General features: G+C 33.2%; 2 protein-coding genes across 3 annotated transcripts; one reads left to right on the forward strand and one right to left on the reverse strand.

Moving 5' to 3' along the window:
• Positions 1 to 3,434: 3,434 nt before the first annotated feature.
• Positions 3,435 to 4,055, reverse strand: LOC117180417. Its single transcript, XM_033372916.1, has one exon. It carries the CDS (start codon positions 4,053 to 4,055, stop codon positions 3,435 to 3,437), a length of 621 nt encoding a protein of 206 aa, XP_033228807.1.
• A 34,829-nt stretch (positions 4,056 to 38,884) lies between these two features.
• On the forward strand, positions 38,885 to 45,610 carry LOC117180169. Of its 2 annotated transcripts, none has more exons than XM_033372525.1 (5): positions 38,885 to 38,933; positions 39,015 to 39,436; positions 39,512 to 39,667; positions 44,915 to 45,051; positions 45,149 to 45,610. In XM_033372525.1, the coding sequence occupies exons 2-4, from the start codon at positions 39,355 to 39,357 to the stop codon at positions 45,025 to 45,027; spliced, it is 351 nt and encodes a 116-aa protein (XP_033228416.1). In that variant the 5' UTR covers positions 38,885 to 38,933; positions 39,015 to 39,354; the 3' UTR covers positions 45,028 to 45,051; positions 45,149 to 45,610. The 2 variants fall into 2 exon arrangements, with proteins under 2 accessions (XP_033228416.1, XP_033228415.1); XM_033372524.1 differs by having other exon boundaries at positions 39,512 to 39,670; positions 44,918 to 45,051; positions 45,149 to 45,597.
• The last annotated feature ends 14,559 nt before the right edge of the window (positions 45,611 to 60,169 follow it).

Genomic DNA, 60,169 nt, shown 5'->3' on the forward strand with positions numbered 1-60,169 from the left:
GGGCTTGGAAGGAGGAGGCTGGAGTCGTAACGTTGGATTGGCCCTCACAGTCACCTGACGCTAACCCAATCGAAAATGTGTGGGCCTTCGTCAAGCTGAAGCGTCGTGGAAGAAAGGTACACACATTGAAGCAGCTGTGTCTACAAATTCGTCGGATTTGGAGCTCTCTGCCGAGAGAGTACGCGGAAAAACTCGTCGAAAGCATGCCTTCGAGGTGCCAGGCCATCATCGACTCCGGCGGTGATTGGACAAAATACTAACAGAAAAGCATTTTGCTCGACACCTTGACAAATTTAATTCCATGTAGAAACATGCGTTTAAATAAAATATTTTACCAAAAAAGTTACCCACGCTTTAACTTGACAGACTGTAACATCCAGGAATGTTGAAAAGCAGCAATAAGTACCTAAAAATAAGAATGTAGTGAATTTGATGGTAATATTCACCTAATTGTAAAAGGGAAATTAAGAAAAATTAAAGGGATATAAAAGTGTATATGTAAAATAAGAAAAAGGGGAAAGAAAACTTCAAAATTAAATTTTAGCGAATAATTTAAAAAAAAATAAAATAATTTTTAAGTGAAATTTACATAAGATATACAATATCTTTATTTTATACTAAAGCTTAGACTAACCCCAGGGAATTTTGGGACTACTCTTATATCTTTGGAATCAAATTTCAAACAAATTTAGCTTTTTCATTGTATCATAAAACTTTGTCGCCTTTATATCAGGGATCCGAACGAAACAAAATAAAACGTTCCTTTTGGTTATGTTACGTTATCGCATAACGAAACTTTTGTTTTTTTTTCGTTACTTTTATTTAAACTAAGAACAAAATCGTGATTAATTTTAATTCGTTTTATTAGTAAGAGATGGATACTAAGTAAAATTAATCGATTAATAATATTCAAATGTAACAGAACGAAGTAGAAACAGCAATTAACGTTTCTTTGGTATGAATATTAATAATTGCATAAATTGAATTAGGGGAAAAAGTATACATCGAGAAATTTGTAGAATTTATCTGGCTTTCTCGGTCGATTTTTAACATTCCATGGAAGCACTTCGTCATTAACCATCCGGATGTATCTAAAGGTCATAAATATGAGAACTACGACAACCCTAGTACTCCAGATCATTCACCAGGTCACTCTAAGATATTCTTCGAGGAATTTTGAGACCGAGGGTTTTGTGCGGAAGCTAACACTAGTTTCTAAAAAAGCAAAAAAATTCCGGGTTTCCCAGGTGGTTTACCAGGTCGATTTTTAACATTCTTCGGAGGTATTTCGACATTATACCATCAGGAGGTATCTAAAGGTCATAAATATGACAACTACAACAACCCTAGTATACCAGATCATTCACCAGGTTACTCTAACATATTCTCCAAGGAATTTTAAGATCATAGGTCTATTCCGACCTTGTATTTTCAAACCCATAATTTTTACATTTTAGCCATGGTACAATAGTTAATTTATTTTTTATTCTTTTGCAAATTTATTTTGTAGAATTTTGTTTTCTTGTTCGCTGTCAAGATTTGGGCAAATAAATTAGTTTCAAAAAGTTTCAATAATATAATTAAAATTTGTAAACAATGAAAAAATACGGAAGACTTGTGTCGAGTCGAATTCATGAATGCTTTAAATATGACCCGGAGGAAAACAGTTCTAAGTGCCATTATGGAGGATGCAATCAAGAGGCTATAAAGGCATGTTGCAATAATCTTATAATTTTTTAGATTATTAACGTCATTTAAATATGTTCCAATTGAAAAGTAATTTACTCTTTATTTTCAGTACAAACAATATAAAAATTGTACTTAGAAACTCATTATTATTTCATTTCACGAGAAATTGAAAAACTTTATGAACAAATTTTACATGTAAATTTTTTAATTAGGGAAAACATGCTGGAAATCTGGCCAAATATTTGAAAAGTTCGCATCCTAAAGAATATAGGCAGTATTTAGAAATAAAGTCGGAGCAGAACCAGGATGACGAATCATCGCCACTGCCTAAGTGTGACCGAGGGAAAACAAAGATAGCACGGGAACAGTTTAGAAAATCTTGCGTCAATCTGGTGACATTAAATGGCCGACCTTTCTCGCTGTTCAAGGATGAAGGATTTCGGGAAATAATTGATCGCCTCTTAGAGAGTTTTCCGGAAACGGAAAAATTGACTATTTCTCCCGAGATATTGGAAGATGAAATATCCTTAAAAGCTACAGCAGTGATGAAACTAATAAAGGAGGAATTAAAGCAGGTATATTTTGAAAAAATATAAAGTAAACTTTAAGAAACCTAAATTAGATTAAAATCAAATTCAATATCCTTTTTAATGTCCAATTGTTTTGAACACTAAAAAAAACGACTATCACGATTGTCACGACTGATCAATTCTGGTAGGGAGACATGCGTGTTTAGGTCAAGTCAATTAGAACCACAGCACTTTAACTCATAAAAATAACGCCGCAAAAGCGCGGTCTTTATTATAAATAGATTAAAACTGTATAAAATCAACAGAACTTGTTGCTTGGCGAACGCGGACTGACGAGGCGAGAAAATAAAATTGGGAAACCGAGCAACAAGGCTATTTGTAAGAGAAGAAGAGCACGAAAACGATAAGACCGGCTTAGACATAAATTTAGACATTACTCAATACGAAAATCAAATATATGGACAAGTCCGAAAATCATAAATGTAACGAAGAACGCAAATAAAAATAGAAAATGAGAACACAAATTTCGTCCCCGACGAAATAGGCTCACAATCACTGCACTTAAGATGAACGTGGGAGAAGGCACAATTTAACGATTGGCCGATCGAGTGTGCTAGTCTTTGTCTTGAGAATGACAACCCGATCTAGGCCATCCTTGTCAGGATGGAGCTGTAGAACCCGACCCATAGGCCATTGAGTAGGTGGAAGGTTCTCATGTCGAATGAGAACTGAATCTCCAATATGTATGGATGACGATGAAGTAGTCCACTTGGATCGAGGTTAAAGTTCTTTCAAATACTCAGCTGACCAGCGCTTCCTAAAATGATCGCGCATTTGCTGGATCAACTTCCAGCGAGTCAATCGATTTGGAAGAACGTCTGCAAGTGAAGGTTCAGGAACTGCATTCAGTGGACCTTCAATGAGAAAATGTCCTGGTGTCAGGGCAGAAATGTCTGTTCGATCATCTGACTGAGCTCTGAGAGGCCGAGAATTAAGGCAAGCCTAAATTTGTGTTAAAAGAGTGGTCATTCCTTCAAACGTCAAAGTAGAGTCTCCCATGACTCGACGAAGATGGAATTTTGTCGACTTATCTGCAGCTTCCTATAAACCTCCGAAGTGAGGTGCTGCAGGAGGGTTGAATTTCCACTGGCTACCATGCGAAGCAAGGTATGTAGCGATCGAAGCAAACTCTGCTGATGCCTCAGAAAACATTTCCTATATTTGACAATCTGCTCCCACAAAATTCGTACCCTCGTCACTAGACAACGTTCGACAAAGACCACGACGAGAAATAAAGCGAATATAAGCAGCTATGAAGGCTTCTGCTGTGTAATCAGAAACCAAATAGAGATGAACTGAGCGGGAGGCACAACAGACGAAAATACAAATCCAGGCTTTGTGGGAATGGTGACCTCGTCCTTTGGAGGTGCGAACATTGATGGGGCCAGCATAGTCTACCACAGTGTTCATGAATGCTCGTTCAGGTGGAGTAATGCGAATGGAAGAGAGGTCACTCGTCAGCTGTTGCTGAGTATTACCTCTGTTCCTGACGCATGGAATGCACCGATGAATCAATGATCGGACCAAATTGCGACCTCGAAGAATCCAATAAGATTGTCGTAACGTTCCAAGGATAAGTTGAACACCCCCATGAAGACAGCGAAGGTGACAGTTGCGAATGATACGAGTTGTGAGAATAGACTCAAGAGGTAGAATCAGTGGATGCTTTTTATCATAAGTGAGAAGAGAGTGCTTTAAGCGACCTCCGACACGAAGAAGTTGACCATCAAAAAATGGAGTCAACTTTATTAGAGTGCTATTCTTAGAAATCTGCATTTTATTTTTTAGAGCGGTGATTTCATTAGAAAAATAGCGATTTTGTTCTTGCTGAATCCAGAATAAAAGAGCTGCTCGAAGATCTGATGCAACTAAAATCCGAGAAACGATAATAGATCGACACTTTAAAGCGTCTCGAAAACGAAGACACTAAGCAGTGACTCATAGTAATTTGTCTAAAGATGAATAACGACTCAGAAGATCACACGGTTCATTAACACGAACTGCTACGTTGACAGTAACTCTACGTTCTTCTTTGGCCACTGTAATTTCTGGAGGGCCAAGCAGAGATGAAGGCCACTCTTCTTGTCTTTTAAGCCACGGAGGCCCATTCCACCAGAGTGAAAACTGCGAAAGTTCGCAAGTTGACAACCCGCGAGAAGCACAGTCAGCTGGATTATCTGCACCCGGAACATGATGCCAAATTGCTGAAGGAACGATTGTTTGAGTTTCCGAAACCCGATTCGCGACGTATGTCATCCATCTTGTTGGAACAGCTAAAATCCAATGAAGTGTGTTCATAGAATCACACCACAAATGTAGAGCAGCATTAAAACGTAGTTGAGTTTGAAGGTGAGCGACGAGACGAGCTAACAAAACTGAGGCACATAGCTCAAGACACATTCGCGAACGAACTCCTATCCAGCGAGGTATCCTCACTGCGGAAAGACGAGGAAGATCTTCATAATATTTTATCAAGCGATGATGAGATCCTTCAGGTAAAGGATCATCCCAGGATAAATTAAGCTTCCAAAGTTCCAGGATAAAAATCTTTGCGACGATGATAACAGGTGCCAACCATCCTAGAGGATCAATTAATTGGGCTGACTGGCTGACGATAAGGCGCTTTGTGATGACATCTTTAATAGGCCTAAGATCCACCTGAAAAATAAAACAATGGGTACCGGGTTTCCAAGTTAACCCAAGCATCAAAACCGATGTTTGTGAGTGCCATGAAATATCTGGAGATAATGCGTGCAGAACCTCCGGAATGCGCTGCATTAGCTCTTGCCTGTTTGAATCCCACTTTTTGAGCGGCAAGCCACCCGCCATGAAGAGACCACGTAGTTGGTTGTGTAATGCAATAGCATCTTCCAAATTATCCGCTCCTGATAAGACATCATCAACATAGATGCCATTTTTTATCACTTCAGCAGCCAAGGGAAGTCGATCCCCTTCATCAAGACCAAGCTGCTGAACGGTGCGAAGAGCTAGAAATGGGGCACAAGTCAGAAAGTACTGAGTCGAAATACTTGGACGGGATCATTTTGACTTTCTCGCCACAGAATAATTTGGAGATCCTGATCATCTTGGTGGACAATAATCTGTCGATACATTTTTTCGACATCTGCAGGAAAGACAATGAAGTGAAGACGCTACTGCAGCAAGACATCTGAAATATTTAATTGTAATTTTGGCCCTGCGTAAAGACACTCGTTCATTGAAATGCCTCGACTTGATCGTCGAGAACCATTGAAAACTACTCGCAGTTTCGTGATTGAACTAGATTCACGCCAAACTCCATGATGCGGAAGAAAAAATGACTGCGAGATACTCCTTGGATCTGCAGGGATGTTGACGAACTTCATATGTTGAAGTTGATGATATTCTTCCATGAATTTGGCATACGCTTCTTGGAGATGAACATCTCATTTGAACCGCTGTTCCATATGAAGTAACATGCGAAGAGCTGCAGAATAGGAGTCTCCTAACGATGTGACGTCACTCTTGATGGGCAGAAGCACGACGTATCTGCTATCTTTAGTCCTAGAGTGAGTCTTTTGGAAAAGTTTTTCACACTCTTCTTCCTCAGCTGTCCGGAAAGGTTTAGGAGGCACGACTTCCAAACCCTCCTAAAATTTTTGAAGGTCAAAAAAAAGTTCTTCACCCTTGGAACAATGAAACATATTCACTGTAGATGAATCCAACGGTGAGGTATTGCCTGTAGGTCCACAGAGAATCAAACCGAATACGGAATTTTGAGCTACAGGAGTGCCCGGGGGACCCTTTCGAAGATCTTGTTTAATTAAAATTGCATAGGCATCCACACCTAAAATTAAATCAATCGGAGCACTTCCACTGAACTTCGGATCCAATAATTGTAGACCAGTGAAATGAGGCCATTCCTTAAGACTAATTTGATGCTCTGGGCGTTTAGAAATCAACTTTGGAAGAACAAGAGCCCGGAGTTGAAGTTTAAAGCCCGAATCAAAACTTTGTGAGACAATGACGTTGACTGAGCCACGAGACGTTCCCGACTTACTTTCCCCCACTCCTTGGAGAACAACAGGTCCTCTGGTACGAGGGAGTTGGAGACTTTGAGCAAGGGACTCAGAGATTATGGACACCTCTGAGCCTTGATCGATAAGTGCTCGAACACACTTTGTATGACCAGATGATGTAGTCACATTGACCATTGCTGTTGTCAGGAGAACCAACGGTGACTTCTTCTGAGAAATCTGCATTACCGAAACCGTATGACTAGATTGTGCTTGATGAGGCGTTAAAGATGTATTTGATATCATCGAAGAAGATTGTCCTGAGCTTGAAGATGGGTCATGAAGTACCGTATGATGCTTTGCCTGACAAATCTGACACAAGTTCTTTGAAGCAAAATTCTGAAATAAATGAGACCCTAAACAATTTATACACAAATTCCTTTGAAAAATGAACTCTTTTTTTCGCTACAGACTGACTTTGAAACTGCAAACATGATATTAAATAATGCGGTTTGCGGCAGAAAAAGCACTTACTTTCCTGTGGCTTCTTCGTAAGCTGCTCTTTAGCTGCTTGTTCCTACATCGGCTGCTCTCAAATTGCGTTGACGTTGGCTGTTGTAGAACTCGAGGATTTCGTTAACTTTCCAAACCTTTTCCTCTGAAACTGAGATTTGGAAGATTGTTGAGACGAAGACTGATTAGTTTCATTTGTAGTAGAATCTAAAACTATCAAGGTCCGAATCCTGGTTTGCAAGAAGGTTTTCAATTGATCAAACGTTGGAGGATTCATGGAATTGCCAAGAGAAGTTTCCGAATCACGACGAGACTGACGATCTAATTTCTCTACAGTAATATTTACCAGCCATAATGTCCATTTGTCCACCGGTTCTTCTAAGGCAGATAAAGCTTCGACGTTATCAATCGTTGCATTATATACCTCCTTCAGAGCACTCGAAGACTCAGCTTTCATTGGCTGGATTGAAAAAAGCTCAGCCAAATGAGAGTTGATAAGAACTCTTTTATGCTCAAAGCGCTCTGAAAGTAGGTCCCAGCAACGCTTATAATTGCCTTGAGTGATCGGAATTCGATAAAGAAGTTGAGCTGCTTCATCTATAAGACTGGATTTTAAGTGATGAAGCTTCTCCACTGACGATACTGCAGGATTTGAATGAACCAAAGATGTGAACAAATCTTTGAAATTTTCCCACTCCGTGTAACTTCCAGAAAATTTAGGCAATTCAATCTTCGGCATCGATCGATATAATAATCCAGCAATCCGTGGAGCTGAATCATTCATGGACGTAGAAGCAAGGTCATTTGAGAGTTTTTCCAGTTCATCCAGAAAGGCTCTCTTCGCGACTAGATATGCTTTTTCAGTAGTTGCATAAAAATTGCTTGTAAAATAAATGTTCGTGGCATTCTGATCGCGAACCTTTACTAACTCCCAATGTTGAGCCTGAAAACGCGTCCAATTTTTCTCCAAAGACTCAAGTCTTGAGACCAAAGTTCCTTTAGTGATCTGTTTTAATTTTTGAGTATTTTCAAAAGCAGTTTGGATCCGAGAGCAAAGCTCGGTTTGCTCTAAAAAGTAACTAGAAATAGACATCATGGACGGAAAACAGTCGGCACACGATAAAATAAGAGTCCGCGAATACAATATTTAAAAAATAAATTGATTTAAAACTGATTGTATTATAAAAAGCAATTCGCCAATAAAGGAATTATTATTCTCATTGAAATTATCAAGTTCAAAAAATCCAAGTTCGCTGAATTAATGTTTGAAAGTCATTTCCAGTCTTTAATTCTTGGAATTTCTTGCGCGACGGAGAAATGACTATGAAATTAAATCAAGTATAAAAGTCTGCGAGATATTCGTAAAATTAATTTAAATTACACTTCCGAAATAATCTTCACTTTCTCAATTCGAATCGATAACAATTAAAGGTTGAATGTTGTTGACTTACCAGACGCTGAATTATAAACAGTAATCCGGGTGGTACTGACAACCCAATGCTCACCGATCTTTCGAACCTGTGTAAAGGTTACGAAATCCATTAACATTTGCCTGTAAAGTTTCTCGAAGAATCGAGAAAATCTTTCCGGTATCGAAAAAATGCATCCTATTTAATATTTCCTTAGACGGAGACACTCATTTATGCTTGATCATAAATTAAAAAACGTTATGAAAGTATATCACTAATAACTGTCACAAAACGTTCACATTTAAAATAATCCTTAAGTCACAATGCACTGACGCTGTACACTGCACATTCAGTCAAAGAGTCACAAGATACTAAATTTAGTTTGACTCTAACAAGTTCTACCAGAATTTGTGCGAATAGTCCTCGCACAAGAACTGAATCAATAAATCAGGAAATCTGGCTCGACAGGACCAATGTTTTGAACACTAAAAAAACGACTAAACATTGTCACGACTGATGAATTCTGGTAGGGAGACATGCGTGTTTAGGTCAAGTCAATTAGAACCACAGCACTTTAATTCATAAAAATAACGCCGTAAAAGCGCGGTCTTTATTATAAATAGATTAAAACTGTATAAAATCAACAGAACGTGTTGCTTCGCGATCGCGGACTGATAAGGCGAGAAAATGAAATTGGGAAACCGAGCAACAAGACTATTTGTAAGAGAAGGAGAGCACGAAAACGATAAGACCGGCTTAGACATGAATTTAGACATTACTCAATACGAAAAACAAATATAAGGACAAGTCCAAGAATCATAAATGTAAGGAAGAACGCAAATAAAAATAGAAAATGAGAACACAAATTAAAACATTCATAAAAACATAAGTGAGTGCCAACATGAATTTGTAGAGCATCCAGAGTCAGCTATTGATTTTGATGGACAGACTATCTTTCTGATTTGCTTCCGATGTAGGGCTCACACACTTCAGCTATGTGACAGTCGTAAAGATACTTCAAACAGAGACAATGGGAAAGATTCTGATCAGCTGTGGTTATAAGAATACAGTACTCGATATTCCTACGCGATGGAGTACAAAAGATATTATGCTTCAATCACTGATGGGTGTTAAAACATTTTGTCCCGAATTTTCATCTACCTATGAAGCACTTCATCTATCGGATGTCGAATGAAAGGGGCTTGAACAGTGTTTGGCTGCCCTGAACCTTCTAGGATAAGAACTCTGTTGCTACAAAAAGAGCAGCTTCTATCTGGTGATTTTTTTGGTGCATGGATGAAATGCAAGTTGGAAACCATGAAGGTTAATACGCTATTTGCTCGAGCTCTTTTCAATGCATTGGAATCGAGAGAAGCGTAATTGCTGGAAAATTACGCTTTACTCGCAGCCTTATATCTTGACCCAAGGTTCCTTCCCTACGTCTTACATCGACAGAAGGATGAAGAGGAAAATGAAAGCAATGATATTCGAGCACATTCGGCTAAAACCAGAGTACACTAGGTACAGTCTTAATGCTAAAATGTGAACGAGTTTTAGTGATTTCTATCTCCCCTATGTGGCGTCTGTGTTGCTGCTTGTGTAGTAGATGGGGAAGATCAGGAATGTAGGAACATGGCGGACATATAAATTACGAGTGAGTGATTATGTTAATCACGTCTCCAAATTATTTACATTTTCTGTTTGAAGGAAAATTACATTACTTTTACATTTAAATTGAAAAAGAGACCGATCTGTTCGGAGTGATACTTAAGTGCTGGGCTTAATGTCTCTGCTCAAATATTTTTTTTCATTTAGAATTATGGGAAGAATAATTTGCACAAGCAAACCATTTCATGCAATATCAAAAAATATCAATGAATTTTTTATCATGTGCTATTTCATGTTTTTTTATATTGAATAAAATGGTTTGATTACGTAAATTATTCTTCCTGTAAATCTAAATAAAAAAATATGTTATAATTTGCATGCTATGGTTGGAGGAGCGGGGCGAATGGGTTGCCGGATTAGAGCTGTAGTTTGTTCTATCTCCGATAGATGGTGCCACTCCGTTACTTTACTAAGTTCATATTCTTTAACATGGGACTGTACCACGATGGAATAATAAGGAGACCTAACTCCGTTCCCCCACTTGGAAATAGAAACATTAACGTAAGTGATACGCGCATTACAGGAAGATCTTAGATTTGAGTGCTCAATTGTCCTCTTCTTATACATGGAAAAGTGTGCGAGTGAGAAAGTTTGTCAAATTAACGTAATTTGAGAGGTTCTGTTTGTTTGTTTTGATGCAAGTGTCAAAAATGTGTTCTAAGTCATGAGGTGTCAAATTCCGGGTTGTGGACGAAGTTACACGCCGAAGAAGGCAAATAAATTTCGGAAAGGACATTTTAAAGCATTTAAAACATTTATACGAGCGACCTGCACCTTTAAAGTTTAAATATATCTACCTGAGTGCCTGCGGAGAATTTCTCAGAGATTCTCAGAGTCTTGAGGATCTTTAACCTATTTATCAGATTACAAATTTAAAAGGTACTTACCTATATGTTTTCTTCTCAAAATCTGTTCACACATTTTTCAAACAAGTACCGAAAATACTGTTTATATATTTATTTTGTGTATCTTTCGTATGATGATCAACAAAAGAACACAACATCTAAATTACGTCAATTTGACAAACTTTCTCACTCGCAAACTATTCCATGTATAGGAAGAGGACAACTGCGCACCTGCGCACTCAAATCTAAGATCTTCCTGTAAAGTGCATATCACTTACGTTAATGTTTCTATTGCCAGTTTTAGATGGCTTCCCACTTGCAGTTGGGTCTCCTTATTATTCCTTCGTGGACTGTACACAGTGTGAACCAGAGATTAGGTAGGAGATAGGCGATCCCATGTATTGAGTTTCGAACGACTTTCGCCAGCGCCACCTATTTCCTGAGGCTTTTGCGAACTAAAATAAAGGGCCCCAATTATTAAGGCCAGTTTACGAACTGAAATAGATGATAGACGGCTCTACTTGAGCGGCGAAACAGGGCGTCATTTTTCCAGTTTGACAATGTCGGTAGAGAAGATCAGAGTGGGTAATTTCGCGTATATGGTCTATATTCTAGTTCGCAAACTGGCTAGGTAAATTTGGCATGCTTTGATTACAAAATTTACATAAAAGAATCCGAATGATTATGCACAATTAAGCATTTTGAAAAATTACTATTTTTTGGTATTCAAATAATAATTTAGGAGCCTATTAATCGAAAATTTAATCATTCTTTTGGTACATAACAATAAAAAAATAAAATATGGTGGAAAATAACAAACATTTTTATTAAAAATTAATATTCTTTTGATGTTTAAAGGTTACTATATATTTTTTGAATTGATTGTTTTTGTTGGTAGAAAATTTATCTTTTCGGTTAAAAAATTATCTTTTTCATTAAAAATTTAATTTTTGTTGGAAATTTGTTGATTTTGAATTGAAAATTTAACTATTTTACTTATTGCTCAAAATTGATCTTTTTCGGTAACAAATTCATCTATTTGGTTGACAATTTTGAAATGTTTGTTTTCAAGTTTGTTGTTTTTTTTAAAGAAAATTAATTTTCTGGGTTAGAAGTGCTTCTTTAAATTGAAAATTAATCTTAGTATAAAATTCTTTTTTTGTGTTACAAATGTAAGTTGTTTTTAACAAATATTTGGTAAATTTTCGGAAATATTTTTTTTAATCACTCAGAATTTTCTAAAATTTCTAAATGTCTGAAACGGAAGCGAATTTCTCTTCAAATTAAAAAAAATATATTTAAAAATTAAAAAACTTGTCTTAAATATTCCGATTTTTTCGCGGAATTTATAGAAATGTTTTGAAAAAATTTTATCAAAAAATTTTTTACGTCCTGAAAAATATTAAAATTGCTGAAGATATTATGGATTCTTTCTCAGCATTTTTAGAAATCGTGTAAAATTTTCTCTAACAATTTATTTTTAAAAACAAGAAATCCTTTCAAATTTTTTGGATGAATATGATTTTAGTGGATGTTTTCAGTTTGTTATTTGCTGAGATGCCGACAAATGTTGAGCGAAATATAGATGTTTTAATATTTCGAAAGAAAAAGCTTTTTAAAAATTTTGAAAGATTTGAATATTATAAAAAAGTTTTCTTAAGTTTCTTAAAAAATATAACATTTTTCTTATTTTTAAAGTTCATTTAAACAGAATAATTAAAGAGATTCCAAGATTTTTAAAGAAAATTGTCAAAATTATCCAAAATTAATTTTGAGAGAATGTTCTACAACTTTTTAAAGAAATTGCTAAAAAAGATTCTGGAAAATTTTAATATTGAAAAGATTTTTAAAAGATAAAAGAAAATTTAGATTTCTGACAATTTTCAAATAAAGTTTTGGACTCTATTTCAGAATTTGGAAAGAATTTAAGAAATTTAAAATTTTTTGCGTAACATTTCGGGGAAAGTTGTAATTTATTTTTTATTTAAAAACCAACATTTTTTAAAGAAAATTTAAAAATATGTTTAAACTTTTTAAAACATTTAAAAACTCCGTTGCCTTAAGAATTCGGTATACAAAAGTATCAACACTCAGAAGTTTCCGAAAAAGTAAATACGATTTATCGCGCATATGCTTGGACTGGTATCATTTTTAGATGACGGTTGCTGACAGTGGAACCATGCGGTATTTGTTTAATCTTTTTCTTTAAAATTTTATATACAATATTGCCTAAATTCATATAAATTGATGTAATATTTAATTTGATGTTATATGATGTTAAAAATAGAATTTTTTTTTAATTCGTTGTTATTTGGTAGACAATAAAGCTTGAATGGAGATTTCTTTCTTTATTGAAAATTCAAATATTTGGTTAAAAATTAATTTTTTTCATTTACAATTATTGATTGAAAATTGAAGTATTCAATTAGTAAAATTTTGTAGTTCAAACTTTAACTATTTTATTTATTTTTTATTGGTTTAAAATCCATCCTCATAGTTGAGAATTCTTTTTTTATAGAATATTTATTCTTCAACGCCCAAATTTGTCTTAAAATTTTCACGTCTTAAAAAATTAAAAATTTTCCGAAGATATTTTGGATTTTTTCCCTGCATTTTTAGAAATCTTTTTAAATTTTCTCTAACAATTTATTTGTAAAAACAAAAAATCCTTTAAAATTTTTATATGAATCTGAGGAATATTTTTTCAAAATTGTCAAAAAGATTTTAAATTTGTTCGAAACCCTGACTGGTTACATTCTGCATCAACATGATTTTGGTGGATATTTTCCGTTTGTTATTTGCTGTGAGGCCGATAAATGTTGATCGAAATATAGATTTTTCGAGATTTCGAAAGAAAAATCTTGTTAAGAATTTGGAAAGATTTGAAAAGGATAAAAAAGTTTCCTCAGAAACTTTACAAGTTTTTTATTTTTATAGTTAATTTAAAGAGAATATTTAAAAAGATTTTAAGATTTTTAAAGAAAATCATCAAATTTATCAACAAATAATTTTGAGCGAATATTCTACAACTTTTTAAAACATTTTAAAAAATCTGGAAAATTTTATGGTAATTTTTATGATTTTGCACAATTAAAACAAATAGGATAAATGAGCATTTATTAAAAACATAATTTTGAAACTGTAACAAATAATTTTAATATTGAGAAGACTTTTTATAGATAAAAGAAAATTTACATTTTTGAATATTTTAAAATAAAATTTTACATTCTTTTTCAAAATTTGTAAAGGTTTTCAGAAATGAAAATTTTGTGGGTTAAGATTCCGGGGAAAGTTTTTATTATTTTTTTAATAAAAAAAAAAATAATTTTTAAAGGAAATTTAAAAATATTTTGAAAATATTTAAAACATATTAAAAATGCGTCGACTCAAGAATTCGGTAAAACAAAAGTATCAACACTTAAAAATTCCCACCGAAGTCTTTCGAAACGTTCGAAACTTTCAGATCGGTAACAAAGGTATCTTTGTGATAACTAATTGAGCAGAAACTTAAGGGCATGTGATACTTACAGTTTCCCCGGCTTTTTTCACAAAAATGAAAAATTTTTTTAAACTGAATTCGGAGATGCTATAAAATATCATAACGGACGTCCCCAGACTCTTTTTTGAGGGATGATGACCAAAAATTTTATTGTGCTAAATAAAAATTTTATGCATATGCATAATTTTGAGGTTACGTCGTTTTTCATCTCTGCTTTTCCGAAAATCTGGAAATCATTTATGAAATAAACTTTTTTGATTGCCTGCAAACAAGGTTATTTCCGGGAGATTAGTTACTATGTTTATTTGTAAGTCCAAAGTTTTCGGCCCAGATTTTGAAGGCAAAATCTTTCTTATCCTAGGAATAAAGCCGGGGGAATCTAACACTGAAAAAATCGATACTATTTCCTAAGCGCTATGCAGATTAATCACATTTTGCTAAATTAACACTTTTTTGAATTAACCTTCAAAAAAGTGTGTGCGGACGTCCGTTAGCATGGTCGCTATCATTTCCCAAATTTTTAAGACAAAATATTTATTATTCTAGAAAAAAGCCGGGGGAACCCTAAAACTGGTAAAATCGACAATTTTCTAAGTATCACATGCCCTTAATTGGTAAATCATTTCAGAAATTACTAACTTTCGTCATTTACTGACGCGCAACTTGCGCCTTCAAAGTAACTCTTAGGTAATCCGCCAAGAGGGCGCAGTTATCAGCGCATGTTTTTCACAATTCTCTTATTCCATTATCTCGGTTATCTCCCACCTCATCTCTGCTAAAACTTCACCCAAAAGAACAGAAAACATCAGACGTAACTGATGAAATTCAATCACAGGAGGTATTACTTATTCCACATACTTTGTTCTTATTAAATAAATTGAATTATCCCATTTTTGGTCTTTATCAATTATAAAGTAAAATATGTTCAGTTTCAGATCCTGCAAGGAAAGGAAGACCAGGAAGAAGCAGTTGAAGTGTAAGAAATTTTAAAAGCATACGATCACGAAGGGCATACTCAAAAAAATGAGAAAGATACATCTCACTACATTGAAACGCTTCTCCTTAATTTTAGGATCACTCCTAAATTAGATAGAAAGTCCAACATTTTAGTTTTTGGAGGGAAAATAAAACGACTATGCCAGAGCTCTACAAACTGGCAATGATTCCTCAAGCAGTTACCATGCCGCAGGTCAGTAATTTATTTTTAATTGCGCTAAAAATTGCATTTATTCTTTACTGTTTATGTTATAATTATGTTACTTTTGCTAGGAAATAAGTTCTCGCTCTTCACAAGGATACAGGGTTTAAATATTTCTTGAAGAATATGTATCAGTGACCTAGTGAATTCTCTGCAGCACCCAGATAGTTGTAATCCTCATAATTACGACTTTCAGATACCTCCCAACGCCCAATTCCTCGAAGAATATTGTCTGAGTGATCTGGTGAATTCTCTGGAGTACCCGGGTTGCCGCATGTCTCATAATTATGATTTTTAAATACCATCACAGGGTTAAGGTCTAAATGCCTTCGAAGAAGGTTAAAACTTGAGCTAGTAAACCACCTGGGTACCTCAGACAATTCTCACATTTCAGAAACTCGTTTTTGCTTAAGCAGGAACACAGGGTCTCTAAGTGCTCGAAATTTCCTGGTAAATTATCGGGTAAACCTTGATTGTCGTATTTCTTTTCATTATAACTTTTAGATACCTCCGAAATATGAACATCTAAATGCATTCTAAGAATGTTTAGACTCGACGTGGTAAGTCTTCTAGGGGATCCGGGCCATCCTATCTTTTTTAGAAACTCGCTTCACCCTTGGCAGGAACACAGGGTATACAAATTCCTCAAAGAATATGTATCAGTGACCTGGCGAATTCTCTTCACCGCCTACATAATAGTAATCGTGATAATTATGACTCAGATATCTTCGAATGTCGAAATGCCTTTGAAGAATGTAAAAATGCGACCTAGTAAGCTGCCTGAGAAATCCAGACCATCTTCGCTCTCTCGGTCATGCATTTTGTCCTTCGCAGGAAGGAAGGGTCTCAAAATTAATCAAAGAATATGTTTCAGTATTCTGGAAAAATCTCTGGAGCACGTGGTTTGTCGCATTTCTTATAATTACGACTTTAAGATGCCTCCGCAGTATTAGCACCTAAATGCTTCTGAAAAATGTCAAAACTTGACCTGGTAAACTATCTATGGAACCTGAGCCATCCTCGCATATTCAGAAACTGGTTTTGGCCTTAACAGGAAAGCAGGGTCCTAAAATTCTTCGAAGAATGTTTGAGTATCCTGGTAAATTCTCTGGAGCACCTGGTTTTTTTACAGGTTTGAAATTCCTCGAAGAATATGTTTGAGGAACCTGGTGAATACTCCGGATCACCAGAGTGGTCCTAGACCTCGTAAGAAAGACCTCCGATCCTTGACGGACGGTTGAAATTCAAATACATCCGAAGCAACTTTAATCTTAATATTATAAAATATTATTGAGTTACTGGTATGATTTAGGTTTCCAAGTATTTTTTAGTTATTTGAATAACATTAACTGAATATTCTTTCATTATGTTTCATCTGTTTCATAACGTAACGAAACGAAAGTAATGCTGACATTCGTTTCACTTTTCGATATCGATAACTGAAATAACGAAACTTTTGTTGTGTTTAAATATAACATAACGTAACGTAACGAAAGTTCGTTCAGATCCCTGCTTTACTTAAGGAAGATTATATTTCATGAATATTTAAGAAAAACAATTTTATCTTTATTTTTAACAAGTATAATTTGAAATTTACTATATCAAATATGATTAAATTTTAACATACTGATATATGTATATTATTTGAATACAAATTATATTAAATAATTGAAGTTGAAAATATACTAAAATTAGAGAACTCATCAATTTTAATGTTAATATTTAAGATATTTTGGGTAAATTTACCCTTTTTTATATGAATAAATTAACATTTTCACGCCAAATAAGGGCAGAAAATAAATCTCTGGCCTAAATTTTCAAAATTTGTAAGTTAAGATTTAAAGTGTTTATTTTGCCTTGAGACAAATTAAACTATCTATATAAGGTTTACATAAATATTTGTATTTTCTTGTGTACATTTTTATTACTTATTTGTTTGATTTAAGATTTATAAGACAAGTTTTTTTTGCTTGCATGCTTGTCCATAAAAATCGATTATTGGAAATTTATGGAAAAGATCGATTGATTAAAATCAATTTTTTTAAAGAAGCAGAGCAAATTAAGCTTTTTAAGGATAAATGCATATAGTATAACAATATAATTGACGTAAATTTTTTTTGTTATATTGTCTATTTTTGTTTTGTTTTATATTTCATATAAAAATGACTTAGGTGAATTATTAAAAAGAATTATTAAGTTAAAATTATTTAACACCCAAAAGAATGTTTTATCTGAAATTCTGAATGCAGAATTAATCCAATAATTTTGTTCGGTCTCAAGTGACTTTGCAAAATAAAAAGAAGGAAAAGATATATTGTTTTGAGTCATTAAGTTTGACAGTGCATTCGCTTACGAAAAAAGATAAGCGAAGGGCTTTTTGTAAGGGATAGTCGATGCAAAACCCTTACATAGGTGTCATGAGGAGTGGAATTCGAGAATGTGAATTTAAAAGTGAAATCATTTGAAGGAACTAAAAGGGAATGGACAAAAGGGATGAAACCGACAATATAAATTTGTCAAAATAAAATTTTATTTTTTTCGCATGCTAGGAAAAGATGTATTTAATTTTTAACATTGTCACTAAACAAAAAATAATAAATTTCAAACGAAAATTTTTAATCTTCTTTATAATTTTTACCTTTTATTTTTCAATTTCCATTATTCAAATCCTTTTATTTTCCCGTTTCTTTCCAGCCTGATTAGGAAACATTCCAGGAAAAAAATTCTCCCATTAAGCACCTGTCAGCTATGCTGTGGACTGCGAAAGTAAATGGCCTCTGGCTATGGAGGTGCCAGAGTTGCCATTTAAAAGAAAAACTTCCAGTAGGGTCCTTTGAGGAAGAGTCTGTTCAGCAATTTCACTATGCTACCTTCCAAGACCTGGCTCAATCTTGGCTCTGCGGGGGCTGCTCCTCCACTCGCTTCGAAATGAGAAATGTTAGTACATATTGCGCATGCATGTCGAGTGTGGCCAGTGCTGATTGAGATGTATCAAACATGAATCACAATCGAGTAATTCAAATTCGAATTAATAAAATTGAGGATTTAGGTGAGTTAGGACCGTCCTTTATGCGATAAGTTAATCGGGACACAGAACCATTTACTATATATATGTGTATTTGTTTTATATCAAATTTATATTTTAGATGCCACGTTATCATCTTTTTAGTATTTCTTAGATCAAAAATGACATTAATAGTCAAATGTTAAGAAAAATTCACCCCTAAGCAAAAATATATCATTTCCTTATATTATATTTAAAAAATCTTTATTTGAAAAACCTGTTATTAATATTAATTATTTTGAAAAAATATATATATTTATTAAAAATTAAATTTATTACCTTTTTAAGCATTTTCCTGTTTAAAATCCATACAAATTTTAATTCTTAAAGTTATTTCTTAGAAAAATCCTTTCCATTCTATTTTTTTGCGTTTTATAGCAGTCATTTGGTTTCCAACCAAAATATGTTTACAATTATATTTTCCTCCCACTTGTTACATGAACACTTGAATGTTTTCTTTGCATGGAAATGCATCACTACCCACCTACCACTTTTCTATCCACGTTCACTTTTTGAATGTAAAGCAATTATCTACTCGAAAAGTTTGACATACTTGACACTCGAGAAAGTCGTAAAAAAGCGATGAAAGCTGTATCGCCATGAAAACGATACATCTTTTAAAATAACAGGAGAGGTGTAACAGCATGCGCTGTTTTAGAACTAGTATGTTAGGGCTCTAGAACCCTATTACTAAATTTTTACTAGTTAATAGTTTTGAAAGCGATAAACATTTGAAATAATGCAAATGAAACAAGACATTCAGTACATTTAGAAACCCCGAATTAATTACTTCTAATAGCTGGTTGTAAAGAATCCGAAGTTAGCATGTAAATAGCTATGTACACTCAGATAGATCTATATGTGCATATGTATATGTGGATGTATTAACCCTTGTGTGCACACCCAACTTTATCCACGTTGTCCGCACACCCAGGGTACCCGTGTACCCACCTCTCTTTTTTCAATTGTTTAAATATGTATGCGATACAAATTTTTCTTCTTCATTTATTCCAATAAATCAACATCAGAAGTGCCAGAGGAATTTTAAAAACAATATACATACTGTAGCTCGTTTAAAAGGAGAATCGAAGCTGTTGTCGTGAGTGGGTACAGCCTGCGACATCGCTGTAGTCAGTGCAAATCGTCTTTTTCGGTGGTGCGGATGTGTAAACACAGATGTCAAGAATGTGAACAATAAAGGTTTTTGTCTTCTTAAATTTCATGCATTCTATCATTTCTCAACCTATTTCACGTAAATAAGTCAAATATACTGATAAAGAAGTTATAATCCGCTCAAAATTGAATTTTTTTTATGGTAGGTACCCTGGGTGTATCCATCAAGAAGTTTTACTGAAAGTCGATTATTTTTGCAAATAAAACAAATCTTAAATGAACTATATGCACGGTTCGCTTGCAATTGAACCAAATGAAGATGATCTGGACGTCCGAAGCGGAAATTTTTTTCAATTCCACATATAGGGAAAAATGTATAGTGGTGGATACACGGGTACCCGGGTGTGCACACAAGGGTTAATCCAATTAGATTTGACACGCGCGATCTCAGACTACCGCATGTGTGATTTCAACCGCGAGCATACATAAATTATGTACCATGTAAAGGGTTGAAGCGACAAGGCGCCTCTCAGATGCCGTAAATTATGTTCTATAATGCGATTTGACCGAAAAACGTCAATCGACATGAATCGTAAAAATGTATTTCTGAGAATTCGAATCTCATTATTTCAGCTTGAAATATAAGGGCGGCGCTTAACGCACTTTATCATGATAGGTTAATTTAACATTAAATTATGTGACTTCAGCAATTCTATTGGCTAGAAGGACAATTCCCACCCCTTTTGAAGTGAATAAAAACCATTTAATTAAAATTCTTTTAATTAAATAAAACTTTAAAAATGTCAAACCCGAATAAAATCTTATTTGTGTAAATCAAACTATTCTCTGCGACGGAAAAGGACATTTAATCTTCATTAAGGGTTTGTGATACTTTGTCGTGTGTTCAATCGGGTACAGTTCCCCCGGCTTTTTTTCCACAAAAATGAAATGCTTAAAAACTGAATTCCGAGATGCTATAAAATATCATAAGGGACGTCCCTGGACTCTTTTTTGAGGGATAATAACAAACGAAAATTTATTGTGCCAAATAAAAATTGTATGCATCTGCACTATTTTGAGGTTACGTCGGTTTTCATATTTATGGAATAAACTTTTTTTATTGCCTGCAAACAAGATTTGTTCCAGGAGATTAGTTACTATGTTTTTTTGTAAGTCCAAAGTTTTCGGCCCAAAATGTTGTGTAGTTTGGAAGTAACGTTCGGGAGAATTGTAACACACATAACCTCGAATTAAACAAACACCTTGTTAGCAATATCAAAATTTGTTTGAAAAAAACACACAAAAAGTGTGCGGGGACGTCCGTTAGCATGTTCGCTATTATTTCCCAATTTTTTAAGATAAAATATTTATTTTTCTAGAAAAAAGCCAGGGCAACCTGAAACTGGTAAAATCGACAATTTTCTAAGTATTACATGCCCTTAAAAGATCTTCAATATTTAAATTGAAGTTAAATAAAAACTATTGATTTGTTATCTAAATCATTGTTTTGTTACTATTATTTGTACCTCGACCAGTTTGCGCGGTTAGTGATTTTTATCACCCAACGTCGGCAACGAATCCAGGATAAAACAGATCGACATCTACAAGTTTTCAAATCGACAACAGCGCTGGAGACGTAACATTCACCGATAGAAATTTCAGAGTACATGCTAAAGCTTCTCAAAAACTTCCAGAGTACATGCTAAAGCTTCTCAAGGCTAAGGGAAGCTCCGAGAAATTCTCCGCAGGCACTCAGGTACAGGGTGACCAGATGACTGGGTAGGAAAGGAAGCCCCGCCCCCCTACTCCTCAGGACTTCGGCCGTTTCGAAGTCGAAAATCTAACGGACCTTTTTTTCCATCTACGCACGTTAAAAAAAGAGGTATATTCGTTTTTCGACTTTCGATACAGTCTCGGACTCCCATTGAAGTTTCAATAAGCATAATTTCTAGAGAGAAGTGCTGCGCGAACGCAAACGTAGTGAACAATAAAGTTAAAATTTTGGTCCGCGCAATACAAAATGCAAATATCGCGAAAATCTTGAAAAAGAAGGGAATCAGACAAAAAGGAAGGACAGAAGGACAAACATCGAAAAAGAAAGACACGTCCTTCCAAAGAAGGACGTCTGGTCACCCTGCTCAGGTAGATATATTTAAAGGTCCAGGTAGCTCGTTTAAATGTTTTAAAGACCTTAAAATGTCCTTTCCGAAATTGAAATAACAATATGATCATAAATAACAAGGAGGGAGGCTGAAATTGAAATAACAATTCAATCATAAATAACAAGCAGAGAGGATATATCAATGGAGTATCCGACACTCGAGGGTCCTTTCTTAACCCTCGAACGTTACGGTGGAGTTTGCGCCAACCACAGAACGCTTCGAAATTCAATGCGCATGTTTAAAAATTATCTTCAAGCGCTGTGCCTTTGAGTACCTGTCCTGCCAGTCGCCCTCCAGCTGCAGGCTCGGTCAAATCAATAAGGGAAAATGAAAAATTTTGAGAACTTCGACGCGGGTAGTTGAGAGGCAGGGGGGGGAGTCAAATTAGTTCTCCTGCCCATCGCAGATGGCTCTGACTCGAAAAGCCGAGGCCACGTACGTGCGCGCAAAATACACTGTTTGTTGTCGTCTGATGCATAATGCACTGGTGACAGTTGAACAATTATTTAAAATGGATAAAAAAAAACGTGTTCAGTGAGTGGTTGTGGACTTGAAGGAATTAATGACTAGCAAGTGATATATCATAAGTTCCCAACACGACGTTCAATAAGTTAACAGTTTTCAAAATAATATGTCATAAGAATTTATAAACAGTAAATCAAAGTTGCTTATTAAAAAATAAAAATTCCAATGTACTTCTTCAATCGTAATGGAATTATTTCTTTTCATAAAAATAAGGAAAAAGTGAAGTTAATGAGACACAAATAATGAGAAATAGAGTTCTAATGATCTTTTATTTCTCATTTTGCGTATCTTATTTGCTTCATTTTGTCTTTCTTCTTTTTTGGTTTATTCTTTTGTGTTACAACACAAATAAGGATAGGCGTATACGAATACATACACTGACCATTGGACGCTCGGCGAAGTTCTCCTGCCCATCGCAAGAGTACGCTGAATGTCGCCAATTATTTTCCACAGAGTGGACCGAGCTTGCTCCAGCTGTGGACGAGAGGAGATCGCTACGCAAGGTGAGTCATTTGGTTTTTTTCCCGCGTTGAGTCATGTTTGGGGTTAACGAAAACCCCACGTGGTACAAAGTGGTTATAAAAAGACTTTTTAGCTGCTGCTGCGCTTGTGCTCTTCGGGCGAGGTTACTTTTTCTAACTGCTGGACATTTATTTTCGGATTAAATTTAAGAAATAGATTCTTTTACATTTCATAGTTAACAGCTTAAAACATAATAATTCGGAATCTAGTAGGTCTGACTTTTTCATTGGATTGCGTTAAGAAAAAGCAAAACTAATTAAAAACTTGATGCTGTTTGCAAATAAACACAAAAAAATGTATAAAAAAATAGGAGTAACTATTACTAATTATTTAAAGAAAGAAAAAGTCATAAAAATATGTAGTTTATTATGAATGAAGTTTAATTTTGCAATAGATTATGAAAGCAGTTCGAACTTTAGATTTCTTTGATTTATTTTGCTGATATTATTGATTTTATTATTTGTTAAAGTTTAAAAAATTATTTATTGTTAAAATTATTAATGTAGCTAATAAAAAATTAATAATATTGAAGACCCCAATGACAAAAATATGTAAAACATATACATGCTCAGAAGAATTAATAAAAAATATATGACGTATATCCAATATAAATATAATAATAATTAAAATATGTAAGACTACATCTTAAGTTGCACAGTAAAGAATCTTAGTACCTTCAAAATCTGAACAATTTCAAGTTTTGAAGAAAATATGTTTTCAAAGTAATAGTAGTTGTAATTAAAATGTTTGAGGGAATAATTTGGTAAAAATTCGATGACAAGACTAATAAATGAGAAAATGGATTTAATATTATCTAATATAATGTATATATTTATTTACATTAAACCAAACATCATATATACGTTTATACAGTTCAATAATTTATTCGTTGCCTAATCTTGGAAGCTTTTTTTCTCGCTGCATTCGACTCCTTATGATTTTAATAAAAATTTTAAATTTTAAGGAGATTTTTATGTAAATAGTTAATTATATTATTGCAAACCTCATTTCTAAAATGAACTTTTGTCTCCTCTATTTGTATCTTAATAATTTTTCCACTCAAAGTATGGAAAAACTGAAATTTTGTACATAACAATTTTTTACGCTTTAATAACTGATCAGGAAAACTTTATATTGTATTAAATGAATGTTTAGGGACTCATAAAGTACAAATAATTTGTTCATTATTCCATTTATTCGTTACAAACAAATTTGATAAATAAATTGAGAAATTGTCTTATTATCGGTGATTTTTTTTTGTTGCTTAAAGTGTTTCACATTAATTGAGGAATTACATTTAGGATAAAAAATAATTTAAAATTTGATAATAACTATTGTTATAAAAAATTCTTGTGGCAAAATATAAGACCTGAAGATTTTTCAAATTATAATTTCCTTCAATCTCAAGAACGACTTCAGGTATTCCTTGAAATAATGAATATTTAATAATATTTGATAAAAAATAACAATATACATCTTTGTAAACAAATTAAATAAACAAATTCAAAATTTTTGGTCCTTTCGCATAGCCTTTTTTTTGCACTGGAAATGTTTTAAGCTATTGACGAATAACTGCCAGTCACAGAAATATTTGAGAAGTTAACAATAACCATTATCTCTGCTAACTTCATAGAAATTTCACGATATTCTTTTTAAAATCATTGTGATAATACTATATATGATGATGTCATGCTGTGATGATAATTTTAAATCCTATGAATAATGTGACGCTTAAAATTAAAATATCTATATCAGTATTGTAAGTGCACCTTTCAAATAAAGAAGAAAACAATCATTCTTTATTAACAATTGCGAATGTTGTTTGTATCTTTTTACGATGATGAAGTGAGGAATTTCATGATTTTTTTTGTTGATATCCTAGTGAAAATAGAACACAGAGATTTAAAATTCATAGTCCAGTATTTAAAAGGTGGATTCTATAGTACCGGCTGAAATGATAAAAATCATGCTCTGAAACATACAAGTATTCTGTTAGCTTCTTTTTAATTTTTAAAAAATAAAAACATGTTGTAAATAATAACTTCAGTAAACATATTCGATTATTCTTTTAAATTATTAAAATTGCTCACAATAGTAATAAGTGATCGTTTCTGTCATTTGATTGAGTACATTTTCAAAAATGAAAAAATACCAAGAAACGCTTATGGCAAGAAAGAGGAGGATGTTTGACCAATATTATTTCTGTGATTAGCCCCCCCCCCCCCAATAGTTTTTACTTTCGGAGAAAGAAAATTCGTAATTTTTTGTCTTCACAATTCAAACATTAACACGTGCCATCGGGCACTTCAAAATCCCATTTAACTAACATGGGGAAATTTTGAATTCTCGAAAAATTCAACTCATGTTCCAGGGTTTCATCGAAATGTGCCAAGTTTTTTAGGGATTTAAGAGCAGTGTCTATAAAATAAAAAAAATACTAATAACTTTCATTCCCAATCACACCCTCCTTGAAGCGACCCAAATATGACCCAAAAATTAAAAAAATACATTTTTACGTGTTGTCACTTTTTAGCAATTGCTGTCGCCTTTTTCATAAAAATAATTACTGATGAATAATTTCAATATTTATGTTTTTAAGCAATTATCAATTGTTTAAACAAATGCAAATTATTTTGTATGTATGTATATTTAAACTCCCTTTTACGGGTTTGAGGGCCCCCGCTCTCTGTACATAAAATTTACATTCCATCCTTAATGTAAGTTATAAGCTGCTTATCTTCTAATGTTTCGCTTTATTCAAAAATAAAATTATATAATGATAACAAAAAATAATACTAATGATTCTAGTAACGAGCATATTAATCGTATTTCCTGATTGGAATGGAATATTTTGTCAATGCTTGGAGTAGAAGATTTGTCTAAAAACCTTTTTTTTTTTTAGATAAGTTTTCTACTTAATTAATCAATAATTTTAGTAATTATTTAAACAATTACCTATGTATTATTTATTTTGGAAATTTCTAAAAATTGAGACAGAGATGTCCACTTTTTTTAAATTGTTATCCTATGATACTTTTTGTTGAATTACTACATAATTTTGATATATTTCTTATGATATTTAACAAATTTCTATATGTTTAAACAATTTTTATTTCATTAAGAAGTTAATTTTCGATAACTAAAAAAATATTATAAAATAGAAAAAATACAATTAATTTCGATTTCAAAAGTATTTTTGGAAGAGTAATTTTTTTAACAAATTATATTTGTTTAAGCAATTAAGAAGTGGTACATTTATTCTTTTTACACACTATACAGTTAGAATCATAATTTTATAGTATGTGAGTAGGGCAGAGCCAAACGGGTGATCCTGAAAAGGGACAGTAAAAAACGAAAATTGTTTTCAATATCGTGGAAAATGCATTTTTTGATGGTAAGAGGAAACGGAAGCCCTGGAAGCTTGCTCATTTTAGAAATTAATATCACTACTGTTACTATTGTTTATCCTGTGTAATGCGAATGAGTAGAATATAAGTAGTAGTTAAGTTAGACTAAGGATGGAATTGTAAATATATGTTCAGGGAGCGGAGGCCCTCAAACCCGTAAAAGGGAGAGATTAAATACATACATACATACATACATAATTTTATGTGCTCTATTTATTTCAATTGAATAGTTATTAAAAAAGAAACTGCTGGAGCAAATAAAGATTGTTTGAAGAAATATAAATTTATTAAAAAATTAAAAGAACTACATCAAAATTTTGTCATTATTCAACAAAACTTGGCATAATATACTAATGTTAAAAGAACGCTGATGCCTTTGGCTCAATTGTTAGAAATTGTGAAGATAGACAATAAATAAATGTTTAAATAAATAAATAATGCTTTTAAACAAATTTATTACTTCAAACAAGGACAAAACAATTGCTCAAGCGTTTTTTCGGCTACCCTAATATACATACAACGTTCCATTGATAGTATCAAAACCCAAAGGCGAACATAATATGTTTTAAGTTTCAATGCCTTCCTCTACAATTGCCAGCCAATCCTTTCCGTGTGCTTTAAATATGCTTTTTACGGCTACCGATAGTGTTTACACTTCGCCAAAAAAACCTACAGTTTGAAAATTTAACATTGCAAATTATGTTTTCAGGTATTTCCATGTCCATTGTTCATAATGAACGCATCGAAATACACCAGTACCAGTACGTTACCAACGTAGTTTTTTAAAGATTAGACCTTTAAAAATATTTTTTTTCAATGTCCATGACCAAATTCGTAAGCACCGACAAGATTGTTCCGTTGTCGGCGTCGGCCAAATTGCGCCGTTGCCGGCACCGGTAAGATTGTGCCGTTGCCGGCGCCGGCAGGCTAAACTGTATTTATTGAAAGTAAACCTTTTGCTGAGAGGTCCAAAAATAAATAACAAACAACGAAGACAATTGTTTGACAATGAATCAGAATTAGAGTGATTAGGTAAGTATCGTTTTTTTAAGAGTGTTTATTTTCAATACCACAACCTACTCATACATAACTGTCAAAGACAATAACAGTACTTGTAATCCCGAAAACAATTAGCACCCTCTCAACTTTTATGTACACTCATAATCTTACTATTTTTCATCCTCAAAACCAGTAATTATAAACAAAAATTATTTTTCGAATATTTTCAGGGAAAAAATGTACATTCATTCGCAGAAAAATAATAATATTCATGACATTTGAATTTGAACACATTTTTTCAAACAATGGCTTCAATATTCACGGATGCAGAGTCGTCAAATGCTGTCAATTAAAACCTTCATTTCGCTTCATTTTCATAAATAAACCATTTATTCTTCAATTGCTTTTCAGTGAACATTTTTATTTTTCATTTGTCTACAAACAATATTTTTCATATTTATTCACTCTCCTTCTGAAAAATAACAAACGTGACGTCCAACTCCGATGTCGACAATTTATAATTTAATTTTGATAGTAGATAAGGAAGAATTTAATGTTATCTATGTCGCGGTAAATTTAAAATGTTGTTAATTACTTTTCTATATTGTTCACTATTTGAGTTCGTTGCTATCTTAGAACATATGTTGTTCCCCTGGAAGTAAATACAAAGAAAAAAAAGGGTTCAAACAAATAAAACACTTATTAATTTCACTTTTTGGAACATTGGTTGTATTTCAATTGCACAGGTTAGGTTGCAATGAATTAAATTTCGACGAGTCACAATTTCACATGTTATCCATATTTTGAGTCACACACTCACAATGTTTAAACGACGAAACGAAATTAGTTTTATTATTTTATTATTTGTCCTTTTTTATATTCTCGATATTTAGCTTTAAAGATCAAAATAATAATTTTGAAAATATGGAAATGCGAGTTTAAACTCGAGATGGTTTTTGCGGAGGTCCGAAATCGATTTTTCGTCCGAGAGAAAAATATAGATCTGTCGAAAAACGGCGCAGAGCTAGTTTTATATGGCTAGGCCACGCCTAGGAAAAATTAGGTTAGCCTATCATGAATTCTAAAATTGAATTTAGTACAGAACTAAGCCAATCGCAATTTAGGAAGGAAAGTTTGCCCATGCCCTTATTACGCAAGAAAACCGGTTTAAAATGGTTATGTATGGGAGGGGATAATAGTGCAGAAAAGAAGAGTTTCCAGAAGAAACGATAAAAATTTTATATGGACCACCAATTGTCAAGTGATTTTTAAAGGGCAATTTTATAGCTTAAGGTCTTGGGAAAATGGTCTTTTCAACTTTACGTGCTTATATCTTAATAGCTTCAGAGTCCTGTGATTTAGATTTCTTTAAGTGTTTACTTAAAGAGATAAAAAAAGGAAAAGGAAAGGGGCAATTTACCATTTTAGGAATTTGGCTTCTAAGTTTTCACACATCTGGGAATTTATTTCGTGGGAATTTGATTTTAATGCCTTTGCTAAATTTTGGTAAAGAGTTTTTTCTTTTATGTAGGCATAAAGTGTCCTTGCGAACATAAAGATTTATGATTATGGGATCCTCTTTTGCTTTCTTTCCTAATTTATGTTCTATTTGTTTAATTTATTCATTGTGTTTTCATTAGTATTTTTAGGGTTTCAGGTTTCATTTCCAGTCCTACGCGATCAATTTGATTTAAATATTCGGCTTTTATTTTCTTATCGGTTCTGATCTTCAAGATTTAAATTGAATTTAGTGCTTTTAAAATTTTTAAATATTGCCGGTAAAGTAAGTTCCTATTTGACTTAAGCATGCGTGCCTAAAACCGCTAGATGGCGCATGCATTCACTAAGTAGGCTTTAGCCCTACGTCACACCATCCCCCTTTTTTAAAAAGTTGTTACGCAGGAACAACTTTTTCAATTATTTTATGTAGGCTTAGTTTACTGAACAGAGAAAATAATTCTTTTCTTTCTAGATACTTTAGTCGAATTTAAAAGAACTCTAATTTAATTTGAATATATGTTGTTTTGACGTAGACCGTGCTGCCACTTGATTCTAATGTGAATTTTTAAACTTTGCCTCTATGCCATCATCGGTACGACGCGTTATCTGGGGTCGGTATTGCAAGAATTTGTCTTGCCTTTTCATTCATGACCTAGTTTGTAGCTCGGGTCAGTGACCCCGATCTTCGAAATGTAGGTCAGTAGTGCTGTGCCAGTTTGACCTAGATTTAGTTAGGTTGTGTTGTGACAGGTGAATTTTCGTGGATTTTTTTAGCATGAGAGAGTGAGGATTATCCCAATACTATGAGCGAGAGGACGATGTAATTATAAGTAAGTATAGATTTGTTATAATATTAGCATAATTAAGAAGTTTGACAGGTGATCTTTCGTGTCCTCTGAGTATCCCCCACGTGTCCTGCTGAATGTGAGGTTATGCACACTGTACTATTTAATGATTTTTTGTTTGTTTTCCTCTCATATTTATATTTGTTTCGGTCTAAATAAATGTAGTTTTCTAGTCTTTATAATGTATGGATGACAGACCTGAGGAATTCCTCAATGTACTCAGGTTCTACCACTCAGAATGGTAAAAATACCAACAAAAAATTGGTGCAATTTAACTATGATTGTAGGGTGAATGTCGCTTGCATACTAGAAGTTCCAACCAATCTTGTAATTCTACCACTTTTAGACTGACAATATAGCAAGCCTTTGTAAAAGTACAGCTTTTGCTTGTGAATCTGTGACTTTCAGAGTACGTAATAAATGGACCCACTTTCAGAGTATTGAATTTGTTGACGCTGGTAAAAGTACAGAAACTGTTAGAAATTACTCTTTCCAACGTAATCTCACGTCTTTAAATTTGATAATTCACAACGCGGCTTACTTTCATAGCTCTGAACGTAGTATAAGTACCAGTAATTGTAAAGTTTTAAAGTTGTGGAAAATAATTAAAACTTGTAAAAATAAAATTATATGTAAAAGCGCCGTGTTTCAGAACGGTATAAATGATGGAAAAATTTCTTTGCAAAAATTGATAAAAATGTTAAACAAGAATTTTTTAAATTAAAAAACTGCTTTCTATTGTATTCCTTATTTGAACGAAAAATTTACAATTTCCAGTCAAATTACCATTTTTCACATTTCTCATGTAGATGCTAAAGTTAACATGTTGAATAAATCAAGAATGTTTTTGGTTAGAATACCATCATATGAAAATTCATAATGAATTTTGTAATTTTATAGAATTTGTCTGGAAACTTACATAACCTAAAAGTTAATTTCCATACTGAAAGTTGATATTCATCATTGTCAATGAAAACGTTACTTTGGGAGTATCAAAATGTTTGTTATTTTTAGGTTTGGGAAGAAGGAATAGCATGTCATTCGATGAGAACAATTCATTGAGCTTGAAAAATAAAAGAAATGAGATTATTTAAATTTTACAACCGAAAAGGTAAAATAATTTTATTTTGTAATTTTAAAATAATAAAAAGAATTTTAATCTCACTTCTTTAAGCTTGATTAATTGTTCGACAGTATTATTTTTTTCTTATTTTGATTATGTATTTGGACATCTCTCCCACATTTTCTTTCAATAGGTACATACATTTGTTTTTATAGATAACATACAAGATATTTTTATGACAACCATTCGTATGCAATACACACACATGCGCATACACGGGAAAATTTTTTTTGTTTCTTCAGAGGACACTGGCAGAAACACAATTTAAGGTATGAGCGAATTTCACCGCTCTTACCCTTTCACTGAAGTTAATTTTTCAAACACCCTGTTTTTTATGTTTCTTTTCTAAGAAATTGTTTTTTTTAGATTTTTTTTTCGTCAAATGTCCATTTGCTCGTCTGCTTCCATTTGAACTTCGAAGAACCCATCGTCGTCAGCTACTTGGGGAATGTAGGCAGCATCACGGAGGGAGTCTAAAGTTTTTTCTGCCGTGAAGGAGCCTATCGGGTAATGGGTGAGGGTACGTTCTGGAAGTCCTTCTATCATCCCATCGTATAATCCGGCTGCATCATTAAAGATGAAGCTGCCCAGGTTCGCCATCGCCAACCAGGACGTTCTCCCACAATGTGACATTGAAGAAATATAATGGTGGTGGTCCCTCACCTTCCTCGGTCATCTCCGAAGCAAGGACATGGTAAGCTCTTGTTGCATCTACAATGGTTATATTCCAGTTTGATGAATCGCGAATTTTTAAAAAATTGTTCGAACCCAATAACAGCCTGAGAACATTCGACACATGCTCCCAGATGTTCGAAGGAAAATCACTCATCACTAAACAGGGGACGTTTTCTTGGCAAACAGAGCACTGCTACGTGAATTTTCAAGGGGAGAAACCGTCTCCTCAGGGATGCACATAGTGCGATTCGGGTCCGTAGACTTCATCATCTTCGAAGGGAATAGTAGTTGACAGCCACTCTAGATGAGCTGCGTCCAGAGTTGGTAAGATTTCAGCATTTAATCCCGGTAGTATCAAATGTCCTCTTCTTTCCTCTTCTATCCGTAGGTTGTCAAATATTTCGTTGAGTCCGGCCATTTCGAGGAACTGAATTTGAATTAACTTTTATTTTGCTTTGAAAACGTGTAGAGAAGACTTCCTTTTGGGGTTGTCTTCTTGATAATGAGGATGGATCTTTTGAGTTGTAGCCTTAGAGGCTGCTGATTTCGTGAAAGGGTTGAGGGATTTTTTTGCGCGCGCATTATCTTCTTTGAGGAAAGGGGACTCTCTGGCCCTTTTCCCCTGTTTAAAAGTTTCGAGTAGTGACTGACCAACGGGGAAAATCTCACCGCCTCTGGTACTGTCTTTCGATACTCTTTTCCTCTCCTCCTCGATTTCTCTCTCTCTCTTTTTTCTCTCTCTCTCTCTGTCTCTCTCTCACTCTCTCTTGCCTATTTCTATTAGAATTTGCAGGCCCAATGAATTATTTTGACCAGTCTGAATTTTGAGTTTACTTTAAACAAATTTACATTATTTTATTATAATTTGTTATAAATTTTGAATGAATTTTCTTTTTGTTTGTTTGTTATAATTAGAGAGTAATACAATTTTCCTTAAATTTTAAATTTTGAATAAAGGGTAATAAGAGAATTTTTAGTATTTTTTGAAGAGAGACTAATGAAATAAAAATTTTAAAGATAAAGATTAAAATTTTGAACATTGTAAAATGAAGGAAATTCTTAATACCTTTTTGAAGAGAAGTAATGAAATTAAAATTGTTGAAAAAGATTAAAATTTTGAACATTTGTAAAAAGATAGAAATTTTTAACACTTTTAGAAAAGAAATAATAAACTTGGAAAATTGTTTGGAGGAGAAATAATAAAATTTTGAATAATACAAGTGTTCGAAATTTTTAACAATTTTAGAAAAGGAAATAAAATTTGAAATTTAAAAAAAAATAATAGGAATAAGAATTTTGGAATAATAAAAACGCGAAATTAGCTTTAAGAATAATGAGGCTAGTAGAATTTCTTTAAATTACATAAAGGTGCTTTTTGAACTTATATTTATATTTTTTGTATAATTAGGTCGACTTAAAATCTAAAAAAAATTACAATGTTCCAAAGGTATAAATCTCAAAAGACTGGTCCAAATAATTTGCAGAGTCTTTTACAAAAAGTTCTCAGTCCCTTGTTCTCAAAGGTGTAGTTACCAATATTAATTTATTTATATGGACCAATTTTGTCCTCGTCGGCGATGTTCTAATCAGTGCATTAGTATTTCCGACAAGTTTTTCTATTATATAAGGGCCGGTATAATGTTGATCCAGTTTTGAATTTCTGGGTTCCTTAATTAAATTTACAGAATCTCCATTTTAAAATTCTTTGGGTTCGCTTTTTCGTCGTAGTATTTTTTTACTCCTATTTTTCGCTTTTTTTAATCTCTCAAAGGCAAGGGATTGGACATCTACTAATTTTTGAAATAAAGTCCTAAGGTATTAAATAAAAGTGGGTGGAAGTGCATTTTCCGTAAAACTGCTTGGGAAGTTCGCTTCTTTCCCAAAAACTAGGGGGTATGGTACAAAACCGGTTGATTCGTGGACTTGCGTATTATACGAAAATTCTGGGCAACCATATATCGAGAAATGAATTGCTCCGCCAATGCATGTGCAATGTGCACTGCATCCATTTTGGGAAGTGGTATGGCTTCAGAAAATTTTGAAAACTTATCCTGAATCGTGAGGATATATTTGTTACCTCGAACGGTATTTGGTAACGGACAATTTTTACAAAGTTTTAGTTGATTTTGTATATCAATTTTCATGTTCTTCCAATAATATTTTTCCCTGATTCGCCAATAGGTTTTAGATATTCCCTTGTGTCCCCCTACAGTGGACTCATGGAATTCTCCTATAATTCCTTCGCGATCTGACCTTTTTGGGAATATAATTTCGCCAGAACAGACCTTAATTCGGTTTCCGCTTTTTGCGAATTTTTGTCTCAAAATCTGTTCAGTTGTGGGCCAAGATAAGTCATCGAGACCAATTCCTATACTTGATATTCTTATTTTATCTACTTTTAATGTTTCCATAGCTTTATTCAGGGCTTTAATACCTCTAGAAAAAAATATTTATAAATGTTTTATTATTGTCTTTATTTGTACTATAATATTGAAGATATAACGTCCGCCTACGTTGAACACAGTCGTTGAACACCCATCGACTGATGGGAGAATTTAGGTTACAATCCATCGAGATAAAGTGGGCTACATCTCCATTTCCTATACAAATTTTATCTTTACTATATTCCAAGCATCCATCTATTACAACAAATCCATTTTTAAACATTTAAACTTCACTGTTCTTTTCTGATTCTGTCTTCATATTTTCACATTTCGAGAGTACGCTACCTTCGTCGGGACGAGAGGCGAGGTCAAAATTATCCTCGTCTTCCTTGCGTGGTAAAAACCGCGTATTCGTTGCGAGATAAACCTCGTCTTCCATGCTACCGGTACTCTCCTCCCTCATCCCACTCGGAGTTAGCTGTGAAATGGTACACAATTTGCTTACCGTATCCTTTGGATTCCCTAAATCTGGTAAAGCCACCGGAGAGTAAGTTCTAGACCTGGTCTCCACTGTAGTGGTAGCGCAATTTAATTGCACGGATCCACAGAATATAAGTTCACTTTCCAGAGGCACGGATCTCACTGAATCATGGCTCTTATCACTTTTTCTCCGGGTTTCAAGTACCGTATCCCCCCAGTGCGTGGGCCATTCAATGATAGCGGTGCACGCACCGTTACGGGGGTCCCTCAACGAGCCCTCAGCAGCTACCTTGTCGTGTCTGGTACGAGTGCAGCGCTGTACCTGAGAGGCTTTAGTTTCGTCACCCTTATCTGATGCGGTTTCATACATACTACTATCAAATCGATCTGAATCTATTGACTCACAGTCTTTCGAACCAATATAACCACTGCCCGGGGCTTCTAACCCTCTCCCGAGGAAGACGTACTTTATCATACTTTCAATTTTCTCTCTTTGTTCCTCGCACTCGGTCGGCTCGGTGCCCGAATCCGGCGCCTCGCTGTCTAGTCCTTGGGTTATGACTACCAAGACCTGGCCCGAAGGCGGGGGAGGGGGAAGGCCGTGCTCGACCTCGCACGTTGTGTCTAAGCTATAAGGGTTCCGAGACAACGCGTCGGCACTGCAATTTATTTTTCCAGGTTTGTACACTATTTCATAATCGTACGAGTTTAATTTTATTTTCCAACGTGCCAGCCTGGAAGCCGGTTCTTTTAAATTATGTAGCCACGCTAAAGGTCGATGGTCCGTTAACAAAGTAAATTTTCGACCATACAAATAATGTCTGAAATGCATTACTGCAAAAACTATGGCTAATAATTCCTTCTCGGTGTTTAAATAATTTACTTCCGCATTATTCAAACAACGGGAAGCAAATGAAATAGGTAAATCCTCTCCAACTTTCCCTTGACTCAAAACAGCACCTAATGCGTAATTTGATGCATCGGTAGTGACTAAAAATTCTTGGGTGAAATCTGGATATTGTAAAATTGGTTCAGTGCAAATTATATCTCTTAAAGTTTCAAAAGCTAGTTGTTGAGTCGAGGTCCAGTTAAGAGGAACATTTTTCATAGTAAGTTCAGTCATATGTTTCACTGCTTTTGCAAAATCTTGGATGAATGTACGGTAGTATCCAGTGAGTCCTAAAAATTGATTAATATTTTTTACTTGTTTTGGAATTGGAAAATTTGTCACAGCTGTTATTTTCCTTGGGTCTGGTTTTACGCCATTTCTAGTTATAATATGACCTAAATAAGTTATTTCTTGTCTTAAGAATTGACATTTATCGGGTTGGAGGGTTAATCCAGCAGTTTTGAGTCGTCCTATTAAGGCACTCAATTTGCAATGATGGTCCTCTGAGGATTTGGCATAATTAACTATATCGTCCATATAGACAAATAGTTCTATACCTTGTAAACCAGTCAACACTCGGTCCATAACACGTTGATATGTGGCAGTTGTATTTTTCAGCCCGAACGGCATTCGAGTAAACTCTAAATGTGCGAATGGAGTAGAAAATGCTGTTTTCTGTCTTGAATCGGAGTCTAATGGAAGTTGATGAAATCCAGACGCGAGATCAGGAATTGAGAAATAACTTGCACCACCGAGTTGTTCCAAAATTTCAGTAATGTGTGGCAAGAGGTAAGCATCCCCCACAGTTTTTTCATTAAGACCACGATAATCAATCACCATCCTCCTTCTCTTATTCCCTTGAGTATCAGCCTTTTTTGGCACGATCCATAAGGGAGAATTATAGGGAGAGTTTGAGGCTTGGACATTACCGTTAATGAGCAACTCATGTACCTGTCTTCGAACCTCGTCCAGAAGAATAGGAGGATAACGGTATTGTCTGGTATTCGTGGGTCGATTATCGGTGGTGATTATTTTATGAGTGAAAACTGTGGTGGTCCCTAGTTTGTCGCCGGGTAAGTGAAATTGATACAAATAAGGGCTTAGGGTCTCGAGAAGACTTTCCTTCTCTGGTTCACTCATCCCTTGAAGGTTGAGTGTTTGGAGAAGGAGAGCGAAACGTCGCGCTCTCTCTCTTTCTGTCCTTCGAGTGAGTCAGGCGGGTGCATGTCGTTGCGGGGCCGAGGGGGAATGGCTCAACACGCTTCGAGCTTAGCGGGGGGTACGCTCAGTGTTACGGTATTTTCCGTAGTATTTACGACGAAACACCTGACCCTTCCTTGAATTTGGTCAACCAGGGCCTTCCCAATAAATATCCCTGGACCGGCTGAAACTTTATGTAAATATCCTTGACCTAAATTAGTTTCTTCTACAGGGAGTTCAATTAATTTTTTACAGTGTGATGGTAAATGGAAAATCGACTTTTTATTTTTTGATAATTCATTATTTCCTAATTTTAAATCAATTCCTGCAAAGGTCAAGGTAGCATTATGTTTTTCTAAAAAAGATATTCCTAAAATTCCATTTTGATTCATGGGAAAATTTTTTGGGACAATTTGAAATTTTGATTCGATTCCTTTAATAATTAATGTAACTTCTGCTAAAGTAAGAATCATTTCAGGCCCTATACCCACTAGATGGTAAATTTTATTCCTGTTAATTAATCAACATGACGTTATTTAATTAGGTTAAGATCGCATCCCGTATCGATCATTAAAAGGGCTGAGCCTTTTGAAAAAGAAAAATTATCTAATCTTATTTTGGGGTTTCCACTTTTGTAGGAGTTTTCTGAGATTCTGAGAACAACGCGTTTATGGGACACTAGGTCAGTGGGAGAGTCGGTTGAATCCCATCTCGATTTCTTCCTAGGTAGTTTAAATGATTATCGGTTGAAAATCTGGGCCTTTTAGCATCTCTTTGTCTTTCTTGTTCGTGCCTTTCTTTGAGCTTGCACTCTGAAACCGTGTGATTGGAATATGAGCAGTATGTGCAACCGCCTTTGCCTTGATAATTATTATAATTATTGCCATTATAAGGCCTATTATTTTTTGGACAATCTCACCTAATGTGGCCAAATTCGTGACACTCATAACACTCAATTTGTGACAGCGTTTGTCTGCGATTTGGCCCAGGGCGCTCGTTATTATTTTGAATATGAGCAACTCTTTTAAGTGGGACAGACTTGAATTATAACACTCTATACTATTTGAATTTATTTTAGGTACAATTATATTTTTTCCAGAATGGACCTTGTCCCAACTTTTATATTCCATATCGGCTTCTACAGCTATTTCTATTGCTTCTTCTAATGATACTGAGTTTTTATTCTTTATAAAAGAAAGGGTTTCCCTACCTAACCCTCTCATAAAACTTTTAATCGCAGTTTAACGATATTCTTCGCTTCTTTCAGTGCCTTCTTCATCAGGATGGCGTTTCATAACCTGTACGATGATTTTATCTAATATTTCATTAACACGGCTTCCGTATGCTATCACACTTTCACCCAAATTTCTTGTAATTGTCGATAGATCATGTATGAGCTGGGCAGAGTCGGTTCGCGGAGGATAGAGGCGATTTAAAATTTGTAACAATTCATCGAGATTTAAATCTACTGTATCTTGAATATGGCGTCTCGCATCGACAGTTATTTTAGTTCTCATTAACATTACAAGATAATTCATTTCATTCGGTTCAATACTAGTTGCTGCAGCTCGACAGTGATTTGCAAACATAATTACAGACACATTACTACCATTAAATTCGGGGATAATATCGCGAGCAAGTCTTAATCCGTCTTTTCTACGATAATAAGAATTATCTCTAGCACCTATATTTCCCGTGTCTGAGTTTGGCGACATACTTTCAAGATTTAAACTACCTGTATTTTTGGTGCTGGGAGGTTGTGTAATTCGGGGATTTCCGAGATTCGTTAAATTTAGAACACCAGGGGCGGAGTTCTGATAAAAATTAGGGCGCAAAACAATATATTCTCCGGGCTGGAGAGAGGGCATTTCAAAATTTTAAGTTCTAAGGTTCTGAATCGGAATTCCGGAATCGATATTTACACTATTCTGATCGACAGGCGGAATCGATTGTTCGCCATCTACCTCATTCAAAATTTGATTGATGATTGTTCAGCTTCTTATAACTTTTTTTATTTTTGTGATTTAGTGAGAAATATTTAATTCCCTGTCACGGGATCACGTAAGTCACATTAAACCTCTGTCTTTTCTGACGTAAAGTTCAGGGGAAACCCGTGGCTCAAAAACCCCTGAACACTTCTAAGTAAAATTCGAGTTTGTATTCAGACCTTGATTATTTATTTTATTTTTCTTTTAGCATATATTTATTGAAGAAAGATATTCGTTCTTTTTGCCAGGTTCCAAATATTCTAGCTGCGTGTCTGCCTGGGGTGTTGCGCCTCTTTGGATTCCGCAGGAGCGGACGAGCAGCGGAAGCGCCCGTCTCTCAGAGGCGTTGAGATATTTTCGGAGAATGGGTTGGTAGCGCAAATTTCCGAAATAAATTAATAAAATTTCTTCACCAAGTTGAAGAAATTAATTTTCTTATTTTATTTCCATGAACAGCAATATCCAACACCGCTGCCACCAAAATTTGTGACGTCCAGCTCGGATGTCGACAATTTATAATTTAAATATAAGTTAAATATGACGAAATTAAAAACGTTAATAACTTATTTATGAAGTGCCCTAGGATTCTGAGATTTTAACTGAGTACTTTTGGTGATCATATTTAGATATCGTGAAAGTTTGGTTGAAATGGTAATGAAAATTCTTGTAGCGATGGTACCTCCTTAAGGGACAATGTGAACAATCTATATTTTTATATTTTATTACTTTCAGGTTGTTTAAATTAAGAAACGGACCTGGATTTAAAATAGAATAAGTAGAATTTTAATAGGTATAATTTTCATTTGGAATAGTGAATTTTTGTGAAAAATTCTAGTTTTGAGTTGGAAGACAATTTTTTCGTAAAATAATATACAAAAACCTGACAAATTATAAATTCAAAGTTTAATTACTATTTTTTAAGCTGAAGGAGAATGAGAATATATTTGTAAAAAGACAGAGAAAACAGATGTATTATTAGAGTATAATTCGGTTCTAATATTCATTATTTCATGAAAAACTTATTAAATGTTGGAATTGTGATTGGGTGGTCCACGAAACGGACGCACAGCTTATGTTTGCTCATTCCTGTTTTAAGGAATACAATGAGAAGGAACATGTTATCGTCTTCGACGACGACGGAGTGATCAGCATAAGTAAGTAATTATGATTAAAATTTACCATAGGATGTGGCCAGTTTATTATCATGAATGTCATTATGTATTTTTCAGGTCAACTTTCAGTTAAGAAAAAGAGATTTCTTGACAACCTCAAACTTATAAATGCTGTCCAAAGAAGGCCTGCTCTTTACAAAAAAGATTTAAAGCAGTCTGTTTCGGTCGTTGAGAAACTGAAAATGTGGGACGTAGTTGGTAGCGAATTATCACTGGGTTAGTAGATTTACAGAAAGCAGTTGATGCGCTAAAGAGGACTAAAATTATCGACAAAAAAATAGTTATGCATCTTCAAGCAAATAGTTTAATTCTTAAGCCAAAACGACGCATTTTTAGAAAACAGAATTTGCAACAAAAAAGTTCATATTCAGCCGAAAGAAATTAATTTTCAGGCAAGAAAAATGACCATTATACCATAAAATAGAAAAAGGACGCATTTTCAACAAAGTACATGAATCTTGAACGAAATAGTTGCATTTGCAACGAAAAAAGATAAATTTTCAACCAAAAATGGAATCGTTGAATTAAAAGTAAAAAAAACTAATTTCCAACACAAATATAAGCGATTATCTACCAGCTTAATTCAACTAAAAAAGACTAATTTTGAATATAATAGTTAAATGCTTAACGAAAATAATGAATTTTCAAAAAAGAAGATTAACTTTGTATCCAAATAGATGAATTTTCGACAACATATATTCCTTTTTTACCTAATAGTTGAATATTCAACTTTTAAGGAAAATGTTCTACTAAATGTTCTTATATTCAACAAAAGAAAAGAATTTGCAACAAAATCGTTATATTTTTAAAGAAATAGTTTAGTTTTTAAACCAACAGTTTCATTTTCTACCAAATTGTTGAATTTTCAAATAAAAAAGACGAGTCATCTACAAAACAGTTGAATTTTCAATCTGAACATATAAATTTTCAATAAAAAGTTCATTTATTACCAAATAGTTGAATTATCGACTAGAAAGATGAAGCTTCAACCACAAACAAAATCATTTTTTACCTAGTTGATTTTTTAGTCTAATGGATTATTTATTTTCTACAAGAAAAGATAAATTGTTAATATAGTGTATGAATTTTCTGCCATGTACTTGAATTTTAAAGTAAAAAATCTAAATTTTTAACTAACCCTTAGCTGCCACACTTCTCTGAAAACACATAGTTTCAACATGGGGTTAAATTTTCAGTTAAAAAATTAATTTTCAATTTAACCTAAATCGAATTTTCAACAACATAGTTACATTTTCGATCCAGTAGAACGATTTTTAACCAAACGAAATTAATTACAAACCAAAAATATAATGGTATACTTTTCAATAACAAAAAAAAACTTTTCACCAAAAAAAAAGTTTATAGACGACCCCTAATCTGTCAACAGAATTTAATTGAAACTATTCTCATACTGCAGTATAAGCTGTTTGATACCATGGTATCTAATAGTTTATACTCATTATTTATTATTTATTGTTCGACTGATAGTTATACAGAGTGGACACGCTGGGGCTTACATACATGGCGATCTGAATGCTACCCGAATTGCACAACAGCAGGGGAGAAGCCATTATACACGGGTATTTTCATATTTCGCGCCTTTAAAATTGCATTCCGATCGGCCATTGGGTCAAGTCCGTGCATCTTCGGATCAAGATTATAATTTCCATGGTTGCGTTCGAAACTTCAAATGGATGCAAGTATCAAAACAACGTAGGTTATGTTACATAGTAATTACGAATAATAAAAGTGTTTAATTAATAATGAAGTGAGACATGTGTACTGACAAGTAAACATCAATTATTTTCCGTGCCCATAACATTATGGAATGTCTGCTGAGTGACAAATACTATAAAATAGTAATAATATTCTGCGATCCCAATGGGCGAAGAGTGAATTGTGTTTAACGCTTATTTGCGGCAAAAAAAGCTGTGTTATGAATATATAGAATATGTCTTAAGTAAAGTAAATAAAATATTACATGCGTAAACTTTAAATTGACATTACCTACATTTACTTACAGCGATTAGGACAAACACGTGAATCCGAACATAACCTCGAAATAATGACAAATCGGCCCGTCTTGTTTATTATACTTTCGATTGTTTATTATTTGCCAAAGAAATGTTTCGTGGTTTTGTATTTTTATTACTGACAGTGCCGGCAGTAATAATTTAAACAATAATTACTCAATAATAATTTAACAAACATGAATTATTAATAATTTTTATAAGTAACACTTTATTCCTGAAATTAATAACTGATTTCCATTGTTTTTTCACAGATCGATCATAGATGAAATACACATCAGGAAATGCAAATGGATTTTGTGCATTTCAGCTGGTTCATTTCAATTAACATCATTGAAAAACCATTATCTCTAGACCTTATCTCAAGACTGAGGATTGAGCAGCCTGAAATTAATTCAAATTCAATCTGATGGTATAGGTGTATCAAAAAAATATCTCGCGGTGATTTATCTTGTATGAATTTTAATTAATAAAATATTTAGGAATTTTTTTTACAAAATGTTTTATCTAGATCTCATCCTAAAATTTTGTTTGATCAACCAATAAAATAAATTAGAGACTCGTTGGTGATCGAATTGTATCAGAAATAAATCTAGACAAGATATTTTAGGCTAAAATTGTTATTCCAATTTTTTTATAACTTATTCTGTTTTCGAAAAATGCTATCTCTGGAGCTGTTTTCCAAACTGGCATTAAATCAGCCTTGAAAATTAATTCTAATTCATTTTGATGGCATAGGTTTACCAAAAAGATATCTCGAAGAAATTTAACTTGCCTAAATTTTAATTAATAAATTATTCAGGGATTTTTTTGTATTTTAGAAAATGTTTTCTCTGGACCTCATCATAAAATTTGGTTTACTCAACCAATAAAATAAATTAGAGACTCGTTAGTGATAGAATTGTATCAGAAATAAATCTAGACAAGATATTCTACGCTAGAATTGTTATTCCAATTTTGTTATAACTTCTTCTATTTTCGAAAAATGCTATCTCTGGATCTAATTTCTAAACTGGCATTCAATCAGCCTCGAAAATTAATTCTAATTCATTTTTATGATATAGGTGTATCAAAAAGATATCTCGAGGCAATTTAACTTGCCTGAATTTAAATTAATGAAATATTTAGGGATTTTTTTGTAATTTAGAAAATGTTTTCTCAGGAACTCATCCTAAAATTTGGTTCAGTCCACCAATAAAATAAATTAGAGAGTCGTTAGTGATAGAATTGTATTAGAAATAAATTTAGACAAGATATTTTAGACTAGAATTGTTATTCCATTTTTTTAGAAATTATTCTATTTTTGAAATTGCTATCTCTGGATCTGATTTTCATACTGACATTCAATCAGCCTCGAAAATTAATTCTAATTCATTTTGATGGCATAGGTTAATCAAAAAGATATCACGAAGAAATTTAACTTGCCTGAATTTAAAGTAGTTAAATCTTTAGGGATTTTTTTTGTATTTCAGAAAATGCTTTCTCTGAACCTCATCCTAAAATTTGGTTTGATCAACCAATAAAATAGATTAGAGACTTGTTAGTGTAGCAGAAATAAATACAGAAGCGATATTTGGTGTCAGAATTCTTATTCCAATTTTTTCATAAGTTTTGCTATAAGTATGTATTTTATCATTTCTAAATATTAAATTCATACATTATTGGTATCTTGTCAGAAAATACAAATCTTTTAGTGTAATTGAAATTTACTTGAAATACTATTTTAGTGTATTTCATTGAGTTATCGTTTAAGCTCAAATTATGCCGTTAGAAATGAAGACACCAATTCCGTAAATTTTATTTCAGAATCCCTAAATATTTCATTAATTTAAATTCAGGCATATTAAATTTTTTCGAGATATCTTTTTGATAAAACTATACCATAAAAATGAATTAGATTTAATTTTCGAGGCTGATTGAATGCCCGTTTGGAAATCAGATCCAGAGATAGGAATTTCGAAAATAGAATAATTTAAAAAAAAAAATGGAATAACAACTCTAGCCTAAATTATCTTGTCTAGATTTATTTCTGATATAATTCCATCGCAAAAGAATCTCTAATTTAATTTATTCTTTGACAAAACCAAATATTATGATGAGGTCCACAGAAAACATTTTTTAAAATAGAAAAAATCCCTGAATAATTTATTAATTAAAATTCAGGCAAGTTAAATTTCTTCGAGATATTTTTTTGGTAAACCTATGCCATCAAAATGAATTAGAATTAATTTTCGAGGCTGATTGAATGCCAGTTTAGAAATCAGATCCAGCGATAGCATTTTTCGAAGGTAGAATAAGTTATAAAAAAATTTGAATAATAATTCTAGCGTAGAATATCTTCTCTACATTTATTTCAGATATAATTCTATCACTAACGAGTCTCTCAATCCCCAGTCTTGGGATAAGGTCTAGAGATAATGGTTTTTCAATGATGTTAATTGAAATGAACCAGCTGAAATGCACAAAATCCATCTGCATTTCCTGATGTGTATTTCATCTATGATCGATCTGTGAAAAAAACAATGGAAATCAGTTATTGATTTCAGGAATAAAGTGTTACTTATTAAAATTATTAATAATTCATGTTTGTTAAATTATTATTGAGTAATTATTGTTTAAATTGTTACTGCCTGCACTGTCAGTAATAAACATACAAAACCACGAAACATTTCTTTGGCAAATAATAAACAATCGAAAGTGTAATAAACAAGACGGGCCGATCTATCATTATTTCGATGTTATGTTCGGATTCACGTGTTTGTCCTAATCGCTGTAAGTAAATGTAGGTAATGTCAATGTAAAGTTTACGCATGTAATATTTTATTTACTTTACTTAAGACATATTCTAAATATTCATAACATACTTTTTTTGCCGCAAACAAGCGTTAAACACAATTCACTCTTCGCCCATTGGGATCGCAGAATATTATTACTATTTTATAGTATTTGTCACTCAGCAGACATTCCATAATGTTATTGGCACGGAAAATAATTGATGTTTACTTGTCAGTACACATGTCTCACTTCATTATTAATTAAACACTTTTATTATTCGTAATTACCATGTAACATAACCTACATTGTTTTGATACTTGCATCCATTTGAAGTTTCGAACGCAACCATGGAAATTATAATAAACTTGATCCGAAGATGCACGGACTTGACCCAATGGCCGATCGGAATGCAATTTTAAAGGCGCGAAATATGAAAATACCCGTGTATAATAGCTTCTCCCCTGCTGCTGTGCAATTCAGGTAGCATTTATGTCGCCATGTATGTAAGCCCCAGCGTGCCCACCCTGTATAAAATTCCATTTATATTTCGTATTTAAAAATACAAGGTGGGTCGGCTTCAGTCTGAGTGTCACATGATATTTTGATATGATATATAATGTATTAAAACACATGTTATTCAAAAATGAAATATTTTCAGAATACGCAGGAGAAACAGCAAAAAGCAGATGGAAGAGTCTGCGTGACCAATACACACGTGCTAAGGCGAGTGACAAGCCGACCAGCTTCAGTTATTACCGACACATTTAATTTTTAGATGAATCCTAGTGAAAAGTATGTGGCTTGAAAATTCATTATTAAATTTAATTTTTTACAGCTAAATAAACTTTAAATTCATATATGATGTAAAATTCCTTCCAAATTGTTGCAGTGAAAGACTTCCGCTACAGGAAATTATTAACAATATTACATCGAAGTCATCAAGAAGCAACGAGTTTATTAAGAAGCGACCTGCTACAATAGAAATTACCGAGGGGGCAGCGAAAAGAAACTGTCCATCTCAACACCCCTTAAGGGATACTTCTCCTTCTGAAGACGTTCGAGAAGCTTGTTCGCAATTTTCCAAGTAGGTTGGGATTTAATTTTTTTGAGCCCAACGTAGAGGAAGTCAGGGAATTTCGATTAAGATCAGGAAAATTTTTTAAGCTGGTATGGCTAGCTATAGTTAAAAAGTGAACAAAATGGTAATTAAGGACTGACATAGAATGTATCTTTGGAAAACTCAGAAATATATTTCTGCCCCAAATATTTACATAAGCAACTCTCAAAACTCACCCCTTTCACCTCTAATGGAAACTGGTATGGCTCGCTATAGTTAAAAAGATGTAAAAAAATTTTAACTTAGGAAAAACATATAATATATCTTTGGAAGACCTGAAACTATATTTCCGCCTCGAATATATACATCATCAACCCTCAAAAGGCAACATTTGCTCCTCATGTGGCTTGTTGTGGCTGTATTATTTTTGTATTTAAATTTTCTCTGATTTATTACGTAAAAAATTCGAATTGGCGAATAACTTCTGATACAATTGGCATAAAATCTTCTCATTTGACTTGGTGCAACACTAACAATTTTATAAATATTATTTTTTAGCACGCCGTCCTCAAGCAACACTCCGAAACATGCCATTGGGTCCCCATTCGGTTCATTTTTTAAAAACTGAAAAAAAAAAACAGTAAAATAAACTTTGAAATGGTTGAAATTCGGATTCTACTTTAAAACTCCCTATAGAAGGTCACGGAATAATCGCAATAGTTTTTTTTTGCAAAGGTAAAAAGTTAAAAAAAAATATAAGACGTATAACGCCTGTTGATTGCTACTTCAAACGCATCATCTGTAAGTAGCAATCAACAGGCGTTATAGGTCTTAAATATTTTTTAAAACTTTTTACCGCTACAAAAAAAAGTAGTCACTCCGTGAGTTTCCAATAGAAAATTTAACGCAGAATCCGAATTTCAACAGTTTTAAAATGGATCTTGTTTTTTTTTTTTTTAGTTTTTTAAAAAGGAACCAAATAGGGAGCCAATGGGGTCTTTATGGGTATTTTGTAGATGCTCCATTCGGTTCCTTCCGTTTGCCAGGGCTTAGATTAAAGAATCTAGTCAAGGTGGCATTATGTTCACAGTTGTTCCAGAATGATTGAATAATCGATGTAAATATATTAAAAAGTTATATTGTCGTATGATAAACCAAGATGTAGATGTGTTATGAGGTTAGGTGAGAAATTTGTTATATACACTGAAAAAAGGATTACTGGTAGCAAGTGAATTTTACTTGGCTGAAGTAAGTAAAAGTCCTGTTTATTTTCAAAGAAACATTTATTTGAGGCAAATAAATACGATCTGTTGGTCGAAATGAAATATTTCTTTGAGTCAAAGAAATATTAATTGAAGACAAAAAATATACATTTTACACCAGATGAATGACTCATTGTTCCAAATGAATGTGCTATGAATTAGTATGAATATTTCTTTGAGATGGGGAAATATGAATTAAAGGAAAGAAATATATTTCAAGGTCAAGCAAATATTTTAGAGGTTCAAAAAACTATTTCCTCATACCAAATTTCTGAATTTTCTGATTCTGATTTCTGATTCAAAAAAATATTTCATTGGCCTAGACCATGCGCAAGTGCAAGAAAGTAGTTAATACTTCAGTTGTAGTAAATATTTTCCTGACTAAGCAACTGGATTCTTTTAGCCTAAATTATAATTACCATTGTTATTAATATACATATTTAATTTAAACAAATCACATAATTTAAAATGTTGACGAACCTGAAACAGAAAAATTCGATGAAAAATCCACCCCTAGCAGGAACTGAACTTTTGTCCATCGAGTGAAAAGTCCACAGTGTCGACGACGACGCTAAAGTTACATGGAAATTTTAAGGCGGCAAACTGCATTTAAACCTCACCATAAATGCCAAAGAAATATTTCTTCAAATCAAAAACATGAAAATTTAAGTTAGCAATATATTTCTTTAATTTAATGAAGTATTCAATTGAAACAGATGACGCCAAATTATTAAATTTTTTATTAAAACAAATGATTACTTCGTTGGAATAAATGTTTATTTGCTATGAATAATTTAATTCTAGTAATTTTGATTTAAATAAACCCAAATTCTTTATTCAAGCATGAAAAAATTATTGACTCAAATGTGACCCGAATCAGTTCAAAGAATCTAACTCTTTGAATCAAATTTATATTTCTTTGAACGACTTATCACATTTCAATGAATCACCTTTTGAATTAAGGAAATCATTTTCTTGAGTGTAAGAAATATGTATTTCAATCAAGAAAATGCAGCCAAAAAATTCATTTTTTTAGAGGAACAAAAGATATATGCCTGGTTTAAATAAAAATTACTTCTGTTAAAGAATATTTTCTTGATGCAAAGAAATAGGATTAAAGTGAATAATTTTACTTGGTGCTAAAAATGATTTTTTTCAGTGTACTAGCGTAACATATATACTATGCCCAGGTTGGAAATTACATGACTATAATTTTGTTCGTCAAATAAAGTTTCTTTTTTTCTTACATGGAAACATGGTAATTAAATTACTAACCACCAATGGGAAGAGTTCCATCTGCTGGAGTTAGGTGTGCGTACAAATCTCCCCTTCAATGTTCCCTGGTGGACCGAAGGAACCTAATGGAGCCTCTACAAAGTACCCGTAAAGACCCCATTGGGTCCTCATTCGGTTCCTTTTTAATAAACTAAAAAACAGCCAAATCAACTTTTAAATAGTTGAAATTCGGATTCTACGTTAAATTTTCTACTAGAAACTCACGGAGTAATCGCAATACTTTTTTTGCAGCGTCAAAAAATTTTAAAAAAACGTCATTAACTTCTGCTGAAGGTGATTTCAAGCGCATCCATAATAGCTCAAGTACTATGTTGCGCGCGAAGTTTAAAAATAAAATTCTATCTCACTTGCATCGCAGCGTTGTTGTCTGAGGTTTCCACTGTGTGGCGCTAGCATCCAGACAAAATTCTTAAAGTTACCCATGGAACGCTTATTATCTGCTACTAAAAGAAGATGCGCTTGAAGGCGCCTTCGGCCCATGTCAATGACAGGTATTTTATTTTTTATAAGTTTTTAACGCAGCAAGAAAAAGTATTGCGATTACTCCGTGAGTTTCTAGTGCAAATTTTAACGTAGAATCCGAATTTCAACAATTTTAAAGTTGATTTTGCTGTTTTTTTGAGTTATTTAAAAAGGAACCGCATGGGGTCCTTACGGGTACTTTGTAGAGGCTCCATTTGGTTCTTTCGGTCCACCAGGGAGAAGTCAACTCTTTTGGTTAAAAATTGTACTATTTGTTTTTTAATTTAATTATTTTGTTGAAAATTGACATTTTTTGTTGAACATTCATTTCTTTTTTATGAAAATTTATTCATTTTGTTGATAACACAGCCACACACAAAAAAAGTGTGCGGATCTGGTAACAAGACCTACAGTATTCCTATGGATTTTGGGGCGCTGAATTCAAATTCGGTATCAAAAATCACCCATCACGTCATGGTTGAGCCATAACCACAAAAAATGACGAAAAATCATGCACTGAGGCAAATAAATTTCAAAATAATGCCAGTGATGCAAATTTCCACTTCAAAAACATGTCGACAAGTGTGAAGGATCAATCCTTGTCTGATATCAACTTATTTAACATAACTTTACCCAACAGAACCTGAACTCACCTAACCTGAATTAACAGAAATTTATTGAACTATACGTAAAGCTCTGGAAGCATATTTTCCCAGTAGCAAATGTGTGCTACATCTAATGGGTCAACTTGAGCCTAACCTAGAAATAAATCTAACCTAGCCTAACCTAACCTGACCTCACGAAACACAATTAAACTGATTGTGTTGTCCCGTTGTGTTTGCGGTACCGTTTCATTCAGCTTCGGCTTAACCTACATAGAGGTTTAACCTATCCTAACCTAACAAAACCTGACCTAACCTAACCGATTACGCTGGCAACTCTGTTCTTGCGTACTTTCCTATTTTGATATTAATAGCAGTAAATGTCTGGAGTTTCGTAACCGCTTTACTTTCTAGATTCCCATCTGGATAAGTTTCCAGAAAATGTTGGTGATTTCAGCGAAGAACAAGGGGAACGTTTTCATCAAGACATAAAAGTGATGGAACAACGATATCAGGGTAGATGGGACGAGGTCATGATGGCTGATTTTTGCTGGATGTTGAAAAGGGAAGCGAATGTAGGTCTTAAACGTAATCGTAACCCTTTGCATCGTTTCTTCGAAGAAAAAAGGACAAGTTATAGCAGGCAGAAAGTAGACTGAAGTAGGTCTATAAATCAATTTAATTACGATAAAAAGTAAGATAAAATGTAAACACGACAGATAGTATAAATATATCCAGGAAGCTCGCTTAAATGGTCGGAAGGCTTTATTCAAATATCCTTTCCGAAATTGAAATAAGAATACGATCATAAATAACAAGCAGAGAGGCTATCTCAATAGAGTAGCCGACAGTCAAGGGTCCTTTGTTAAGCTTCCGGATTAAAATTTAGAAGCAGATTTTTTTTTAATTTCATAGTTAACAGCCTAAAACATAATAATTCGGAATCGGCGGGTTTCAATGACTTCAGATATCTAACTTCTTATTTTAATGCTTAAAATTGGAATTAATAGAACGTTTCTCGTAAATGGAATGAAATACGCTAAAAAAGACAACATTTTTGAATTCAACTAGAAAATTGTATATCAGTATATAAGTTATAATTATAAATAAGTATAATGAGAAAAATCATGAATTAAAAAACAGTGTTAATAATTTGAAGAGAAATTTGAAAAGGAGGAGCGGATTAGCCACGACCAACTACTGTAAATAACTCTGCCCGCCCGGTACGTGACGAATACAAAAGGAATATTATATTACCGTCGCACCACTCTTAAAAGGACCACTAAAAGGATCTTGAAAAGGGCCCAAATCTCTCAAACTATCTCCGAGACTATTTTGTTTCAAATCGACTATGTTTATAGACTCAAATGGGCCAATCTATTTCGCTAAAGAAAACTCAGAGATTTCTTTCGGTAGGGAATGCATGATTTTTCGTCATTTTTTGAGTTTATGGCTCAACCATGACGTGCTGGGTGATTTTTGATACCGAATTTGAATTCAGTGCCCCAAAATCCATAGGAATACGTGTGTCTTGTTACCAGATCCGTACACTTTTTTGTGTGGCTGTGTAATTCATGTTTTAGTAGAAAAGTCATTTTTTTCCTTGAAAGTTCATCTTGTACGGTTAGAAGTTTATTCCTTTTTATTTGAAAAGTATAGTATAACATTATTGATTCAGAATTCATCTGTTTTAGTAAAAAATTCTTCTATTTGGTTGGAAATTTGATTATTATTGTATTTTGGTCCAAATTCATCGGTATCGTTGAACATCGTTTTGGTTAGAATGTCTGTCCCTTTGGATTAACAATTTATCTTTTTCTATAGAACTGTTTAAAATATAGATATATAGAAATAATATATTTTCATTTGATTAAAAATTCTACTATTTGGTTAACAATGCAACTACTCTGTTAAAAAGTCTTCTTTTTTGTTCAAAATTAAACTGTTTTGTTCAACATTCGCCTTTTGGATACGAAATTCATTCTTTTAGATTCATAATTCAACTTTTTGTTGATAGGTCATATTTTTTTTATATTTACTCATCTTTTTTGGTTGAAGATTTCATTATTTTTCTGAAAACTTAAATATTTGACCAAAGTCATCTTTTTTTTTAAAACGCGACTGTTTTGTTGAACATCCGTCTTTTTAGATAGAAAATTCGTCCTTTCGGATTGAAAACTAATCTTTTGGTTCGTCATCTTTATTGGTTGAAAACAGTCTTCTGAAATCTTTGTATTGAAAATTTAAATATTTGGTTAAAAATTCAACTGTTTTTGGTTTTAGTTTCATCATTTTGCTGAAAAATTCTATTTTTTGTTGAAGATTCATCTTTGTAGGTTAAAAATTCAACTATTTTTGAAAAATTCAACGTTTTTGACAAAAGTTCGTCTTTCTTGCTTGAAATTCCAAGTATTTGGTTGCAAATTCATATTTCTTGGTTAAAAAGAAACTTTTTTTGTTCAAAATTCATCGTTTTAGGTTTAAAAGTAAAATATTTTTTAAAGCGTTCCACTTTTTAGATAGAAAACTGAATCATTTTGTTAAAACTTTGTCTTTTTGGATTAAAACTTTATCTTTTTTGTTGAAAATTCCACTATTTTATATAAAATGCAATATATTTCGACTCAAAATGCCCCGAATTAATTGTTCCTCTATTTTCATAAAAAATGATCCTCTTTCTCCTGCTTTGAGAGCATTTTAGGATGTGAATTCTGAAATTACTTTTACAATCATTCACATTTTATATTTTACCTTGGAGTTCTAAAATATTAAATTCTTTTTCGAACGCAAGTTTTTATTATTTTTTCAAAATAAAAAATTGATTTTTAGGTGCTATCCAAAGACGATTTTCAAAACCCATGTTTGAACCTCTAAATTCTTGAACGATTTACTCGGAATAAGTTGACTTTTTCTAATCAAACTCATTTTCTCCCAATTTATCAACTCAATATATCGGGAGTAAGATTTAATTATTTTTTGAAATTAAAAATTGCACTTCTTATCGTGATTCGCAACCATGCCTCTTCCAATTTTAGGTTTCTATCGCTTTGAAATTGTGAACTTGTACATTCTATTCCTCGGAATTGAATAATTTTTTTAATCATACTTTTTGACTTAATTTAGAAATACTTTAGTTCAGGAGTATACTTTTGTTTTACCTTTAAATGGTGATTTTGATTTTACAAAATGTTATTTCGCTCCTGAAAAATTCCGATTTTTTTGGTTATTTAGTTCTGTACTGCAATTCTTCAGTTGTAAACAGACTTTGTAGAATACGTCAAAATTAAATTAAATTTTCAAATATATTAGTAAATTTGTTTTTTAACTTTAATATCGGTTTTACAATTACCTTTGTATAGGAGGTTAGAATAGTTCTCACCCTTTTTTGTCTTTCAGGTTAGCAAAAAAATTCTATAAAACTAGCAGACTTGAAACGGAAAATATATTCTTTTCAAGTAATGTTGTTAAAACTTAATTTTCAGTTGCATTTGAAGAAAAAATCATAATAAAAGAATTGAGAAATGATAACCGGCTTTCTTTTCGATTTTGCGGTTTACGCGACGCAACGCGACAAATCCCAGATAACAATGTGTGAGGGCGCACTGTAACTACACAATGTGCCAACACGAATTGTCGCCAAGAACGCAACACGATGTATGTACGAGGTGAGGATGCTCAATGTTCACTCAAGGCGGGAACACTCTGTGTGCATAATGTGCAACACAGCGTGCTACCATATGTGCGGTCACAGTGCACGTTTTGTGTGAAAGCAAAATTTAAAACAATATTTTAATATGAAATCGAAAATACAATTTTTCAAAGTCAAACAATAATAATTTCATAAAATAATGTTAATAGAACTTGAAAAGACGATTAATTAGTTTAGAATAAAAATTTTTAACAAATAAGAACTGTAAGTTAGAAATATTTGTTTTATAAGAAAGTGATATTTCAATTTTTCTAATAATATAATAATTAAAATTTAATTTTTATATACTTATGTAATGAAGCCAATCATACGATAAATAATTTTTTAATGAATAATGGAGTTATATCTATGGTATATGTTTTGAAATTAAATAAACGTGCACAACGTTCTGCAGCACGTAATAATAAATATTAACGAATTCTACACAATACTTAATTATTGAACGAATTCAATAAGATTCTATTAGTGCATCAGAATGGCTTGCTTTGTTTGTATTTAATCTCCAAACGTCAAAATGTGAAAATCGATAAAAACAGACTTGTGATACCATGTACGGAATAAAGCAATTGTGTTATTCCGTAATATTTTGTAATTCAGTCAACTAGAACCTGACTCTTTTATACGGACTCAACCAAATTGAATTCCATATTGTATAAAGCAGTCGATATTGTTTTAGTTAAGTTCGATTTTTATCCAAAAAATTTGTTTTGTAGAAGGGTTTTTTCATACACAATTAATGTACAAAAGTTAATTTTTTTATATGTAAAACTATGTGATCTAGTAAATTGCAATATATTGATCATATATAATTCACATAAATGAAAGAAACGCACGCTATTTTTAAAAGCTTTCCCGCCTTGTTGGCGCACGCGCGATCATTCGATCAAATATGGCGAGCGCCGGCCGGCGACAAAGAGGTTACGTGTGCATGGCGGAGCGAACTTACAAGTCGTGTCGCCGAGCAAATACACTCGGTACGTTGCGAAATATTGGAGAATTGTGCTTCAGTGCAACCCGGCCAGAAAAAATACATTTGTGGGAAAACCCACAGGAGAAGCCAAATATTTGGAAAATATATTTATATTTATAAAAGTCTTGATCCAAGCCAGATTTCTTCTAGGTAAGCCATATATAATTTACATCGAATTCTTCTCTTTTATCTTAAATTCCTCATATTAAATTGCCACATATCGATCCGTATCAGACATCATCTAAGGCTGTTAACAAAATATTGATGATTGTGATTAATGAAATATACTTTTACAGTATAATATTGGTGACAAATAATGAAGAAGAACTTTAATAATTGAGTGATTATTCTATTAAAAATCTTTATATTGCATAATTATTTCAATTGCAGAATAGGGGCATCACCTGTTTTTTGGCTGGAATAACAGAACTTTTCTGCAACAAACTATTAGAATCTTTAACTGAACGATAAATGAAACGATTTGATTGTTTGACGATTTGTTACTACGGAATATTAAATATATGGGTATGTCACGATCTCAGAAGGATCGTATTTAACTCACCGTTTAGGTGCTTTTCAACATCCAAACAGCCAGAAAACCCCCTTTGACAGGTCACAAAAATAATGTTGTCAAAACCCTACCCTTTTCCAACGTTTCGTGGGGCGGGAAGGCACACAGTGGGAGGAAATGCACTTTTTTCGTTCAAAAATGTCTAGAGCCTTCAATTTTGGTCCGATTTTTATTTTATTTTTTAAATTAAAGTTCATTAAATTCTAAAGAGCCTGACGGTCTGAACTTTTGTCTCTTCTACTTGTTTATTAATAATTTTTTTCACTTAAAGTATGGAAAAACTGAAATTTTTTACATAACATTTTTTTTACGCTTTAATCACTTATATATAATTACAAGAACAATTTAAAAGTTTATAATAACTATTGTTATAAACAATTCTTATGGCAAAATATTAAAATTTCAGATTTTTTCAAATTATAATTTCCTTCAATCGTCAGAACGACTTCAGGTATTTCTTAAAATAATAAATGTTTAATAATATTTGATCAAATATAACAATTTCAATTTTTATAAACAAATGAGATAAACAAATTCAAAATTTTGGCCCTTTCGCTTACAAATTTTTTTTTTGCACTGGCAATGTTTTAAGCTATTGGATGAATGACTGCTAGTCACAAAAATATTAGAAAAGTTAACAATAACAATTGTTATAAATAATTCTTGTGATAAAATATTCAAATTTAAGGTTTTCTCAAATTTTAATTTTCTTTAACCGCTAGAATCGCTACTGATGTTCCTGAAAAATTGTTTATAAAGATTCAAGTTGTTATATTTTACTAAATATTATAAAAGATACATTTTTCAGGAATATCAGTAGCCATTCTAGCGGTTAAAAAATTAGAATTTGATAAAACCTTAAATTTTAATATTTTACCACGAGAATTATTTATAACAATTGTTATTGTTAACTTTTATAATATTTTTGTGACTAGCAGTCATTCATCCAATAGCTTAAAACATTGCCAGTGCAAAAAAAAAAATTTGTAAGCGAAAGGGCCAAAATTTTGAATTTGTTTATCTAATTTGTTTATAAAAATTGAAATTGTTATATTTGATCAAATATTATTTAAAATTTATTATTTTAAGAAATACCTGAAGTCGTTCTAGCTATTGAAGGAAATTATAATTTGAAAAAATCTGAAATTTTAATATTTTGCCATAAGAATTGTTTATAACAAAAGTTGTTATTAACTTTTAAATTATTCTTGTAATTATATATCATTCCTACATTAATATGAAGCACTTTTGGTGAACAGAAAATTTTTTTCACCGATAATAAAACTATTTGCTAATTTGTTCATAAAATTTGTTTATAACAAATGAATGGACTAATTAGCAAATTATTTGTATTCTATGAGTCCCGAAACATTCATTTAAGACAATATAAAGTTTACCTAATCAATTATTAATACGTAAAAAATTGTTATGTAAAAAATGTCAGTTTTTCTATACTTTGAGTGAAAAAATGATTAATAAACAAATAGAAGAGACAAAAGTTCAGACCGTCAGGCTCTTCAGAATTTAATGAACTTTTATTTAAAAAATAAAATATATCGCGATAGACCCATATTTCAGACATCATAGGAACAAGAGTAACAATAATTTTACATTTTTGCCTTATCGAACCGATTCATTTATCATTCAACTAAATATTCTAAAATTTTTTTACCAAGAAAAATGGTTTTTCCTACAAAAATAAAGTTGATGCCCCTATTCTGCAATCTGACCGAATAATTACATTATGAATTTATTTACAAACTAATAAGAATAAGAAAGAGTTCACCAATACCAAATTGCAGTTGTCGATGTTTTGACCTTTTATTTTGAAAAGGCTGTGTCCAAATGTTGGGGGAAATACATACTTTGCAAACGAAGCGCGCGATAAGAATGTGCCCGCCAGGCAAGCCGATTTTTTATACATATCCCCCCCCCCCTAACTCCAAGTCATTGAGCGTAGGCGCTTACTTGCCTATTTTTACAACCTAAAGCCTGGGTTTTAGTTAAAAATGAAACTATTTCGTTTCGAATTAATCTGCTTTGGTTGAAGATTGAACCATTTTTTTAATTCGCTTTTTATAATGGCATTAATTGTTATTTATGTTCTTAATTTATGAAATCTGTAATTAAAATTTATTTTTTAAATGCGTGTAAACTTGGCCCCACACTTTCAAAATTTCGTTTTTTTTTACAGTTCTGACATCCTTTTGAATAGTTCCTGATAACATTGAGAAATAGTTCTGGCGTATAAACACTATATCAATGGATTTTTCAAAATTAGAAGCTAAGTCCACGTTCCCCCACACTTTCTGAAAAATGAAATTTTTGTAGAGTTCTAGATAGGTTTAATTCTAGAGTTCTTGATACTTTTCGAAAATAATTCAAAACAATGTGACCACATTTTTTTCAAATTGAGCTGGTCTCCCACTTTAAAAAAAAAGTCCAAATTTTCTTTAATAATCCTGTAGCTCCAAATAAGATCTAGGGTTCTACAATAAAATAAGTTTGAACAACTTGAAAACTCGAAAGTGAGACCTTTTTGAAAATCCCAAAATTGCAGAGAAATTTTTCAAAAGAGTTCCAAGAGTCATGATCAGAGTTCTGGTAGCCCCCTGAATAGTACTGCAAAAAAGTCTGATAACATTTTCCGATAATATGATAACAACTATTCAGGGCGCTACCAGAACTCTGATCAGAACTCCTGTCATTCTTAAAATGTTCAATTTCGAAATTTTCGGGTATGTGAAAAGTGTTATAGGTTCTTGGATTTTAAGTTTATCGGAAAATGTTAACAGACTTTTTTGTAGTACTATTCACGGGGCTACCAGAACTCTGATCAGAAATCCTGAAACTTTTTCGAAAAATGTCTCTGAAATTTTAAGTTTCTCAAAATTGTGTAACTTTCGAGTTTTCAGGTTGTTCGAAATTATTTTGTTGTAGAACTCTAGAATTCTTTTGGAACTACACGAATATTAAGGAAAAAGTTGATTTTTTCAAAAGTGGGGGGCTAGCTCTATTTATTGAAAAAACAATTTTGGGTACAATATTTTTAAAACTATTTTCGATCAGTATCCGGAACTTTAGAACTATGCTAAATCTCTTCAGAACTCTAAAAAAAAGTTCATTTTTCAAAAAGTGCGGGGGAACATGTACTTAGCCCCGAATTTTGAAAAATCCATTTTTAGAGTATTTATACGCCAGAACTATTTATAAAAGTTATTAGGAAGTGTAGAACTATTTAAAAGGATGTCAGAAATCTAAACAAAAAGTTCGAATTTTTGAAAGTGAGCGTCCAAGTTCACACGCATATTTTTTAAATATTTTTTTCTCAATTGTCCTTGTAATCTGAAGATAATATATTTTTATTGTTTCAAAAAATTTTCAAATTCTTTAATGCTTTCTGTTTTTTTTAGAAATCCTTAAACTTTCTACACTTTTCCAATGTCTTTTAAAATGGCTGTAATTGGCTCTTGTAAAATTCCTATTTGGTGGGTTACACCCACGCGGACCGACATCTTTCATTAATAAGTGCATAATTCTTTCGTCTACTGAATCCGTTGTGAAGACTTTTTATTTTAAATAGAAGCATCAAGATATTTATTTTCCCTTAAGAATTGTTTGTTCTTGACAAATATGATTAAATATGAATCTTTGCTTTCTTCAGTTTGTAAGGTCGTACTGCTGGCATTAAACAAGGGATCATAATGCCACCAAAGAGGAATGCACACTTTAGTGCCATTAGTGATAGGAAGAAAAGAAAGAGAATTTCTGTTGCACGGCAAAATTTAAGGAATGCACTCGATGCGGATGCATCAAGTAATAGCTCATTTGGCGAAAAACCTCAAGAAGTGCATGTATTGCCGATTGAAGGTGATGAACCTTTACACAGTGATGATAATAATTTGTTACAACAAGAACCAGAACACGATGAATTCGATCATGAAGGAGACATTTATGAAGAGGAACTTGATCACCATGAAACTGACGAATCCAGTCAGTCAGATGTAGCGACAGTGTCTTCTAACGAAGAAGAAACAGACATCGAGGATCCTGCTGATGTTTTCGTTGACGAAGGAGCTGGTGATCGGTCAGGTGAAAGTTCAGACGAGGATCACCACTTTGATGTTGAAGATATGGCAGCTGTCAGCAGAAGAAAAATTAGAAATGCTTTTCTAAGTGCAGGATTGACGCAGCAGCAAGGAAACATTATTTTGAAAACATTAAGAGAAAATCCGTTTCAATTGCTTCTACCCAAAGATAGCAGAACTGTCCTATACACGCCTACATTTGTCGCTACTGGACTTGTTCACCAAGTGGCAGGAGGACAATACTTGCACATGGGATTTAAAGATGTTCTTCAAAAGAAATTAGAAACTATTCCTGAAAATAAATTACCAGAGCATTTAGAAATTGATTTCAGCACGGATGGAGGAAATCTTGATAGAGGCGGGAAGTGGCAATTTTAGCCACATCAGTTTCGAATTTTTAATCTTTTTGACAACACGTAAACTCAGAAGATGTGGACTGTGACTGCACCATATATCTAGTCGGGAGTGGTGCTGACTGAAAACAGATGATTTGGAGCGATTCGCGCGCTATCTGTTGGTCATTCTAAGGACTTATTGAACTACCCTCGTATACCAAAAAAAATTCTAACCACCTCTTCATCAGATGATTCAAATCGCAAGTCCAAGAATACAGCTCCACCTGTACGTACCGAGTTGGAAAAACTTCGAAAACTCCTTGCGGAGAATCCGGGGCTCTCATCACTTATAAACGGAATATATACTTATAAACGGGGGCAGCATAAACCTTCTAACGCACATGAATTTTTCGACAGTTTCATCACGGAAATAAATCAAGTCTATGCTGAAGATGGAATTTGGGTAAAAGGTCGAAGGCTTCCTCTGCGTCTTAGGTGTTTTATTGCCGATGCTCCAGCTCGTGCTATGGTTTTAAATCATTATGGCCATAATTCTTCGCATGGGTGCTCCAAGTGCATGGTTGAAAGCTACCGAAGTGAAATGCCAGGGTATAGGTATACTATGGTTTTTGTCGGTACTAGGCATCGACTTCGAACAGCCGAAAATTATCGCAATTGCACTGATGAAGATCATCACCGCGGAGAGAGTCCTCTATCAGCTTTACCCATGGAATTAACGAGTCAAGTACCTTTTGAAATCATGCACTTAGTGTGGTTTGGAAACGTCAAAAAGATTTTTCGTGCGCATCTGGAAGGCACATATTTATGTCCAAGAATGTGTGGTAGGCAACTCAATATCCTTAATTCGAGGATGACTTTGCTGAGCGAATATTGTCCTACGGATTTTGGTCGTCGCCCTAGATAGAAACGTCATACACAAAGTTCAAAGCTGTTGAATTTAGGCAATTATGTATCTACACTACTCCTGCAATCCTTAAAGATGTGTTAACTGAAGATTATTTTACACATTTTATGATGTTGCACGCCGCGATGCGACTTCTCGTTCGCGAGAGGACTCCTGAGATCATGTACAATATCTGTCAACAAACTTTAGGGGCTTATGTACGCATGTGTGAAACACTATATGGAAAGCCGTTTCTCTCCTATAATGTTCATGGTTTATTGAATGTCGTAGATGACGTACGGACTTTAGGACCTGCAGAAACTTTCAGCGCCTTTTGCTACGAAAACAGTATGCCACAAATTCCTAAATTCATAAGGGAACCTAATCAGTCACTTCAACAGTTTTGGAAAAGGATGTATGAACACAGATTTTGCTAATGAAACCATTAAGGGCATGTGACACAGCTAAATATCTATATTACCGGCCACAGTTTTTCAGTTCACTGAATATTTTTTTGAACCTAAGAACTCATTTTGTAAATAAAATATCGAGCTGAAACTTTGGGAAATGTATTAGAGTACCATAAAGTACGTTTAGGTACTGCATTTTGGTAGGAACTTCACTGAAAATTATTTCATCTTTTTTCTGAACCTC

The sequence above is a fragment of the Belonocnema kinseyi genome, chromosome 9 (assembly GCF_010883055.1).
Source record: "Belonocnema kinseyi isolate 2016_QV_RU_SX_M_011 chromosome 9, B_treatae_v1, whole genome shotgun sequence".
Classification (NCBI taxonomy): domain Eukaryota; kingdom Metazoa; phylum Arthropoda; class Insecta; order Hymenoptera; family Cynipidae; genus Belonocnema; species Belonocnema kinseyi.

Excerpts from the sequence above, each read along its gene's own strand:
- LOC117180169 (XM_033372525.1), top strand. The coding sequence starts at position 39,355 with ATGTTTGCTCATTCCTGTTTTAAGGAATACAATGAGAAGGAACATGTT. Across the intron at positions 39,437-39,511 it reads CGACGGAGTGATCAGCATAA|GTCAACTTTCAGTTAAGAAA; the intron begins GTAAGTAATTAT and ends TGTATTTTTCAG. Across the intron at positions 39,668-44,914 it reads AGTTGGTAGCGAATTATCAC|CAGAATACGCAGGAGAAACA; the intron begins TGGGTTAGTAGA and ends ATGAAATATTTT.
- LOC117180417 (XM_033372916.1), bottom strand. The coding sequence starts at position 4,055 with ATGCAGATTTCTAAGAATAGCACTCTAATAAAGTTGACTCCATTTTTT.